We start from the raw sequence: 72,089 nt of genomic DNA on the forward strand, positions 1-72,089 counted from the left end.
TTAGAAATATTATGCTTGGTTAGAAATACTATGCATGATTTTTAGGAAGATTGTGAAGTTTTGACTATGTGTGTTAAACCTTATGTATGATACTTGCTAACATGCTTAAATGGTTATGGAATAATGGTTTAAGGATGTTTAGGGCCAACCGAGTTATGTTAATGCCACTAAGTGTATGTTTTACTTGTTCTTGCATATTAATCTTGTTAGAAATAGGTGATTTTCGGTCCAAAAATGTGTGATTATGTTGGCATGAAAACCCTAAAAATGATGAACAAAGGATGAACTTGTTTGAATATGGTTTGAAGGTTTTAAAAATGGCAAAGTTTGATCTATATGGTTTGATGGTCAAAATGAGGAAAAGTGTTAGTGAAATATTATTGGTTGTTTCCTATTATGGGCCTGAATTCTTGGTACAATTTGGACTGTCATATCTGCATCATCACATGTACATGAAAGTGACAGATTACGACTCGCAACGACGGCATTACGACTCGAAACCACACGGTTGCGACTCGCAACCATAGCATGACAAGTCGAAACCACGTGATTACGACTCGTGACTACGACGGTTGCGACTCGCAACCAACACGTGACAACTCGAGACCACGGTTGCGACTCGCAACCATAACGTGACAAGCCGCAACCACCTGGTTGCGACTCGAGACCAGCTGGTTGCGACTGGGCTGTCCACTTTGGTTTTTGGGCCAATAGGTGTTTATTTGGGCTATCTGTTGACTGGGTTTTGTGTTACTGTTGACTGCTTAATTGTTTAGGCCGGCCCAATAACCCCATGACTGTTTACTTGTATGCATGATACGTGCCCGTATGTGTTTTACGTGATTACTTGTACACCGAACCTGACCTATACCGGTAACCATGTTAGGACGTGGTGACCAACGTGATTGACAAGTAACCTAAACCTACCGAGCAACCCAAGGTGAGTTCACAACTTAAAAGCATGCGTCCCGGTGGTTTGGGACACGAGACTAACAACCCTATCCCCTGGTAAAAGGGGATACCATTTACATATCTTCCCTAGTTATTGGGAACAAAACTTACTTTTCCTTCCCGGGTATTGGGAAACCTTTTGGTTAATTACTGTTTATACGGATTTGCAACTAACGGCACTAAACGAAACTCTATCACTCAAGTCCCTACTACAAATACCGATTAGTCGCCGGGTTAGGCGAACGGGTTATTAGTTGATAGCGCTATTTAGGTGTTTACCAGCCTCACACCGTGCCCTGGTTTGGGACGGGCGTGAACTAATGAACTCAGAAATCCGTCAATGATGATAGAACATTGACATCGGGGCATCCTGCGGATACGCAACGGTTACCTAGTGTTCGGTATTGGAAAAACAGTTTAGTCGCTAACTTTTGGGGTAGCTCCCCAGGGCATGTATAAACGGATAAATTAACCGGTGAAACAAAGTTTTTGGTAATTAAAACTGGACAACTAGTGAACTCACTCAGCATTATTGTTGACCCCTTACTGCATGCTTTGCAGGTAACCAGTGACGATGGAGCTTGCAGCTTGGGAACGTGTAGTGTCTGTTCACCCTTGTGTTGGGTGTTACCTTATTTTGAATCATGAACCTTGTTTTAACTACCTTACTTATGCTTCCGCTACTTGTTACTATTTTGAACTTAAAACTTTAAACTCTGAACTTAATATTTGCTAAACTTTTGCATAGTAAGTATTACTTTTGTTATCAACTTATGTATTCAGTATAATTGGTGGCTGGATCCTGGTCAGTCACGCCCCCGAAGCGGGTGTTATCCGCAGGTGGATTTTGGGGGTGTGACAACGAACTAGGATTTGCACAATAACATAAACAACCTAACTATAGAGAAATCATCAAATCATGTGAGGATTGTATGTAGGACAACCAAAGTCGTTCCATAATCACTCATGTATCAAAGGCTATGTTTGACATGATTTGTGGGTTGAAACCCTAAACAAAACACCAAGTTTATGAGGTTTAATCCTCTGATTTTAAATGTCTCAACCTTGTTTTTAAGCTTAACCAACCATGGGATAAGTTGTAAGCATTAGGACATAGGTATGAGATGTGTTGAACACAAGTTACATAGGTTTAAACAAGTTTTTGATGAACATAAAAACAAACAGAAAGTTTATGGACGATTTCGGGGCATTTCCAGGTCTGATTTCTCCAAGGAGAAGTCTAGGAATCGAACCCCATGATTATCCAAGTAAGTAGGAAAAAGAATCAAGTGATTTCGTTAAGAAATGAGTGAGTTATGCTCATTTTCGTGAAGGGGTGTCAATCTGCTCGAACCCTTGCTTTCAGCTACGGTTTGGAGGATGTTTTGAGAGTTTTTAGTGTTGCAAAAGTGGTAGGGAGGCTGGTTATAAGTGGTATTTATAGGGGGAAGGATTAGGGTTTCAATAGGTTGGGCTTTGGAAGTGTTTAGAAGGGGTTACACCTTGAAACTAGCCCACAAAGCCCAACTATATGGGGCTGAATTTTGCTGAATTGGGGCTGCCATATTTCTTTATTTTTTTATTTTTTTAAAACATTATAATGAGTAATTTTGTTAATTAAGTTGTGTAATAATATGCAACAATGTTTCCCTAACTTGTAACAAGGTGAAATATGAAATAAAACATGATTTAACTAGGTAAAAAGTGTAATGTACAAGTATGTAACATGTTTGTAAGTGACAAGTATATGTCACATATTAGATGATTAACCGTTGTATAAATAAGCATATTATTAGGGGTTTTTAGGTATTAACAATATAAGGACAAGCATGGACATGCATCGTGAATAAGTATAAGTATGAATTACAAATAAGGATTCATGTACAATGAATTCGAACGTATGAACATGTATGAATATGTAGATGGTGAATTTAAAGAAATACGAATTTTATTTATGATCCAAGTCTCGGATTTTACAACGAAAAGACGACTACAATAATACAAGATTTCCAAAAATAGCATTACAAGGCGAGCTTTCTAATTATGGAAAGTATGAAAAAGCAGGGCGTTACAGTCTCCCCTCCTTTAGGAAATTTCGTCCCGAAATTTATTCAAGAGGAAGACCTTGGAGAAAAAGCATTTTGGCTAAAAGAATCGAGACTTGGGAGTTTTGAAACGTTTAGAAAAGTACGAAATTTTGAAGAACGATAGGATATGAATTTGTTTGACTAAAATGGGTTGAGGCGTTTAAGCATAGGTAAAACGGGTATGCGTGCGCATAGGCAAAGGAGTTTAAATAAGTTTGAATGTGAACGGGGTTCATATGAAAGAAAGGATAATGGAGAATAATAGGAGTATGGGGTGAACAATTGACACTAAATGAATGCAAGTATATGAATGATATAAGTATTAGATAGACGAAAGTAGCGTGTTAAAGATGAAGTCTCGGCATGGATAATCGGATATGATGCGTTTGTGAGTTGTTTAAAGCTTGTATTAGGTCCAAAAGGTCTGTAAAACACTGAATTTCTCATGGCACGTTTTACGAAAGTTTGGTAACATGGTGAAAACACTTATATATAGGAAGTACCAGCGGCGTATCCACCATGTTTTGACCATGTTACGTCCGTTTCGTCTTCGGTGTCATGTTACGTTCCGTGTATTACCATACGCAGTAGCACACTCTATGGTTCTCATACGCCTATCACTATAATCCCGTGTGCACCCGTGATTATTTTGATCGTCGCATGATCCGCATAGCTTGTACTAGTTGTGTATGAATCGGGGTATACATAAAAAAAATTTAGAATGTGTACGTACAAGAATGTAGTATATAAGCAAGTCCATGTTTAAGTATGTGTGGGACCCACGCAAGGGAATCCCTCGGGTTGCGCTCGCATATGGGTACGAATGTATGAATCATGAGTAAGGATGAAAGTATGAGCATAAGTTTAAGTATGAATACGCATGTATATATGAGCATAAACATAAAACGTGTAAGTAGTATGTGTACAAGTAGAAGCGTAAAACGTATAAGTAGTATGCGTATAAGTACAAGCATAAGACATATGAACATAGGTGTAGGTATGAAAAATAAATATTGCGTAAATAGTGTTTGTTGGGACACCACGGATCTAAGTGTATAAATGTTGGTGCACTACATCTGTTGATTCCGTCTAGGTGTCTAGAATCAAGTCTTATATCATTTTGTATAGCATAGGGCTCGAAATACGAGAAAATGGAAGTCTGTATAGGTTTTAGGTCTTAGGATCGCTTATATGGTCATTAGTTGTGTGGATCGCTTATTCGTCACATTATGGGTCGCTTATGTGTCAAAGCCTGGACCGCTCATGTGTCTCTTGACCACATGAGCGGCCCCAGAATCCTATAAATAGGCTATGAGCGATTCATTCAGTAGAGATCTTGTTTTCCACGCCGAAGTTCTGCCGGTGTGACGTTTGAGCTGTAAATCGTGTCTAATCAATACAAAAGATAGCTAGAAGGAAGAACAAGCTATTCCTACGTCATTTACTTGTTTTCCGCACCTGTACTTGACGAAAACACCTCTGAACGACTCTTTTGGGTCAGCAAACGATCCTACAAGTGGTATCAGAGCTTCAGGAGGAGGAGTTCTACAGGAAATAGCTGAAAATTATCGAAAATTCTGTCTTCTACTCATTCTTTTTCAATTTGAGATATTTTTCACGGTCGAAACTTGCTCAAAATCTCAGGGATTGTGCGCGATGGTTTAAAGACAAACCCTTGAAAGTTTGGGGTTGAAATTCAAAGAAATAGTGGGTTAAATCGTTGTCCGAAGTTGGATCGCGTTTCTGGAACAACTCTGGATCGCTTATTGGACCTGGCTTGAACCGCTTATCCGTACGAGTTTAGGACCGCTTATACGGTCGGATGACTTGAACCGCTCGTAATTAGTGTTTTGAACCGCTTATTTGAAGATATCTTGGACCGCGTATTCGGTCGAGTGACTTGGACCGCTTAAAAACAATTGTGAACCGCTTATTCATACATTTTCTGAACCGCTCATACGAACAAATACCTGGATCGCCTATTTGGACCATCTGAATTCGCTCGAACAGACAGTAAACTTGTGAACCGCTCGAACGACATTACTTGAACCGCTCCAAATATTTCTTTCTGGACCGCTCGAAGGAACTATATTTGGACCGCTTTTCTGTCAGTTGTCTTGAAAAACGTGTTAAGTCATCATGAATTCTGAGTTTTACAACGCCTTTGCTACATCGACTACTCCAGCCGCGATGGCTCAAGCTATGAATCTGGAAAATGAGACTGGAACCACCCAGAAACCCCCGAAACTGATGAGTATTGAAGAATACTATGGGTGGAAAGATCGCTTTGAAAACTGGGTTCAGGCAAATCATCTCAGATCGTGGAAATGCATATTGGAAAAGTACACATTACCTCGAACAGAATTGCAAGTCATTAAACAGATATCTGAATTCTCAGAACAAGAACGTGCAATGTACAGAGCAGAAAAAATGATGATCAGTTTGTTACAGCAGGCGATTAAAGAAGATATATTCATTCTGCTACAACACGACAAAACTGCGAAGTCAATTTGGGATGCTCTTAAAGTGAAATTCGAGGGTAGTGAAAGTATGATCAAAAGCAAGAAGGCATTGCTTAAAAAGGAATTTGATTTGTTTAGCAGTTTGCCGGGAGAGGATACTAAAAAGCTGATTGAGAGATACTGCCACTTAGTGCGTTCGTTATCGATGTTGGGAGTTAAAAAAGGTCGGGAGGAATGGGTTGATAAGTTGGCTGACGCGTTACCTCAGAAAGAGTGGGGAACGTATTTGATGATACTGAAAAACACGGGTGTTTATGACAAACTTACAATTGGTCAGTTTATTGAGAAAATTGAGAGTCAGGATCTTGAACAGCAAAAGATCGCGAGGATGAATAATCCTAGTGGTCAACAAGATGTTAAAATGTACTATAAAGGGAGTATTCCAGTTTCTGAAGCTGAAAGAAGTCCAAAAATTCAAACCGCTTTCAGTGCTGGTGATTCATCTGAGAAAGCTGATCAGGGTTCGAACAAGAGTAGCAGCGGGTTTTCATCATTTCCGAACGTAAATCCGAAAGAGACTAACACAAGCTTTCAGTCTCAGAGTACAAAAACCGGAAATGGATATATAATTCAGTGCAACATAGCTCTCAATCTTCCAGAAGGTCAAAGCTTTTCTGAAGACACTGCTAAAGACCACATGGCACTTCTGGGTTCAGTTCTGTTATCCTATGAAGGTCTTGTTGCTGGTAGGATCGGAAATCCTATGCTCACCAAAGAGGATTACGATCAAATAGACGCTGAGGAAATGGAACTTATGGATATCAAATGGTGTCTTGCTAGTGTTCTTCGTCGGGCTGAGAAATTCAAAACCATTACCGGGAGAAATGACTTTCTTGATGCACATGTTTCTACTTTAGGTTTTGACAAATCTAAAGTTACTTGTTTTCGATGCAGGGAGAAGGGCCATTTCAAGCGGGAGTGCAAAGGAAGAGAAGCTAGTGGAGCACAGAATCCATTTGGGAAAGATGATTACTACCGCAAAGCTATCTATCAACAAGTTGGTCAATCCCAGGAACCTTAGACAGCTCATGGGAGAAAGATTGAAGATTCCAAAAGAGCTTGTGTTGTAGATTTTAGCTGGAGTGATTACATATCATCCGAAGGCACAGCAGAACGAGTTATCGATCAAGATGATGAGAAACTACCAGAAGGTTTCAGTTGGGATATGTTCGTAGATGAAAAGGGAGGTTTTAAAGCTTTCATTGCAAAGATCGTCCGAGAGCCAAATTTGTTTGCTACTTGGATGAGATCTATTGGAGAGAATGTATCAAGTGGAGATGAAAAATCTGTGTCATCTGATGAAAGTTCAGATAGTACTGATAGACTCTCAGAACACTCTGGGGAAGTTTCAGATAATTCAGATGAAATTGTTCAAGAACAGGATGTTGTATTTGATAAAACACCATCTGATTCTAGTATATCTGATGATGATTCTGAGAAATCTGTACATTTTGATCAATCACCTGATCACAGCAGCAGTGATGATGAGGAAGAGAAACATATAAATATTGCAAAATCTCATATGTCTCCTGAAAGTTTTCATTTTTATTTTGCAGAAAAAATGGAGAAGCTAAAAGAGAAACAAGCTGCTAAAGAACAACAATCTGAATTTGAAGGTGATATTCAGAATGCTGAAAATGTTGCTGAGAAAATTGGTGAGTTTGTGAAAGAAGTAGAAAAGGTGATTGAAGTAGAAAAAGTGATTGAAGTTGTGAAAACAGTTGAAGTTGAAAAAATTGTTGAAGTCATCAAGCCCTGTGAGAAGTGTTTGGAAGCCTGCAAAGAGTGTGCAGCAAAAGATGACATCATAGCTGAGTACGAGAAAAATAAAGAGCAGTTACTGTTCAACCTCAATTATGTGAAAGAATCGTACGATATCTTGAACAAAACAGTAACTGGCCTTCAAACAACAAACTCAGAAAGAGAACAGGCACTGACAATGATGAATGCAACTTTAATGTCGAAGCAAAAAGCTATAAATTTCTACATTGAAGAAAGTGCCAAATGGAAGCAAGAATTGGAAACGGAAAAGATAGAGAATGAGAGAATTAGGAGGTTATTGTTAAGCTACACTACTTCTGATTATCTCATTGATCGTGTTTATCCAACTGTTGCAGGTTTGGAAGCTTTTCAAGCTGAGAAGCCGAAAGAAAAGAAAGATTGTGGTAAGAAACCGACCGTTAGCTATAACAAGTGTCCGCCTCCAATTTGGGATGGGTATTCACCTAGGAAACCAAATGAGGAACAACTTGCAAAAGCGGTCAATATACAACTTAAAACCGACACAACTGACGTCTTACCAGAAAACATTGATGTGACATTTACCTCATCCGATACTGATCATGAGTCTGAATTAGTCAAAAAGGTGGTCGATCAAGTGTTGGATACTGATGAGGAGACAAAGTCAAAATCAGAGTCTGAAAAGCCAAATTCGTCTGTCAAAAGTCAAAATTCTTCGGTTAAACGGTCTTATAGTAAAGAATTTTTGTTATCAAAGGCAGATTTGGATGATGAAACATTCGAAGTCGTTTATACTTTGAATGGTTCTGACAAATTATATTACAACAAAGAGTTTCCAATTTTAAGTGTTAAAACGGATCTAATCAACAAAACTTTTAAACTAATAGAGGTTAATATTCCTGAGTTAAAAGTTTTGAAAAATTTTGAAAAATCTAAAAAATATACTTCTAGAGTTCAACAACGTTTAAACAAGAAAAAGGGTTACAATTCTGGTCCTGGATTTCCTAAGAAAACCAACCAGAATCGTAGCTACAAAAAGAAAGGTTTAGGTTTTGTTCCACAAGAAAATCATAAAAATGAGAAAAATTCTAATTCAAACACTGAATTTGTGACAGGTGGAAGCTCGGAAGATGAACAGCAGAAACCATTTTGGAGACAAACTAACAAAGAGTTTCTTGCTGAAAAGAGAAAGAATGGAACTGGAGTATTTCATCCGAGAAATGCTCAAACCTGTTTGAAATGCAATGAAGCTGGTCACATTGCATCGGATTGTTCGAAAGATATCAAAGCAAAACAGGGAGCTTCTCAGAAGATGAAAGACAAAGTTGAAGAAAAATCTGAGAAATCAAAAATTTTTAAAAATTCGAAAAATGAAGTTGGAGAATGTTCAAAGAAAAAGACAAAATTTTACAAAAGACAAGGAAATGACAACCAGGTCTGGGTTGCGAAGAAGGATGAAGTGAAAGTCGACGATGAATCTGGTTCCACAAAGCCAGAAGAGCCACAAGTTATGGAGAAAAGTTCAGTAAATAATGATGTTCTTCCATCATTGAAGTTTGAGGAGGTTAAAAAGAAAATTGGAAAAATTGAAATTTCAAATCAATTTTATGATGATGAAAAAGAATTTTATGTCGAGAAAACATTCAACGGGAATGTTAAGAAGATATTTGGGAAAATGTTGAGTGGTAAAGCTAAAGGGGTAAAATATTTTTACGCAACTAAAAAGGCGACATACAACCCTACAGCTGAAGAGTTGAAAGTCCTCAAGTCTGAGAAGACTTGGAGGGAAGTTTGCTTCCCAGAATAGTCAAAGGACTATGCCGGAGATCCCAAGTTTATATCGTGGATCAGGAATCGGCATCATTCTATTTTATGATATGTTTGAATGATTGTGATTCATGTTTGGATGTTTTGCAGGTGAAAGGACTATGCCGGAGCTTCCAGGTGGTTAATTGCGAAGCAGGAATCGGCATTTTGATTGATATAATGGTGATGTAGACGTAATATTCCTACACGTGGTAGTTTTTGGGTATCTACAAGTGGTAATCTTGATTCCACAAGTGGTATTTGTGGTTAAATTTTGAAACGTATTCTTTGAAGTACATTTACAAGTAGTACAGGAGGCTATTAAAGGCAAATGGTAAATCAGGGACATTAAATTGTACTTGATTTACTATTCATGACAAAAGATAGACAAGATGATGAACCACATCCCCATACTTAAAATTGATACTCCTACAAGTGGTTGTTATCAACACAAATTCATTTTCCGGAAAAATCATTTTGATTAAAACAAACTTAAGTGTTTTGAAATCTAAATGAGAAAATGATTTGTGAAAGGGGGAATTCAGATTGTTTATGCCTAGTGGATGGCGATTTGATGTGTTTCAGTGTCAGTTGTCAAGTTTCTGTACAGTTTGTTTTTGCATTTTATGTTTCTAGTAGGTCAAGAGTCTTGAAGTTTTCAAATTTTCTTTAAAATGTGTTTGCATTTTAGGGGGAGTAGGGAAATTTCAGAAAATCCAAAAACATTTAAAAAAAAACAAAACATGATAAAATTCAAAAATGAGTTTTGTTGCGAAAAAAGAGGAAATGATAGTACATCAGTGGACTATCACGGCACGCTAAAGAAATGTAAAGTCTAAAAAGTGTTAAACAATCTTACTGCAGATGTGTCAGTAGATTTTCGCACATTTAGTAAATTGAAACGAGATATAAACCTAAATCGAACTTGCTTAATTCGTGGGTAACTATTCTTGAATATATGGGTAACCCCTGAAATCTTGTTTGAAAGGTCCCATATTCTGAGATACTAGGTCTTTATACTCTATGACATCTGGGGTATTATCCCGGGACTTCTGCTGTATGGAAGTACTGACCTAGTCCCCGGATAATACTTTCTGCTAATGCTTGAAAAAGCATCGCCATCAGCATGCTGATGAAACAATAAAATTGATAGTCGCTGCTGTTGAAATGCTAAAAGATCCTCTAAAGGGGACCCACCAAAAGTCGAGCCGTCATCTCTCTGCTGAACGGAAGTTCTGACCTGAGCTCTCACGGTTTCGCATCTAACCCCTTTACAGATATCAGCTGTGGTATACTCACCTGTAAGACTGAATATTTAGGATCTGGATACGGGAGTATATTCAAGTGGAGTGATACACAATTAAGTTTAAGTCTCTAAAACATTAATATCGTATCTCGAATCGATTGAAATTTGTGTTGAGAATTTAAGAGGACAAACATACTGACAATCTAGGTAAATTGTTTAAAACTAAAAATGAAATCAAGCTTAATGGTGTTGGTGATAGGTTTCATAAACTGATATGATCCTCTTGCACGAACTCACAAAAATATTGTTTGTAAATATTTCATTCTTTGCATTTTATTTTCTCATATTGAAAATCCAAAAAGATTTTAGTGTGTTTTAGCATAAATTTTTGAAAAAGTCAAAAAGATTTTCGACAACTGATATTGGAAAACTGATTTTCAAAATTCCGAGTGCTAAACATGATGAGCAGAATTTGAGGGGGAGTGTTTGTGCAAATCTAACTGTTTTCGTTAAATCTAGCCTTCTTCAAGTGGTTCATCATAGATTGTTTTGAGGGGAGTCATATGTTGGTGCAGAGGTATCTGATATGTGATAAAATTAGAAAATTTATTTCTGGGTTAAGATTGTGCAGGTAACCAGGTTTCGATTGTTAAAGATTTCTGTTAAAGAAGAGCCTAGTTTCAATCCTGAAAATCACGTCTGTTGTTGATGCTGATGAACTTAAGGAATCAAGAGATCTGATCAAGAGAATTAGAGTGTTTGAATTCCAGACAAAGATCCTGAAGATGTTACTGAAGAACAAAAGAATGCCAGTAAATCGAGAGGGGGAGTCTGTAGATTGAAAGAAGAGAAAGCCCAGAGACTGATCTAGATTGCAGATGAGAAAACACAAGTTTACAGTCAAGGTGTGTTGGCGACTCCATCAACATCTGAGGGGGAGTCTGTTGGTGCACTACATCTGTTAATTCCGTCTAGGTGTCTAGAATCAAGTCTTATATCATTTTGTATAGCATAGGGCTCGAAATACGAGAAAATGGAAGTCTGTATAGGTTTTAGGTCTTAGGATCGCTTATATGGTCATTAGTTGTGTGGATCGCTTATTCGTCACATTATGGGTCGCTTATGTGTCAAAGCCTGGACCGCTCATGTGTCTCTTGACCACATGAGCGGCCCCAGAATCCTATAAATAGGCTATGAGCGATTCATTCAGTAGAGATCTTGTTTTCCACGCCGAAGTTCTGCCGGTGTGACGTTTGAGCTGTAAATCGTGTCTAATCAATACAAAAGATAGTTAGAAGGAAGAACAAGCTATTCCTACGTCATTTACTTGTTTTCCGCACCTGTACTAGACGAAAACACCTCTGAACGACTCTTTTGGGTCAGCAAACGATCCTACAATAAAACATTCAAAAGGTCGAGTATGTAAATACGAATGATATAAATGATGTTATCGCGAGGTATCGACCAAAATGTGTACGATGATATGCATGTATAGTTGTTTAAATGAAACATTGAGTTTATCGAATCAAAATTAGGTTGACCTTGGTTGAAAGGGTAGAATATAGTTGTGTATGTAAGAGGATATAAAGTACTAATTGGTTAAGCATAATGTATTTTTGTAATGATTGAAATGCTACTTTTGTTAAAAAAAAAAAAATTCATGTAAGTCAAAGATTGTCGGTTCCCATGAAGACTTCTTGCCCGCGTGTTTTGTAAATTGGTGTAGGAAAAAGGTTTTCGTTAAAAAGTAAGTTCGTTTCATCAAATAAGAAATTATGAATTTAGGAGGTCCTTGTGAAAACTAGGATCTTTAGAAGGGAAATTTAGCAAAAGGACTTAGAAATAAAAATAAAATAACAATTGATTTGTTGGTGTTGGAAAGAGTATTTGGTAAAACAATCATATAACTTCTATAAGATCTTATAAGTATTCGGGAAAGGTTGGTTGGATTTTGATTAAAAGTAGAAGGTGGGCGTGTTTTAGTGATTAAGTCGAATATGAAGTTCATGGGCAAGAGTTTCATTGAACCGATTAAATTGATAGGTAGCATTTCGTAAGGTTTTGAAGTTCGAGCAATAAAACGTTTTAAGACATGATTATGAATTTCGGGTATATGAGTTGAGTGAAAATAGATTGTAGAATAAAAAGTACGTTCGATAAAACAATGTATTTCGAAATCTGTATGAGTGGGTATTTTTAAATAACATTAAACAATTTGGGTATAAAGTATGATCGAGTTTGCATAATAAGATGTTTCGAAAGAGAAGTTTTGGTAACGGTCACCTAAGTTAGGGAATCACCCCTAACTCGTTGGTGAGGTCGTTTTAAGGAAAAGGGAGTGGAGCTAATCGTCAAGGTAAGGAAGTCACTCCCATCTCGATGATATTTCTCCACTTGTCGTTACAAGGAAAACGAATTTAAATTATATGAAATCATGCATATGTATAAATGTATGGAAAAGGTTCAATATGTTGTGTGTGTGAAAAGAGAAATCGAAAGTAAACTCGAGTTTGAAAGATTGCATCGTATAAATAAATAATAGAAACACATGTTTGACCAAAGTTTGGAGTGTTCCAAACGGAACTTTGACTAACCAAAGTGGTCGAAAAGTCTTTTGAATTTGAGGAGCATGCTTTGGCTTAATAGGTAAAATACTCTCGCCGACAAGTCGGTTAACGGTATTTACCCTTCCGGTTACTACATGTCCCAAATCAATCGAAATTTCGAGACTTGGCGGGATTTATGAAAAAAATCAAGGAGTGGAACTAGTCGCCAAGGTGCGGGTTTCACCCCTAACTTGACGGTTTCGTATCCTAAGTGTGGTTGGTACTCGTCGGGTCAAAATTTAATTTCAACACCTTGACGATGGTCCACTAGAATTTGAAATTTGAACTTCTCCATCAAGGTAAGGATTTCACTCCTAACTTGATGGTGAATTTCGTGTAAAAAGAAAAGGAAAGTGGATGGATTGAGAGTTGTTCACCAAATTATGGGTTTCACGCCTATTTTGGTGAACTCGTCTCGTTTGTGTAATATGTGTGTTGTCGGATTTAGAATAATCGAGTAAAACGCGTGAGGAAAAGTGTATATTAAAGATTAAACAAACAAGTATAACATGTCAAGAACATCACAATAAAAGTGAAATGATGAAACGAATATTAATGCATAAAAAGTATGTCAAGAACACACATAAAGGATAAGACGATGAAACAGGTATTAACACATAATAAAAATAAGTATAGCATGTTAAGTGTTAACGCATAAGTGACACATATGCTTACAAGATCAAGAGAATAAATAAAAGCAAATAAGATAGCATGCAAGTAGTTTTTAGTAAAACGTACGAATAAGGCTCTAGAACTATAGACTAGGTTAAAGCATTCCTACTTTTCCTAATTCCCTATAGTTATGGCTCTGATACCAATCTGTCACACCCCAACCAATGGCGGAAACATCGGGATGAGACGAAGTGTGAAGATTGCTAGAGACATCATAACGCTATTTGTGACAATATTTAATAAACCGATTTCATTTCATAATTCATTTGTCAACGTTACAAAGAAATCAAATAACGTCAAGTTCAAAGGAATTAGAATACAACATAATCAAAATTGATACAACGATTAAACCTAAACGTCTATATGTGTATCTAGGCATCAACGCTACTTCATTTCATAGCATCATCATCCTCAACCTGTAACATGTTTAAAATAAAGTTCAATGCAAAAGCAAAGGCGAGTATACAAGTTTAAGCATAAGTATAAGTATAAGTATAAAAGTTTAAAACGAATCCACATGGAAACTTAGTTTATACGAGATCAACCTATCGTGGCATGCAATATTTCTAGCCAACCTCTGTTTACGCAAGTAAGTTTAATTAATTCAACATGACCCAAGTTTAAGGGGGCGGTGCGTTACTCCTATAGCGCTATACATGTCGAAGGGAGGCTCGTGAGAGCTAATTACTAAAACATATCACATAAGTATGGTCCACGTAAGCATCAAGTATCATAACATAGTATTCATGTATAAGGATTGTTTTGTGCATTGCATAAAGAATAAGTTTAAGTGTAGTTTAATAGTAAAACATGTTACACCCCAAAAAGTGGTAAACATAAAAAAGGGGGTTGCGAGTATACTCACAAATTTGCATATGCTTTCCGATTATCCAATGTGACGAAGTTGATGGGGTTAGAAAGTTGAATGTGTAGGGTTAAAGTTCTAGTATGCTTAGAGTCGAGATTCGGTATTTAAAACAACATAAAAGTAAGATATGAGAATAGCATGTGAAAATAATCATCTTCAACACTTAACCCTTGTATGACACTTGGTAACCACAAGGGTTATGATAATGTTTTCATGAGTTGAACACCCATAATAATCACAACAAGGTTTAGGTCTTAGGTGGTGTTCTACTACTTTAACATATAAACACAAGTTCAACATCAAAGGTTCGAATGAGTGTATATATATACTTAGGTTAGGTACTACATATTATTTAGTCCAATAATTCAAGTAGGAGGTAGAAGATTAGGATCTTCATTTAGGCACCTCGTATTATCATAGATGTCATGTATGGGGTAGGAAGGACATGCTTCCATTTATGAACCCCTTGAATGTTCACCACTTCACTTGGTGTAACAACAACCAAGGAGGGTCACGAACTAGGATTTGCACAATAACATAAACAACCTAACTATAGAGAAATCATCAAATCATGTGAGGATTGTATGTAGGACAACCAAAGTCGTTCCATAATCACTCATGTATCAAAGGCTATGTTTGACATGATTTGTGGGTTGAAACCCTAAACAAAACACCAAGTTTATGAGGTTTAATCCTCTGATTTTAAATGTCTCAACCTTGTTTTTAAGCTTAACCAACCATGGGATAAGTTGTAAGCATTAGGACATAGGTATGAGATGTGTTGAACACAAGTTACATAGGTTTAAACAAGTTTTTGATGAACATAAAAACAAACAGAAAGTTTATGGACGATTTCGGGGCATTTCCAGGTCTGATTTCTCCAAGGAGAAGTCTAGGAATCGAACCCCATGATTATCCAAGTAAGTAGGAAAAAGAATCAAGTGATTTCGTTAAGAAATGAGTGAGTTATGCTCATTTTCGTGAAGGGGTGTCAATCTGCTCGAACCCTTGCTTTCAGCTACGGTTTGGAGGATGTTTTGAGAGTTTTTAGTGTTGCAAAAGTGGTAGGGAGGCTGGTTATAAGTGGTATTTATAGGGGGAAGGATTAGGGTTTCAATGGGTTGGGCTTTGGAAGTGTTTAGAAGGGGTTACACCTTGAAACTAGCCCACAAAGCCCAACTATATGGGGCTGAATTTTGCTGAATTGGGGCTGCCATATTTCTTTATTTTTTTAAAACATTATAATGAGTTATTTTGTTAATTAAGTTGTGTAATAATATGCAACAATGTTTCCCCTAACTTGTAACAAGGTGAAATATGAAATAAAACATGATTTAACTAGGTAAAAAGTGTAATGTACAAGTATGTAACATGTTTGTAAGTGACAAGTATATGTCACATATTAGATGATTAACCGTTGTATAAATAAGCATATTATTAGGGGTTTTTAGGTATTAACAATATAAGGACAAGCATGGACATGCATCGTGAATAAGTATAAGTATGAATTACAAATAAGGATTCGATGTACAATGAATTCGAACGTATGAACATGTATGAATATGTAGATGGTGAATTTAAAGAAATACGAATTTTATTTATGATCCAAGTCTCGGATTTTACAACGAAAAGACGACTACAATAATACAAGATTTCCAAAAATAGCATTACAAGGCGAGCTTTCTAATTATGGAAAGTATGAAAAAGCAGGGCGTTACAAGTTATATCCAGTTATCCACTAAAGCTAAACATCAAACAACTTTTGACCCATTCTTTTTAATACATAGGATCCTCAAGCAAGAAAATATGACATGGGTGCAAGAGGAAAAGTGGGTGATGTGGTACATGGGTGGAGTTGAGGAGGTTTAAAGTATACATCTATGTTATTTTATTGTATCCATGATTTCTTGAGGTAATTGATTATTTAAATGTTAAATCTATTACTTACTAAACATGTATAACGTTTATGACGTATATCAATCACAAAAATGTTATTAACCTAAAATCTTAAAAAAAACATAATAAACTTGAAAACTACCATAAATGAGTACTGCGATGCAAAGTGTTGCCCCCGCCACATCGCGCGGACACCCTACTAGTATCTATGTATATATAAAGAGATAAATGAGAGGAATATGAGAATATTAACATTCATAAAAAAATATTGTTTAAACTTATATTTATTATTTTAGCATACAATATTGAATGTTGAGTCCCATTTTTTATTTTATGGTTATTTACATATTTGTTTAATGCTTCATTGCATCATGTTTGTCATAAAACATGGATCAGGACTCAGATCTTAACAACGAACAAATCAAGATTTTCTTATAACCCATCTGTATGAATAGAAAGATCAATAGAATTACAAAACAACTCCTAAAGGTTATTAACACAATAACCTTCAACGATTAACAAGATTTTTAATCTAACTTCACAGATTCAAGATGAATCTGTGACAATAAACTCTAGAAACCCTAATCGCTCAAACGGAAGAGAGAGAAACGTCTGTGTGTGAATGAATGACAACTCATTTTCACTCTTGAGCCTAGTGATCAGCAACACAGCTTCAAGCCATCCGGCCCAGCACAGCAACAAGTCATTAATTAGCCCATGTCCATTTCCATTGTGTTATGATGTTATATAACCTCATAATGTATCACAACAAGCCATATTAGAAACTAACAACTACAAACATAATTAGTAACAAAATGTATGTACATTACACACATTGTTATAAGTCATTGAGATGAAACGAATGTTATTATTTTTAACATGTTTTTTCGTTTGTAGCTTTTAATTTTCGTTTTGTTTACATTGGCCTTGAAAAACCGCTCCATATTGTGTGTGTGTATATATATATAAAGAGCCAGCTAGAGGCTGAATACACAACCCGAAAAAGAAAAGAGAAGATAGAAAAAACAGCCCCAAACACTGGTCAATTACAAAAGCTCAACAACATCAAAATCGACCCACTTCTCCCATTTTGGTGGCGAAATATTCATTCTATTACAGACCCATAAAAACGCGTCTTCCATAATGAGCTCGACTGTCCTCCGGGTCGTGATGAAGCTTCTTCCAGAAACCATTTGGTTTCTAACATACCAAATCCTCCAGATTGTTGCTAAGGTCACTGTATGGACAATTTTTTCCATCTCGATCCCGGGTTTTCCATAATAGACTCCAGAATGCTTTTAACGGAGCTCATGTCCATGGGAATCGGAATCCTCATCCAAACACAAACCTGCCACCATGTGCTTCTCGCCCACAAACAGTTCACAAATAAGTGATTTGGGTCTTCATCGTTATACCCACACCTATCGTAAACAATATTCTGGAGAACAACCCCACGAGCAACCAACTCAGTTTTAGTTGCAATTTTCCCCATCAGAACTCTCCATAATAAATTGTTTCTTTTAAGCGGCGTCCAAGAGTTCCATATGAACCTGATGTTGCTATCCATAACCGCGTTCACCCTCATAATTTCCGTCCTAAAGCATTTAGCAGAGAAGCCTTTATTTTCTTTAATCTCCCACGTCCACTTGCCTTTGCCCTTCTTAATAGCCACATGTTGAAGTTAATTCATCAGAGCATTAAGCTGGATCCATTCTGCGCTAGAAGTGGGATTTTTGGTCCACTCCCATCCCCACCATATGCTATCCCCTGTGCCTTTCCAGTAATCCTTCACCGTCCCGTTTTCCTTTTTAGCGATCCGATATAAATCTGGGAATGAGTGTTTGAACAGATTTTGAAGAAGCCAAGAATCACTCCAAAAATTTATTGACCCGCCATCTCCTAGCGACACCTTTAGTTTATTTTGAACATTTATGCTGCATTTATGAAGCTCACCCTCAACCGCCTCGATATCTCTCCATAATCCCGGTATAGTTTTTTTTTACCGGGATCATGCTTTTACCCAGCCCCGACTTGTGAATTGCTTGTATAACCGAGACCCATAACTGACTAGGTTCATCTTTGTACCTCCACCACCATTTTGCCAACATGGTGTGGTTAAATTCACCGATCCCTCCCATCCCTATACCTCCGTAATCTTTCGGTTTCACCAGTTTTTCCCAACGAACCCATCTCATCTTGTGGCCGGTTCCAAGAATATCTTGTACTTAGTAGTTACTTTGATTCCCCATGTTATAGAGGCAGACATAGAGTGTAACAAGGGGTAACCCCTGTTGCCCCTTGACGCTCCGATGGTAGTGTAAATTTTGGAAAAGTGGACGTTTTTTCCGATTTCGTTACCCCTTAGAATTTTTTTTAAACGTTGTCCCTATAATGATTTTCTAGATCTACCGCTGCAATGTTATATCAGCAGTTATCATTACTGGATATAGTTATCTGGTAGACAACACTTTCTATATGTTATTTCAGCAGTTATCGTTACTGGATATATACTATTATACTTAACAACGCTTTCTATCATGTATATAAAACATATGTAAATCACTTAAGTTCACACCGTAGTATTGTACACTCCTGCATTTAAATCTTTCTATACTAATAAACAAAAATCATTTTTGGACACGTGTCATTTTCTGGTAATTTTTCACCCTTATTTTTTTATTTATCTCTTTTATTAATTAATAATAATACTAATATTAAACATCAATTTAACTAAATCTATTTATCTCTTTTCTCTAATTGATTGTTTTTTCACTCTAAAGTTTCAATCTTATCTTTGGCAATTTAACTCTAAAGTTTTAATCTTTGGTATTTTAACCCTTTTGATTAATTTGATTTTTCACTTCTAATTCAAAAGTTTTCATCTTTTGCAATTTAACCCCTTTAATTTTTTTTTACTTTCAACCCAAAGCTTTTCATCTTTTACAATTTAATCTCAACACTTTTTTCTATTTCAACTATAGTCTCTTATATACTTTTCATCTTTCATAAGTTCTCCGTTTAACGTGTCGTTCTAAATTTCCGACTTAACACGCCGCAACATGCGTGTGGGGTTCAACATCTTTTCAATCTATTTTTTTCCTGTTTGACATGTCCGTTGCAGCGCGTCTATTTTTCCTCGTTTGAGAGGTCTGTCGCAACGTGCGAGTCAGAGATCGACTTAGTTATTTTTTTCTCGGTTTTAAACACAGGCTCGTTGTTATGTGAGAAAGATTTGCCTGTCATCTAACATGATATATAACTAATAAATCACCCGCCGCATTACGGCGGGTGGTAATTCTAGTAAAATGATATTTAAAATGCATCATACATAACTCGTAACATCTAAACAAAAGCTAATTAACTGAATTTTGGACTCAAAACAGAAGTTAAATAACTAAAAATGAACATGAGGAATTAGTTGAGGGACTATTTTTGTAACTAAAGAAATCAACTCCTCTTATTATTCAAATCGATATATTCCCCCCAATTTGAAACCCTCTGCAATGGCTTCCGAATCACCCAAGAAAAACTGGTCAATTAACGATTTCGAGATCGGAAAACCGCTCGGAAAGGGCAAATTCGGCAGAGTTTATCTCGCTCGTGAATCAAAGGTAACACACACGCTTCAAATTTCACAACTGTAACTTCAATTTTCATAAATTAGGGTTTTTTATCGAACGAATTTGATTCTGATTTGTGTATGTTGTCTGAGATTAGAGCAAGTATATAGTTGCTTTGAAGGTGATATTCAAAGAGCAGATTGAAAAGTACCGGCTGCAACACCAGTTGAAGAGAGAAATGGCGATTCAAACGAGCCTTCGGCATCCGCATGTTTTGAGGCTGTACGGATGGTTTCATGATGCGGAACGGATATTTTTGATTTTGGAGTATGCTCATGGAGGTGAGCTGTATGGAGAGCTGAGGAGAGCTGGTTATTTGTCTGAGCAACAAGCTGCTACTGTAAGGATATGCTTATCTCTCTCTCTTACACACTCCCACACACATACGCGCCCGCGCTATGTTACTGTTTATACTGGAATGCTCTAAGATGTTAGGTTGTGCGGGTTATGGTTTGATTTAGGACTTAGTGTCTGCTTGTATCCGGTTTAGGTCTTTAAGTATGCTTTAAATCGGTTTAGGATATCTAATTTTAATTAGATTTTGAACCAAACGAAACACCAAATTTAATAAGATTCAGTATGATCAAATAACCATGATGACTTTCCTTCACGTAGTGTTTTACCACAATCACCATTGAACTAGAGAAGAATATCCAAGGTTTTGATGTCTTGAAAGTTGTCGACATACGGGTACTGGTAGGCAAGTGAATTGGGACTTTTCTTGAAGTGATTTCCAGACATAACTGATATGCGTGTTGACTGTTGACGATCAGAAGCTGAGGATTTTCTTCCATAGGTTTCGCCTTTTTGTAAAGCGGAGCTCATTTAATGAATGCTTGGACGTTTTGTGTTCTTTTATGCTCAATGAGTTTTTGTATATTCATTCAAAACCCCTCCTCTCTCACTCCACTTTCTCTCTCGAAAAGAGCTTTTTGCACAACAGGTTTGCGTCATCATTCTGTTTATGTTAGTTATTTTTTGTTTGATTTGTTATACTTGTGTTGTTGCTAGTTGAATCGTGAAATTGAGGTGGATTTTGGTGTAAGTTGTGGCGTGAGATGTGAGTTTTGTTGATTTTGGAGGGTCTGGTATGGTGGTTTTATCTGTTAGATTAGTAGTTTTAACAAATAGTGTGTGAATTTTGAATTCTGGAATTGAAATAGGTCTAAAATGTTGTTTCTATCTGTTTCATTAATAGTTTTAACGTATAGTGTGTGAAATTTGAATTCTGGAGTTGAAATAGGTCTAGTATGTTGATTCTATATGTTAAATTAGTAGTTTTAACGAATAGCGTGTGAAATTTGAGCTCTACTGACTGTAGTTAAATTACCTCTAAAATGTTGATTCTATTTGTTAAATTAGTAGTTTTAACGAATAGGTGTGTGAAATATGAATTCTGTCAATTTTGGAGTTAAAATAGGTCTGATGTGTTGATTCCATATGTTAATTAGTAGTTTCGACGATTAGTTTATGCAATTTTTTGTGCGTTAAAGGAATCGTTTAGTACAATTTGTAATTAGAAACTGAATGATATGGTTGTTGATGTTCTTCTAAAGTTAGTTACAAATCCTAATCCGAATTAATAATCGTTTAAAGAACCATTGCAGATATGGTTTTAATACACAATCTTTGACAAACCTAGCGCGAAGAATCTGTAATAGCACATATTAACCAACACACAAATCAACAGATGTATGTTTGGGTCTAATTGCTACAAAACACCTGCATCAACTGATCAAAACAGATTCATAACTTTTCTCTGTATAAGCCGAACCCAATAAATCTATATGTATGGGACAGTATAGATGCATAGGCCAAATGTATTGACCATTGAATTAGTATCAAAAGGAAATTCCTGTTGAGATTAATTCCCTACAATCCCGCGTAGAGTCAGTCAAATAGTGCAGCCAACACTTGTGGTTGAGGCTCTTGATTTGGATGACCAGGAACCACTTCTATTACCCTTTGAAGATCTTGACTGACATTTAATAAAAAAATGTTATTAGTTGACATTCTAATCGAACAGATTACCTTTCTAGACTGTTTATGTACGATGACACAAGCATTATCATTGAACACTATAGCATAATCATCAATTGCCCAACAGGCCAACACTTACGAGATTGTACCCTAAGGAGCAAATTGTACTCCATTCAAGACTCTATAGTGACCATCTGACATGGTGAGTCTTATCGCTTCTTTTTCTTTCACCTGTATATGCTTACTGTTTCCTATCCTGGCTTGTACCTTATGTGTCTCATCCAATTCTCTAAACAAAGATCTTTGACCTGTCATGTGGTTAGAACAACCACTGTCAATGAATCAGATGCTCTCACTGAGTCACCTATCATTAGCATCATCAACAAGCCTCTTCATCTTGTTCCATGACGGCATTCACATGTGGTTCACACCAACACTCCCATCTGACATGACCAAGGCGATTTTGATTGAAACATTGTACAACATTCTTACCGTTGCTGCTGGATCTCCCTCTGCCTCGCATGAAGGCATTAACCTCGTTCTTCATCAACAACCTCTACACTCCGGTTAACACGAGCTTCATGGGATTGCAAAGATCCCATCAATTGATCAAACGACAAGGTCGTTAGATCTTTGGCTTCTTCAATGGCTGTTACTACGTGATCCCATTTTGAGGGTAGACTTCTAACATCTTTGCCATATGCTCTCTTCTGGTTGACAGTTGCCATGACTAAAGACAGAAAATCGGCAGTTGACTCATCTGGAGAGTCTCGAATTCCCTCCGTTGCAGTTTCACCCTAAAACTGCATCTGTAATATGGTCCAGCTTGACGAGCAGTTGTGGCTGCAGAAATTATGGAAAATACACTATTGTGTACTGCCTGTTGAATAATCGCCAAGGCTCTTGTATCCTTTGTCTCAATTTCACGTAGCCGAGCTGCATCCGTATCCTTCACGTATCATGAGAACGAAGAACAGTTCTCACACGGATACTCCAGAGCTCACACCCTTCACCTTTGAACAAAGGGATAACCGAATACTTTTAAATGACTTGGTCGATCATCGACTTGTTCTTTCTGTAGCAGCTCAAAAGGGTTGGGCAATTCATCGGTTTGACTTTCTTAATGGGTCGCTCCAAGAAGAGGTGTATGTTACACAGCCTCCTGACTTTGAAGAAATGAAAGTGTGTAAGTTACATAAAGCCTTATATGGCTTGAAACAGGCTCCAAGAGCCTGGTATAGTCGCATTGATGGGTATCTTGTTTTGCAAAGGAGCCAAAATGAACCAACAGTAAACGGTACTGATTTTATCATCATCTGTCTTTATGTTGATGGTATGATCTATACCAGTTCTTCTACAAAACTTTTGCTTGAATTTAAACAAAAAATTATCATTGATGTGATGTGTATTTGGACCCATTTGCTAGTTGCTACAAAACAACTGTGCACCAGCTTATGAAAACAAACTCATAACTTTATCTCTATGTAAACCCCTATAAGGATGAGACAGTATAGATGCATATGTTAAATGTATAGAATTGGTATTTAAATGGAAATTTATAGTATCAGTTAAGGTGATGCTGATGCCATTTTAATTTATATCCATTTTTCTGAATGTAGTACATTGCCAGCCTTACACATGCATTAGCATACTGTCATGAGAAGCATGTTATCCATCGAGATATCAAGCCGGAGAACTTGTTGCTTGATCACGAGGTAAGTTGAGAACTTGAGATAACCATCACTTGTTGAATAAGGCATTTTTTTCATTTGCTTTATTTTTAAATAATTCTTAGCAATCTTGATTAAAAAGAAAATCGCTTGAAATTCCTAAAACTTTCTACGAGTAGTGCAACATGGAACTTGTCTCTTCTCAAGCTCGGTTGTCTCTCTAAATTCACAAAACAAATAAATGTAACATATGAAAAAGGAGAAAAACCATAAGTTTAAGTGACCGTTCGACATTTGATGGCAGGGTCGATTAAAGATAGCGGATTTTGGGTGGTCTGTTCAGTCAACAAACAAGAGACACACAATGTGTGGAACATTAGACTATCTAGCACCAGAGATGGTGGAAAATAAAGCTCATGATTATGCAGTTGATAATTGGACTTTAGGTGTTTTGTGTTATGAGTTTCTCTATGGTGTTCCTCCTTTCGAGGCAGACAGCCAAGCAGATACATTTCGAAGGTAAGAAACGTTAATCGATTATTTTACCACCCATTTAAAAGTAAAACAAACCCAAATCCTCATTTGTAAGTAAACGGATCAAAATTGACACCTTCAGTTCAACTAAATAATAAAATATTTGTTATCTGCCCAGGATTATGAAGGTTGATCTCACCTTTCCTTCTACCCCTCATGTTTCTACTGAAGCTAAAGATCTCATCTTACAAGTAAGTTGTAATGTTATATTCGCCAAAAATCGATCATGTTACGAGATTGAGTACTAAGTTTAAAGGTGAAATATTTGTTTCCTATATTTTTATAATATATATTATTGTTTGAACAAATGCAGCTTTTAGTGAAAGACTCTGCGAAAAGGCTCCCCCTTGACAAGATTTTGAAGCATCCTTGGATCATCATGAATGCTGATCCCAATGGTTCTTTTCCCGAATGAACTTTAGCCCAAATGTGTGTGAATTTGGTAGCCTATTGCTGCTGCTTTTTATTACACTCAATTAGAGAATGTCTGAATATGGCTCTGTAATTTGTATAATCCTATCTTTATGTTAAAACTTTATTAACAGATCAGTTTGTAAATTTCCCATTCGTATGGAGAAAAGATGAACACAATGCTAAAACGTATGGCAGAATTTTTTATTATTTAAAAAACTTGGGAAACTATTGCATGCGTTGAATGGTCTGGCTTATTTTTAACTTTCCAGCTTAAGCTAGACAGGAGAAATGCCTAATTTTTCTTGGAGACGATTGAAGTTCCCGACTTGCAAAGTCTTTGTAAAGCGATCAGCTAACTGTTCCTTGGTGCTGCAATATTCAACTTTGATGTCTTCATCGTTAACCAGCTCCCGGTTAAAATGATATCTAATCCTGATGTGCTTGCTTTTGCCATGAAACACTGGATTTTTAGTTAGAGCAATTGCAGATTTATTGTCACAGTAGATCTTTGTTAGAGCAGATTGAAACCAATTTAATTTGTTATGAAATAGTTGTTTAATCAACAATTCAGCAGGTCAAATAAAGTAAAGTGGTCGTTAAAGGTAGTTAAACAAGCTGCATAGAAGATGGTTTGCTTAAGGGTAGAATGGTAATTGCACAACTTGTGTGTAAAGAAGTTTAGTTCTGTTTCTTACAGTTTATAGAAGTTCAGGGGCTGATAGTGTCACTTTTAGAACTTGTTGGTTGGAGCAAATTGTTGATGTAGCCAATCCAAATGATGTGAGCCGAGTTACGAACTACTTAGACTGTTTGTTACAGGTACATCCGCCTTCATTATAGCCGCTATTAGTGTAACAAAAGTTGCCTGTTTGCAGTTGCTTCCATGTATATATATTTTGTGCAACTTATGAAATGGTTTTATGTTATTGCAGAAGCAGTTTAACGAGCTGCTACCGTTGCAGAAACGTTTGGGAGCTAATGTTAGCTTGATCGATGCAAGTTTAGTCAATAAGGTCCTTGAATTTTCCTTTTCAAACTTTCATATTTCTATGTATTTATATGTATGCCTACATATATATCATGCTGCGCATTCATGTATCATTTTTTATGACTGGCCAAAGATGGATCTTTATTCACACAACAAAAGAAGCAGCTCCTTAGCAAGAAGCTAAAAGTAGTACAAACAGACAAGCACAGAAACGAACCAGAAAACAGAAACAAATGCCTTGTGAGAATTGGGCTTAGGGGATCGAACGTGGGTGGCTGGGAAAACAAAACGTACCACTCTACCATTTAATTTGATTTTACTCTAATAACTTGAATCCGTTAACTTTAAAAAAAATCTAGGTACATACTTTTGTTTTTTTGTTAATATCCTATGTAAGTTTTATTAAGAGCAAAGTTATATTCAAAACCAAGTTTTATTGTAATATATACAGAATACTGATACTTACGGTGCAAGAATTGGCCGAACATCAGTACCGATATTCATGTTTACAAATTTTGTTTCAATCTGACAATCTGGTATTGGTATTCATTTTTACGGTTTTTGGTTTCGAAATGAGTTGTTTCGGTATTTTTGTACTACTAGTATAATGGGTATGGTATTCACTGTTCAGTTAGCGTTTTTACTACTTTTGGTTTTGGTACTGCCAGTACGTAATAAACCTTTTTTGTTAACATATTGAAAAAGTAATACCGATAACTGCTACCATATCACCATATCAAACCAATACCAACGGCAACATTCACTTTTGTGGTTTTGGATCGACGTAAAAGACGTTTCGGTATCTTTTGGGCATGTCAAAATTTGTGTAATTAATTATTAAACCTAATACAATAGTAAATAAACTTTTTTTTTTATTTTGTAATAAATGTGTTTCTTCTCCTGCATCGCGCGGGTAATTTCCACTAGTTAGTGTTCATAAAACCAACTAAACTCAATCAATTGCTTAACATTCTAAAAAAAAGACATGTTTTGTTATCGATTTATTACAAAAAAAGGTCAATTCGACATACACGACCACAATACATTTTAAGTTGACTACGATTGGGGACCTAATAATTTACTCACAATGAAAAGACTTTTGATCCATTGCAATCTTGTTAGAAGGAAAACACTTTATCACCTTACAGATCTGAGATCTCATGAAATAAGCGAGACGAGTGATACAAACTCCAATGTGACCCTGCCTTTAGACCTAGTGTTTATAACAAAATGTTCAGGATATTTCCTCAATAACATAAGCAGCCCGAACCATGGTTTGCCCTTGGCTTCAGGAACCGAATGATCCTCAGAAGTTAGATATCTCCTAACGCGACCATGATGCCACACGCTGCCATATTGTTCCACCAACTGCATCCAGTAAACCACAAAAAGCTTGTCATTAGTAAAAAAAAAAAAAAAAAAATCACAATGATCTTGCAGCATAAACATCGATTTGGTGGGTTGTGTTACATCCCGCCTTTAATTTATTTATTCCTGTATAATATAAATGAGACCAACAATGAAAGTGTCAAAAGCCCAAAACGAGTAACAGAACTTTATTTTTACTTCTCTTTGCAACAAAACAGCTAGTCACTTGAACCTCCACATTCTGTCATATTTGTTAAAACAATAGGATTTTTATAACTTGTTTTGAAACTTAAAGCAAACAATGCAAACCTTATTCGTGAATCATGACATTGTTTGAATCGTGTGTCATACCACCGTCACTTTGCATGACATAACTACCCCTGTCATACCACCGACCAGGCCCATATATAAAAACAACCCATTTTAACCTATGCCCGTTTTGACCCGTTATTCAACCCGCCCAACTTGCCACCTCAAGAAACATGTGGGACCAAAGATCAGAAGAAAAGATGGCTCTAACCTCAGCATGAAGTTTCTCCATCGGCATCCATTCACTGGGCCCACAAAGATCTGATAACACGGTAGCTACAGATGATACTACATCTTTCTCTTCTAACTGCAACAGCTGAAGATTGTCAGACTCTCGGTCAACTCTTGACCTTCCCTCAGACTTCTTATCTACAAAAACAACAGAAAAAGTCATTTCATTTAACATATTAATGAAATGTTATACAACTACAGTAATAATACAGTTTTGGTAATCATATGTAATACCTTATTTAGTTATATAGGGTAAGGTTATTGTAAAAAAGACCAAAAGTGTGAGAAAGGTAAGAAAGAATCTCAGCCATTAGATCTAAATTAATTGAAAAGGGTAAACAAGTAATTTTATCATTAATTCAATTAATTAAAAACTTCCCATAACCACCACCTTAATTATAGGAAGTATATAACATCATTCAGCAAGTATATAACACCATTCAGCAAGTATATAACACCATTCAGCATTCAGCAAGTATATAACACCATTCAGTAAGTATATAACACCATTCAGCAAGTATATAACACCATTCAGCAAGTATATAACACCATTCATTGACTAAACATCTTATCGAAACATATTTTTTTCTCTATATAAGTATAGCAATATGGTACTCATATTAAAGATAAAAAAACGCTCGTTATTATGGTGTAATTTTTTTTAAAGTTACGTATAAAAAGTTATTGACGTTTAAAAAAGACGGGGGGAAGTTACATGTGCATTACCTAATTTCTAGTGGATTTAAAGACTAGATTGCCCCTAGATATTTCAAATCAGTCCAAATTAATGAAAATATTTTACAATTTGGTCCCTATTGATCTCAACCATTAGATCAAAAGATCTAATGGCTGAGATTCTTTCTTATCTTTCTCACACTTTAGGCCTTTTTTACAGGATCCTCTACCTAGTTATATATCTAAAAGATTCAAACTAAATGGATAGCAAAAATTGCACAACCAACTTGACAATGGCATGTTTTGACCCGCACGAAAATTTTACCCATTTTGACTCATAACACAATTCAGTCATTTTGTGACCTCTACATTTTCATGTGCATTACAATTGCACTGTGGTATGCGCCAGATTATATTACTGGGCTAAGGCAAGGGTAAACAATACACGAATATATGTGTGTGTATAGATATTTATATCTATTAATCACTTGAGAACGTTAAGAGTTATTTCAAAAATGATAAATTGTATACAACAATATTAAAGAAATATATAAAAGGGAGTAAAGGATGAAAGGCTAAGAGACTCTGAGCAGATGAGTTGTGGAATCACATGCCGGCAGAAAGGAGATATATATTGAAAATTAAAATAAATTGTAAAACTAATGACTGGAGAATAATGGAGCAATTCGTATGTACTAAACTGACGGATACGAAGACGCATATGATGATTCAAATCATACGCATTCATAGTTGCAACACAAGCATGACTCATTGTACATTAAATGTGTAAAACACACTTAGAGAACCCTAAATACAATTCCACCAATACCACACACACTTTTATATACAAGTTGTTACTTGTTAGAAAGAATGAGGAAATCCATAAAGCTGTCTCATCAAGTTTTTAATGAACAAAGTAATTCAAATAGAGAAATTTCCTTGTGCAATGCTGAAATCAGCACAAATACGCATAGTTGTTAATAGCGAATAGCGACAAATAGCAACCGCTATTTTATAAATAGCGATACACTAGAAAAAGAATTTTGAAATTTTTTAAATGTATATTATATCAAAATACCTCGGCATATATGCTATTTTACATGTATATTTAACAAAAAACCTATAAATCCAGCTATTTTATAGCTATATCTAATTGCTATTTACATAAAAAAAAAAAAAAAAACTAACTGTGATAGCGACACTTGGTCGCCTCGCTACATAGCGCGCTATAGCCGCTATTGACAACTATGCAAATACATACTTCAAAAATGGGGAAGAACTTGAGTGCTTGATCAGATATACCTCAAACTTTGCTTCAATTTTAGCAAAACTCACTAAATATTGGCCACTATCAAATTCGATGGGTGTAATCCCATAACCATTTACCAACACATTATTTAGAAACCCCTACAGGAATTACGAAATTAACTGTTTTTTCCCATTCAAAACATAGTTATACACTTTCTACGTGTTCAATGGGCTGCAATTATCAATACACCTTCCCTATTTGGCTTCAGGGATATATTTCAGAAACAGACGCTAAGTTTCCTTCATTCTGAATTTCTGATACAAGAAAAACAACTTTTCTAAAGGAAGCAAAAAAAGAAGATAAACAAATTTGATAGACATTTATGGATGCCAAAAGGTGTGTACCCAGCAGCTATTCAAGATCATAATGCAGTAATAAACAGTAGAGCATTTAACTATGCATGTTATTCGAACAAAACAAGAAACTTTAAAGACGAAATAAACATCAGTTTAGAGTTATATTCCATTTTCCTCCTTTTTAAAGCATTAACAACTCAATCATTCATACTACGTATTTTTCACGGAGAATTTTGTGACTCTGCCCACTAGCTTTAAGTGACCAGCTTCTGTTTGCTAAAATTAGTAAAGACAGCTCATATTATTGCAGTTTTACATGCTTCAAAATACTGCAATTTTACGCGTTCCTACCATAGGTGTTAAAAGCCATCGCCTCTTGCGCCTAGGCCTATTTTCCAGTCGAGGCAATTGCGCTTTAATTCTCCAGGTGATGGTTTGGGCGTAGATTTCAACGAGATTCCTAGAAGTCCGATATTTTCCGGCCAAATTCTCTAAATTCCGGCAAAATTCTAGCTAGGTTTCTACTTTTATCCAAGGCAAACTACTTTTCTACACCAATACACTAAATATTTTAGAACTTTTGGTACAAAATATATGATATCAAACCTTATATAATAGCTTTTGTTTATTTTATTTGAAAAATATTATTATTTTTCTAATACATAATATATTTTTCATTTTTTTTCATCGTGCGCTTTTCTTTTCTCAGGCCCTCGCTTATTTTGTGCCTTGCGCCTAGGCCCAGGCAAGGCCTATGCGCCTTGAGTGCGCCTAGCACCTTTAATAACTATGGTTCCTACAAATCTTTATGCAACCATTATTTAAGCCTCTGCCAGACATGCTAATTGCATAATCAATATCTCTATAAAACAACACATTATTCAATCTAATTGCCGTAATAATCATCTGATATACGCAATTGTTACTCCATTGGCATTCCACAAAAACAAGATTCTACCGACTACCGCAACGTTATTAAGCAATAACTGATACTAATTATATCAAGCTCAGATTTGCTTCATTTTTATCTTATATAAACAAACTTGCAACAATCACAGAACAAAAGTATACCATATAAACATTATTTCTTGTAAGTTGTAACCCGAATTCACCGACAGGCGCCAACACTCTCAGTATCATCAAGTATTGTCACATTGTATACATATAAAAAACATAAAAAAAAAAAAAACATATAACCACTAACCGGAAAGCGATTTCCCACCCGAACCAGAGGCGGCAGCATACACATCTCCACCACCCATCCTCACCTTCTTCCCACCACCAACAGCATCATCATCATCATCCTCATACTCATCTTCAAAATCACCACCAAGCCTACCCCTTCCACTCTTCTTGACCCTAATCGGAGACTGATAATTAACCATAACATTAACACTACTAGGGTTTGAGGAAAAATGCTGACGTGGAGGGGCAATTGGGGCAGATAAAATGCTTCTAACAGGAAGTAAAAAGTAAAACTCCTTATCGCCGATCTGAAGGAGATCTTGAGAGTCGAGTTTGACAGGAGGGGTGCCGGGGAGATGGAGGACGCCTTCAACGGAACAGCCGTTTTTGCCGAGGACTTCAAGGGCGAAACGGCGTCGTTGGAAGTCGTAGAAGATGCGGGCGTGGTGGCGGGAGATGTTCATGCCGCCGCCTAAGGAGGAGAGGTCGACGTCGACGGTGGATTTCTTGGAGTTGCGGCCGAGGATGATGGAGTAGGTTTGCATGTAGTATTCGAAGTCTTCGCCTTGGAGCTTTGCGAATCCTGCTTCTACATCGCTGCTGCTGCTTCCCATGTTGTTCTAGGGTTCTTTCTAAAGTGGATGGATGTATGTGCTCATTCACGACTGGTGGATGCAATTTTGTTTTATTTATTTATATAACCTTAAAGATAAAGGTCGGTGCACAGCCAAAATTACTATTTTGTCCTTTGTTTCATCCTTTACAAAAATGCTAGATCCGACGTCCAATATTTGTTCACCACCTCCCTCACCGTGTTAAAGCCTCTCAAAACTCTAGGTGAATATGTACGATCTGATACCACGATCGACGGTCAAAATCAGCGAACCAAATAGGGTAAATCCACAAGAATGATGTGATCCGCGCACACCTGCTATACGTTTGCAGTGCTCGCAGGTAACAACAGTTCCGAAGGAGTTTAGGGAGTCACGGTGGTTGTAATCCGGCGGCGGTATGACGGGGTTAGGTTTTCCAGGCCCGATCTGTTGTGTTGTCTGTAGATCGATCTCATGCAATAACATTTGAACAGAATCCGGTGCTCTCAAGTTGTTGCGTGACTCTGGTGGTTTAGGGTTTTCAGGACCGCTACAACTATGACCATAATTCTGGTGATCTCAGCAGCTCCCTGCTTTGTATTTTGGCGATCTATTGGAAACTCGATGCTGTTGCCATGACTCCGGAAGCAGCAACACCGGTGTTTGTTACTCTCTCAATGAGGATGTATCAGAGATTGGGGTTTGAATCGGTAAATTTTACTTATTTTTTCCGTTTTAGGTTCTAATAACCTAATCCAATCATCAATTTGATTCGTATAAATGTATGTATCATATGTTGTAGTCATTGATGATTATTTGAATTTTGATCGAGCATAGTTCAATCAGTATTCAACGGTCATACTATTGCTTTAGACCTGTAGTATCGTTACACTTAAATATTATGTTGCTGCTAAGACCGTGGGGTATGGTGGGGCGGGGGTTTGGGGCATGGATTGACACGTGGACTTCGAGGGCACTGCTGGTCAGTTGCATGTTGGGTTGGTATGGCGGGGCGTGGCTAGCCCGTGTGGGTTGGCCACGCGTTATAATTTTTTTTTCAACTATTATAAAAATACATACAAAATTAAAAAAAAAAAGCCTAGCCACCTATAGCCTAGCCAACCCAGCCACGGAAGACCGCTAGGCCCGCCCAACGCCCGGGCTGAAACCCCCGCCCAAGGGGCCACGCCGAAACCCAAGCCCACCCGGGGTGGTGACTTGGGCGTTTGTACCCAACCCACGCCCCATACCCCATAGTCTAACTTGCTATATCTTAAAATAGTTGATGTCGCAAAGTTAACTTTTTTTTGTTAATGGTAAACACAACAGAAACTTCAACTTTTGTTGTTTATAAGATTAGCTATTCATATCCTAAGAACACATGATGCACCAAATCACCAATTGCAGGAAACTGTTACCATGTATGCTTTTTATCCGAATATAACTATGAGGTATGAGTTTAATCCACCCATACAATTACGATAGGTTGAGACATGGGTAGGGCGGGGTGCGTAATGAGTCAAGACGGCTCATTATTCGAATACAGGTCAGGCCAAATCATGTTGAGGTGGAACATTTTTTTCAAAATATTTTCTCAATTTTGTAATCTATATTTTGTCATCTGAGCTCTATGGTTTCAGTAATCGCTTTTATAAATTTTGTATTAAAATAACAGGATCTTGGAGAAGGATGTGTGAAACAAGTTACACTTTCGGTGATTCTTCACCTATTTGGCCCGTTTTGTCTTCAGCTAATTCTGCATATTCCCTGTTTTGGTTTATCAGATGCCAAAATCCAAAGGGATTTTATCGTATGGTTATGCATTTGGCTGCGAGGATTGCGGGTACGCTTATTAGAACTTAAAAGTTTCAAAAAGCTGCAAACATGTTAATACAGAATTAGTATGTCCCTATGTGATTTAGGCAGAGAAGAAAGTCAAAATAACTTTCATATATCAAAGTCAAAGTGTACGTCTATATATATGTAATATGTGTGTTCTTGATGAAAACACCTACTGGGTGGAATCCCATACTTTTGCTCTTTGTATGATTTTTCTACTACTCATAGAAAACACATATGTCATTAATTTTTATTATTGTTTTTTTTTTCCAATTTGCAACTTCTATGACTTTGGATCACCCAAGATGGCTTATTGTTATGGCTAACATGTTTTCCATCCTTCATGTAATTGGTGGCTATCAGGTATGACTAACAATTATGTGTGTCTTTTATATTTTTTTCCTTAATTTCGCATTACATCATTTGTTGGCAAGACTTTGATGTCATTTTTAGTTGTAGCAAAATGGATGACTTAGGTAATGTGTTTAGACCAAGGTCGGTGCACAGCCAAAATTACTATTTTGTCCTTTGTTTCATCCTCCACATAAATTACAAGAATGCCATGGAGAGAGAATGTGGGTGTTGACTAATTATGTGTTATGAAGAAGAACTCTAATCTATGTTCATGCTTCCCAAAGTTGTCAGCACCGACTGTCGCAACCACGTCACGACAAAAACACAAAAAAAATCTCTGGGTGTTGCCTAGGCGTGATGTTCAATTTAATCACTCTATTTTGCTTCTCTCATTTTCATCTTCACTATTTTCAACCGGCGAGGTGACTCCCTTTTGGTTTCGGAAGAAGTTGTAACATAATGTTCGGTCGGGACAATGACGGGTGGTGACACTGCCACATCAGGTGTGCTTTTGGCTTTCGAGTCAGTAGGTTTAAGACAGTTCTCCGGGCGGGTAAATAGGCCTACCGGCAACCTTGGTTAAGTATGAAAACTCTCAGTTATCCTTTTCTGTTTGCATGTTTGATAAACTTCGTAGGTGACCGAGATTTGTTTGTTGGCGGCCTGAATAGCATCGACGAAATTGTAATATTCCCCCTTTGTCTAAAATTACATTACAAGATTGCCACTCGATTCAACCCTTTTTAATGTTTTTTTTTTCAGAGACCCATATCTAGGGATTGACGACGTTTTCCGGCGGTGGTAGTTGTGTGGGTTATCGGCGGTATTGGCAGAGTGGTTTCCGACAATAGTGGTAGGGAGAGGGTGAGATGAGAGAGAGAGAAGAGTCGGGAATTCCTAAGATGTGACGGCGGCTGTTTGGTGGTTGCGGTCAGGTGGTGGTGACATTTTTGTGATGGAGTTGCACAGCTGGAATGTTTTCCCGCCGCCAAAACCGGCCACCACTGGTGGTCCGTCCCCCACTCCTCTGTCTCTTACTCTCCTCGAATGTTTTTTTGAAGAATGGCTGAGGAAGGGTTGGTTTGATGTGAGGATGGTTGTAAGTTTTGAAGTTGAACCATGGTTTAGAACATGGTTTTGGCATGTTCTAAGAATTGGTTTTTAAACTTAGTTTTGACATGTTTTTAGAACGGTATTTAAACCGTTTTATGAAATAATACTCAAAATTATTATTTTCTCGGTTGAATAACACATATGCAAAGTTTTGGTATTTGAATTTACTTTTTATCTTTAAACTATTTCGTTTTTCGATATATATATTTTCATTCAATATTTAATTATGAATAGATTTCACTAATTTATGCAAATAGCATACATGCATACGTGTAAGCAATGTGTATGATATGTATATTTTTAGCTTACAACTATAAATATTTTGATATACAAAACATATCCACCACTCATAAATTGATATTACATATTAAACAATATAACTATTTACTTTATTTCATATACAAGATTGTGAGTATAAAGTCTCAGCTAAAGTATCTTCAACAATGCTTACTAGGTAATTGTCGGGTTTGAAAATATTAGAGTTGTAAGATAAAAATATACAGAGTATGAGAGGTATAGACACACCCGCCAAACCTGTTTACTTATTTGATCATATTATTATTGTGTGACAAGTATGAGGTAGACGAGCATCAAGAACCTGAATCGATCAAACATATACATAAATAGGGCTGTAAACGGACCGAACGTTCAGCGAACAGTTCGTGAACCGTTCGGCGGGAAGTTCGTTTATGTTCGTTCGTTTAATAAACGAACGAACATAAACAAGAAATTTCGTTCGATTAGTTAAATGAACGAACATGAACAGAGGTCTCGTTCGTTCGATTGTGTTCGTGAACGTTCGGTAAGGTGTTCGTGAACGTGTTCATGAACATTCGTTGATTTACGTTCGTATGTTTGTGTTTTAATTGAAGATCTTTGTACTTTCTTATATTTTATTTGTACTTAAACTTGTATTTATTTTATTACCCTAACAATTAAACTAGGAAACCCACTTTCACCTTGTCTATGCATAATTTCCCTTTCATTTATCATTATTTACATCGACGAGTACGATCGACCTCCGTTCCACAATAAGGGATTCAAGTTCGAGTGCTATTCTCTGGGCCATCTATCTTTATCCTTCGTCGCGTTCGCCAAATTTATTTGTGTTCGCTTGTGTTCGTGAACCGTTCGCGAACACGCTCATTTCCTTAATGAACGAACACGAACATAAAATCTCGTTCGGTAAGTGTTCATAAACCGTTCGTGGACACATTTATTTCCTTAACGAACGAACACGAACAAGGCCTTGTTCGTGTTCGTTCGGTTCGTTTACAGCCCTATACATAAATATATACAGACACATGTAATTAGGACGACAAACAAAACTTGGATTGTTAACATACACATTTGATTCTATTGTGATTGAGTGAACTGTCATAACGACCAAGGGTTAGATAAGTAAGCATAACCCAAAAGAATTTGGACAAATAGACATAAACTGTACACAAGAACGATTATAAGACTTTTGAACATATAATTTTTTTTTTTTTTTTTTGCTTAGAAACGAATCAGGTCAAATATTTAATGGTACAAATTCAAGTTACTTTAAGTTTTGACGCCGCCGCAACGCGCGGCGGATCAAAATACTAGTTTATACAAATATGAAAGTAAAAGGAGGTCAAGTGTAAATACTATTAGAAGTGTGTGGGTTAGCTTATTTTAGAGGGTTTTGTGTGTTGAGAAGTCAGAATTTATAACTTTTCACTCATGACTTATTCTTCTAAAGACTCAAGTTCACAATTTCAGTATTACACCAAAACTACCCCTAGTCTCTCTCTCTCAGACTGAATCTCTCACGACCTTCTCTCGGATCATCCTTCTGACCTTCTCTCGTTCATCTCCGGCGTATCATCCTTCTGACCTTCTCTCGTTCATCTTCAGCATATCCTAAAGTTCAGCCGGCAGCCAGCGTCCCCATCTGTCCCGATTCTGTTGTCGTCGGCAGACAGCGTCTCCATTTGTCCCGATTCTATTATCTACCTCAATGTAAGTGTTTTGTGTTTCTATTGTTCATCATTTCATGGTTATAATAACATATTTAAGTGTTTATATGTAAGAACAGATTCCACTTTTAATAACAAATTTAAGTGTTTCATGGATGGTTATAAGAACAGGTTTAAGTGTTTCTATGTAAGAACAAATTTAACTTTTAAAAACAAATTTTAGTGTACAGGTTTAACTTTTAAGTGTTTGTTTGTTTGTTTCTTTTTGTGACATGTTATATGTATTTCTATGTAAGAACATATTTAAGTGTTTGTTTATTTTTGTAACAGAGATTTAAGTGTTTATGTATAACAATGAACCATCCTTCTATTTGTTTATGTAAGAACAAGTTTTATGACAGGTTTGGTTTTGCAGCTGTTGCGGGTTCAAAATTGGAGGTCTTTGAAGTTAGTTTGCATTTTAGATGTTCTTAAACATTAAACATTTGGATGACATTTTATGTTTAATTTTGTTGGCTTTTTTATGTTCGTATTTTGTTAAATTGTCAAGTGTGTGTGAGACATATAAGTTGGTGAATTTTGGTGAATGAATGGTTGTGTAGGAATGCTAAATAAAACTGAGCAAAAACGAACCGAACCGAGCGGCTTGGTTCTAAACCGAACCGAGTTCGAGCATAAGATTTCCGCTCGATTTCCTAAATCCGAACCGAGCGGCTCGGTTTCAAACCAAACTGAGCGGCTCGGTTTCAAACCAAACCGAGCACGAGCGTACCTATGTTCGGTTCGGTTCGGTTCAGCTCATGAACACCCCTAGTTATAATTTTGTAATGACAGTTATATGATATCGATGATTTAGTGCAATTGTGTTTTATGTTTTTCATATTTTAATTTGTTGTGTTCACGTATTATTAAGAGCTTTGCATTTCATTAGGGGTGGTCGTGGATAAACCCATGTGAACTAAAGAGGCCAGATTCACGGACATTCCCCCTTACAAAGACGTCTTCCATCCCTCCACTCTTGTCCTCACACTCACATATTATAACCTTTCTCTCGTCTCTGCAGGTTCGTCCCCACATACTTCTACCATGAAAACTAGTGCCCTCACATGTTTCCTCTACTTGGACAACACCAAAGCAACTACCACTCATGAACCATTATATCGGCCTTGCAGGTTCGTCCCCACATACTTTTAGAATGAATACAAGCGTCTTTACATCTTTCATGTACGGATCTACCTTGACAATGTCTAATCGATAGACCCTCATGGACCCTTTACTCGTATTTGCAAACGATTTTTTTCAATGTATAATTGTCAATACTTTTTTACATTAATTGTTTATACCTCCTAAACTATAATGAGTGACAAAATGAAACCATCAGTTAACATGTTAATAAAGGATTATATTAAAGTAGTGTTTGATATGCAGGAATAAGAGGTGGAATGGAATGAATAATTACGAGAGAAAGAAGAAAAAGGGCGTTTTGTTGTTCAATGGAATGGAATCATCCATTCTGTCACACCCCGGCCGCGTATAACATGCAACCGCGGCGGAAACGCCAGGGAGTGTTGGGACAGAATTAATTGTTTCATAACCATGGAAATTAATGTTACATTTTATTTATAAACAAGAGTGTTATATTGTCTTAAACAGGAAAACAAAGAGTTCAAAACATAATTAAACTAGTCTATCTTCATTTTTATTCTCTAAGGCACAGGTCCACCCTAGTGTCATGTTCATCATCCTATGGAAAGTTCCTGAAAACACATGTGAAAGTAGGTACGTCAGCATAAAAATGCCTGTGAGATACATAGGTTTTGTGAAAATGGGATTCATGACTTAAGTTTTAAGAAAATGTTTAATAACAGTCAGTCATGAACCTTGTAAATTGTTTTGCCTTATAAATCTTTTGGAAAACGATAAAATCAGATGGTATGTATAGATAAATGTAAGGTTAAACGAATAACCAAGTAAACTGAGTTGAATATGATAAGTTGTTTGTAAAGCAATGTCTTGTAAAAAGTATGTTATTTGTATAAAACGTAATATGTCTAAACTGAAATGATTTAGATAACGCTACGATATGTAATATTATACAAACATTTATATATAGGAAGTACCAGCGGCGTATCCACCATGATTGTATCATATTACATACGCCACGTTACTCAAACCATTTACTCGAACCAACCACCATGTAATTTGTTCATGTATAAACCAATTGTCAAGTGTTATTGTGTAAACCATATCGAAATGTCTATGTTCAATGTAAACCACCAAGTATGTATATCAATGTCAAAATGTTTATGTTTAATGTAGATCATGTAATGTGTACCCAAAATATATCTTGTATGGTAAGTGAGATGTATCAACTAAACCATATGTAAAATGCACAAAACAAGGTATTGAAGTAAAACATGGTTTAAATCAATGTTATGTTTTGTGGAACAATGCATGCTATACTGATACAAACATTTATGCGGTATTGTGAAAATGCATACATCCAAGCCTTGAGACTGTGGCGATAAACCCTTAAACAAATTAAAGGTTTATCTAAGTTATGTATATCGAATTCGGTCATTCCTTCCAATCCAAACAAACCCAGGATTTCAGGAATGGGAGTTGTCAATTCCTATGGTACCACTACCTACTAACGAATGGCGTGATCAATGTTAATGAATGTATTGTTCCATGTTAAACAAACCAAATGTCATACCAAAATGTAGGCATGTGATGAATAATTGTACTAAGTACGCACACAATGGGCATACATAGCATAAAAGTCATGTGAATCAATGTACTAGCATGCTCAGTTAACATACATAGCAGAAATGTAATGTAAAACAATGTACTAAGTACGCACACAATAGGCATACATAGCATGAAGTGTAATGTAAAACAATGTACTAAGTACGCACACAATGGGCATACATAGCATGAAATGTAATGTAAAACAATGTACTAAGTACGCACACAATGGGCATACACAGCATGAAATGTAATGAAATCATGTACTATAATGTACTAACGAACATAGCAGGTATACGATGTGAAAACATGGAAAGCATGAAAGTAACAAGTAGGCACATGTGTTTCACCCCAAAACAGTTTGGAAAACAGTAAAAGGGGGTTCAATGTACTCACCTGAGATTGCTTTGTAGTTCTTGTATAATAACCAAATAATGCTAGAGATCACAGAATATCAAACGACACCTAATAGGTAGCTATGTTAATATACCGGACCTAAATCGGAAGGATCGGATAGTATGCGGGTTCGTAAACCAAACGAGTATGGAGACTCGTGTAATATGGTTTAACAAAACCTACATACTAAAATGAAACCTAACCTAAGTGCTTACGATCCATTACGACCCGTTTAGGTAGCTTATGCTACCTTAACGCGTCGTTCGTGTAGAACGCGTTTGGAACGCCTAACATCGTGACCACAAGGTATAACTGTAACAACTCTCATTAAATTTTAAATAATTAGGATAATAATTAGCTATTAAGAAAACCCTAATTGAGACACCCAAGTAATTCTGCACTAACCCTAGAATTTCCAGAACAATCAGAATCAGGATCAGGGGCCCTAAAACTCAGGGGGGGCAAAACCCTAATAACGATTATCTTCATAACTCATTATAAAATTCGAAATTTATAAAACCATCGACACAGCAAGCCTACCTGCACGAAGGGCTACCCTATGAAAATAGGGTGGTCACTCGCGTAGCGCGACGGCTAAGGGGGTACCCCTCGCGCTACGCGACGGTGTCAAAAATTCAGTATAAATAGCAGGGGTTGGGACTTGAATTTTGGCACTTGAACGCCGAAAATCGGAGTTACATAGGCCGAGTTATAAGCAAAACAGTCCACACACACACACTATTATCGAGGTACTGCCGCAAAACAGGGTAATTAGTCGATCACTATTACGATTCAGTTTCCGGGATCAATATACCCAAAGAATATCTAAGTGCCGCCACATTGGGCTATGCTTTATCTTTGTCGATAATTCGATAATGAGCCGAAGCATTGTACTTTGTCGTTGTCGATAATTCGATATACGAGTTGAAGTACTATACTTTATCGTTTGTCATTTTGATAAATGAGCCGAAGTATTGCACTTGGACATTCATTGTCACAATTGATCTCGGAGAATTATCATAATCGTTGTATTGATCACTAATCCTGTTTTGTGTGCTTTGTTATGAAATTAGGTTAACAGGGATTAAATCTAAATTCTATCAACACTAAATCTGCAATGTGAGTTATTCTCTTTTTATAAATTCTTTTATCACAGTTTGTGATTAATTTACAATACTCCAAATTCATTTTCCAAGATTATAATACCAGTGATTAAGTTGATGTAATCACCAAATTGCAGCCAGTATGTGGGGTATTGTGCACAATATTACAGTTTAAATCATTTTAGGTGGGCGTACCTAATTTAATTGATTTACGTCATTCATTGGGGCAGCCAATGGTGATATGACCACTGTCACAGATTCGGTCGAGTGACAAATACTGTGGGTAATTGGTTGATATCAGAAACATGCGTAAAAGATCTTAACACTGTGAATAATCTTAAAATGTGTCGTTTTCAGTAACTAGAATAATTCACTCAGTATTTCCCCGCTGACAAAATCTTTTCCAAACATGTTTCAGGTGATCTGCTGTAATTCAGGAAAAAATGCAGGGGAAGCATTTCAAGCTTAAGATAGTGGCTCGATATAAAAATAAAGAAATGTGTTTTATTACTAAAAACTTATATTGTAAATTACCCGGGGTTTTAACCCGAATTGTAAAATAAAAATAATCGGGAAAAATTTTAACTTAGCCGATCCTGTGAAATAAATTTTCCGCTGCTAAACTCACAATAAACAGATTACCGCAGACTTTCTGTTCCGCGGGTCCTGAAACGGGTCAAACCGGGTCAGGGACCGTGACAGAAATAAGGTGGTATCAGAGCCACTAAGTTAAGCTAATTAAGTATTTAAATGATACTTAATTTTTCCTGATTACTATATGTGATTATGTGTTTATATGCTTTTAACTGATTATTTGTTAGTTACAGTATGGATAAACAGAAGTTGCAAGATATCTATCTTAAATTAAATAGATCAAGTTACGAGGAGGGTAGTTCTTCTAAAACTAAAATTTCAAAGCTCCCTACAATTCCTGAGGAAGGAATATTTGTGCAAAAAGCAAATTACGAAAATCTGCTTTCTCCTAGAAAAAGGAGTATGATTATTAAGAAAAGTAAGGAGCAAATCAAGGAAAGGAAAATTAAAAAGGAAAACCTGGAATTACTTAAGAAATCCCCTTGGGAGGATAAACTTGATGAAAAATGGGCTAATTTATATATGTTAGCTACTGTAGCAGAAAATGCTAATCCTTAAAAAGCATCTTGAATACAGTACTAGTAATTCTCAGTAAGTAGATAAATAAAACTGGGTATTTCCTGTATTTTGTACAAATAAGTATGCAATAAAACTTCTGTGTTTATTTGGTAAACTTTGTTTCAAAAATTTTAACTTGATATTTTGTGCATTTTGCATATATGCTACACAGCATGAACGAGATCTCTGAAGCTTTTCAGAACCTCAATCTGTACCCAGTAAATATTGAAGTTTCTCATGAATTTACGGGATACGTTGCTGATATGGATGAACCTGTAGAACTCCCTACTCCACCAGTACCCAAACGAAAAAGAAGGCCAAAGAAAAATTATGTATGGGGAAGCCGGATACGTAAGAGAAGGACAGTTACAAAAACCCCTAAAACTAGTAAACCCTTAGACAAAGGAAAAGCAATTATAATTCAGGAAAACCCTAATCCACAAGAACAGGAAACTGAAGTTAATGAGGTTAGGCAAATGGAGGAGCAGTTTGAACAGTACTCTCAGGAAATAGCAATAGAAATAGGAAAAGATTCTAACCCAACTCAGGTAGAAGTCGGAGAGAGTTCTAATCAAACCAGGAGAATTACTTTTCAGGATCAAATAGATACCTTACTAGAAAAATGTGAAACTATGCAACCTATCAACTCAGGTATCTTTACCTATCCCGTTGAAAACCCAATACCAATGAACCTTACACCAACAATCACTGAACCAATAGTCCATGACCAACCTATAGAACCAGAAGAATGGTGGACTAACGATTGGCAATTCCAAAACATTGTCAATAGTCCTTACTCGTTTCTTCCACAATTCGACCCAGAACCCCTACCTAATCCACCGATGAGCAATGAAAACCTGGCTGAACTTCGCCACTTTGGTGAAGAGTTAATGGATGCAGGGAATAGAATTAGGGAAATAGGGGGACAGATTGCCTGGAAATACGACGAGAGGGAATTCCGTTTCTGAAATGACGAATAGGAGGGTGGTGGAATTATTCTTGTATAATAGTAAAAGTAAATAGTGAAACCAGTTGTAACATAACAAATAAAACATTGTAAAATATCGGTGTGTATTGATGCATACTATACTGATATGAAATGCAATCGAGAAATCGATAATTTTGGCTTTATGTGTTATAATTTGTTTAAATGATTTATTGTTAATTGCTAATTGTTCATAATAACTTATCATCAGATGGCAAATAACGATAACGAACCAGTAAATGAAGTTAATCACTCGGAGCAACAACCAGAAGATCAATATATGACTAAACAAGATATTGAAAATATGGTTGCCCAAGGAATAGCCAACGCAATTCCAATGTTCGTTGCTGCTATGAAAAATCCAAGTAATCCGCAACATATTGTACCTAGCAAACATACTACTGAAGATAATTTCAGTAATAGCATCAACAGGGGCAATGACCATATAAATCATGACAATGAATCTCAGCACACCCAGCGCCCTAAGAAGCGAAAGTCTGCAACGCCTGGTTGCACTTTCAAAGAATTTCTTGCTTGTAAACCCGCTGAATTTGCAGGCAACGAAGGAGCAACTGCAACGCTGCGATGGTTGGAGAAAACCGAAGCAGTAATTGCAATAAGTAAATGTGCTGAAGAAGATCAAGTCATGTATGCCTCAAACTTGTTTAAAGAAGGAGCACTAGAGTGGTGGAACACAGTGCTACAGGCAAAAGGCAGACGGGTAGCATATGCTATGACTTGGGACGAATTTAAAAATCTTGTCGAAAGAAAATTCTGTCCTGAGTATGAAAAGGAACAAATGGCAAATAAATTCCTAAATCATCGAATGACCGGGGTAGATTGTCGTGGTTATACTTCGACATTCTTCGAATATGCGAGAGTGGTACCTAATCTGGCTTCGCCAGAACCGGTACTCATTTCTCGATATATTTGGGGATTAATTAGCGAAATTCGCAATATCGTTAAAGCTGCGAGACCTCGCACTATTGACGATGCAGTCGAATTAGCTAACACCTTAACTGATGAACTGATCCGCACACGAGATGAAGATAGAAAGAAGGAATTAGCTCAGAAAATTACCCAAGGATTCAGGATGGGTAATAGTAATAATTTCAAGAAAAGAGGGACAGGGCGATCTGCAACTTTGCCATTTTGCAAAGTTTGCCGTAAGAACCATTTTGGAAAATGCAACAGAATTTGCAATTATTGCAAAACAGCAGGACATAGTGAAGAAAACTGTAAGAAGAAAACTGTAACTTGTTTTCAGTGTGGAGAAACGGGACATTACAAAACCGAATGTCCTAAACTGAACAAAGTCACTGATAACAAACCTAAGACGGCTGAAGGAACTACTAAGAAGAATGTTAGAGCATTTCAGCTAACTACTCAAGAAGCAGAACTCATCCCAGATGTGATCGCCGGTACGTTTCTAGTTCACAATGTTTATGCCAAAGTATTGTTTGACTCTGGTGCCAACCAAAGTTTTATCAATACTTCATTCTGTCAAGCTCTTAAGTTACCATTATCTACCGTTAGACAGATCTTGATAGTCGAAACTGCAGATGGGAATTCAGTAGAAATCAATCAGGTTCTGCAAAAAGTAAACATAGAACTTTTAGGTCATAAATTTACTGCAAACCTATTTCCTATGAAATTAGCTGAATTCGATGTGGTGTTAGGAATGGATTGGTTAATAGCCAACCATGCGCAAATCATTTGTGATAAGAATTCTATAGAAATTCAAACACCTACTGGAGAAGTAATTAAGATCTCAGGAGATAAACCTAGAAAGCCATTAAAGTTCATATCAGTAATGAAAGTTGCTAGTTATGAACGAAACCAAGGAATAGTATATATGATTTCTGTAATCATCTGTACTAAGGACAAGGAACTCAAGGAAATTCCTGTAGTGTCAGAATACCCAGATGTCTTTCCCGAAGAATTACCTGGGTTACCACCAGACAGAGAAGTAGAATTTAGAATTCATCTAATTCCAGGAAGTACACCGATAGCCAAGGCACCTTATCGATTAGCTCCTACCGAAATGTTAGAATTGAAAAAGCAATTAGATGAATTACTAAGCAAAGGATTTATACAACCTAGTTCATCCCCTTGGGGTGCACCAGTGTTGTTTGTGAAAAAGAAAGATGGATCAATGAGAATGTGTATTGATTATAGAGAATTGAATAAAGTTACAATTAAGAATCGATACCCATTACCTAGGATTGATGATCTTTTCGATCAATTACAAGGAGCTAGGTATTTCTCTAAGATAGATTTAAGATCTGGATACCATCAATTGAAAGTTCAAGAAGAAGACATACCTAAAACTGCTTTCAGAACTAGGTATGGTCATTATGAGTTTACAGTCATGCCCTTTGGATTAACCAATGCCCCAGCTGCATTCATGGACATGATGAACAGAATCTGTAAACCATATTTGGATAAATTTGTGATCGTATTTATTGACGATATACTTATTTATTCCAAAAGTCAAGTCGAGCATTGTCAACACTTGCATGCACTCTTAACTTTGTTAAGAAAAGAAAAGTTGTACGCGAAATTTTTGAAGTGCGAATTCTGGCTGCAAGAAGTGCAATTCTTAGGCCACATGGTGAATCACGAAGGTATTCACGTAGATCCTGCTAAGATCAAAGCAATTACCAACTGGAAGGTTCCACAAACCGCAATGGAAATTAGAAGTTTTATAGGTTTAGCCGGTTATTATAGACGGTTTATTAAGGATTTCTCCAAAATAGCTGTACCATTAACTAAGCTAACCTGTAAAGCCACTAAGTTTGAATGGGGTCCAAAGCAAGAAGAAGCCTTTAGAATCTTAAAGCAGAAATTAACCAATGCGCCAATTTTAGCCTTACCAGAAGGAACAGAAGGCTTTGAAATATACTGTGATGCTTCAAAACTGGGATACGGATGTGTGTTAATGCAACGCAAGAAGGTAATTGCGTATGCCTCCAGACAATTGAAAAGGCATGAAGAAAACTATACGACTCATGATTTAGAATTAGGAGCCATAGTTTTTGCCCTTAAGATTTGGAGACATTATCTGTATGGAAGTAAGTTTACTGTTTATACAGATCATAAGAGTTTAAGGTATATATTCGGGCAAAAAGAGTTAAACATGAGACAAAGGAGATGGATGGAAGTCCTGAGTGATTACGACTGTGATATTCAATATCACGAAGGAAAGGCCAATGTAGTAGCAGATGCCTTAAGTCGTAAGTTCCATGAAAAGCAAAAGCGAGTCCGTGCTCTTAGAATAAATCTACAAGTAGATTTACGAGAACAAGTGAAGGAAATCCAGAAAACAGCAATCAATAACGATACCGAAGGAATGAAAGGTTACCTAAAAGAATTAAAACAAGGAAATGATGGAATTTGGAAATTTCATCAAAGCAGAATTTGGGTACCTAAACAAGGAAATTTAAGATCAAAAATCTTAGAAGAAGCTCATAAATCTAGGTATACTATACACCCAGGAAATAATAAGATGTACCAAGATTTAAGGAAACATTTCTGGTGGATAGGAATGAAAAAGGACATAGCTGAATATGTATCTAAATGTTTAACTTGTTCACAAGTTAAAGCTGAACACCAGAAACCTTCAGGCTTACTGCAACAATTAGAAATGCCTGTATGGAAATGGGAACTTATAACAATGGACTTTGTTACTAAGTTACCCAAAACCAGAAAAGGTAATGATGCTATTTGGGTAATCGTGGACCGATTAACCAAATCAGCTCATTTTCTACCAATCAAGGAAACCTTTAGCATGGAAAGATTAGCCAAGCTATATGTGGATGAAATAGTATCCTTACATGGAGTTCCACTCTCCATTGTATCGGATAGAGATAGTCGTTTCACTTCCCGATTTTGGACAAGTTTCCAAGAATCCATGGGAACTCGACTTAATCTTAGTACTGCATATCATCCACAGACCGACGGACAAAGTGAAAGGACAATCCAAACTCTGGAAGACATGCTCAGAGCATGTGTAATTGACTTTGGAGGTAATTGGGATAACCATTTACCATTAATTGAATTCTCCTATAACAATAGTTATCATTCAAGTATCGAAGCTGCACCATTCGAAGCCCTGTACGGACGTAAGTGCAGAACTCCAGTATGTTGGGCAGAAATCGGAGAAAGTCAATTATCAGGTCCAGAAATTGTACAAGAAACTACTGACAAGATAACTCAGATCAAGGAAAGACTAAAAACAGCAAGAGATCGTCAGAAAAGTTATGCAGATAATCGTCGCAAACCGCTTGAATTCCAAATAGGAGACAAGGTACTTTTAAAAGTATCTCCTTGGAAAGGTGTTGTAAGATTCGGTAAGAAAGGGAAACTGAGTCCCCGATATATTGGACCATTTCCAGTAATTCAACAAATCGGGCCAGTTGCCTATCGCTTACAGCTACCAGAAGAACTAGCTGGAGTACATGATGTATTTCATGTATCCAATCTCAAGAAATGTTTATCAGATGAATCTCTGGTAGTACCTCTTCAAGACATAGAGGTAAATGAGAAGCTGAAATTCATAGAAAAACCTTTACAAATAGAAGACAGGAAAATCAAGTTTCTCAAACACAAACGACTGGTATTAGTCAAAGTCAAATGGAATTCAAAAAGAGGACCAGAATACACTTGGGAACTGGAATCAGAAATGAAACGCAAATATCCTCATCTATTCCAGTAAATCTCGAGGACGAGATTTTTCCTAAGGTGGGGAGGATGTAACAACTCTCATTAAATTTTAAATAATTAGGATAATAATTAGCTATTAAGAAAACCCTAATTGAGACACCCAAGTAATTCTGCACTAACCCTAGAATTTCCAGAACAATCAGAATCAGGATCAGGGGCCCTAAAACTCAGGGGGGGCAAAACCCTAATAACAATTATCTTCATAACTCATTATAAAATTCGAAATTTATAAAACCATCGACACAGCAAGCCTACCTGCACGAAGGGCTACCCTATGAAAATAGGGTGGTCACTCGCGTAGCGCGACGGCTAAGGGGGTACCCCTCGCGCTACGCGACGGTGTCAAAAATTCAGTATAAATAGCAGGGGTTGGGACTTGAATTTTGGCACTTGAACGCCGAAAATCGGAGTTACATAGGCCGAGTTATAAGCAAAACAGTCCACACACACACACTATTATCGAGGTACTGCCGCAAAACAGGGTAATTAGTCGATCACTATTACGATTCAGTTTCCGGGATCAATATACCCAAAGAATATCTAAGTGCCGCCACATTGGGCTATGCTTTATCTTTGTCGATAATTCGATAATGAGCCGAAGCATTGTACTTTGTCGTTGTCGATAATTCGATATACGAGTTGAAGTACTATACTTTATCGTTTGTCATTTTGATAAATGAGCCGAAGTATTGCACTTGGACATTCATTGTCACAATTGATCTCGGAGAATTATCATAATCGTTGTATTGATCACTAATCCTGTTTTGTGTGCTTTGTTATGAAATTAGGTTAACAGGGATTAAATCTAAATTCTATCAACACTAAATCTGCAATGTGAGTTATTCTCTTTTTATAAATTCTTTTATCACAGTTTGTGATTAATTTACAATACTCCAAATTCATTTTCCAAGATTATAATACCAGTGATTAAGTTGATGTAATCACCAAATTGCAGCCAGTATGTGGGGTATTGTGCACAATATTACAGTTTAAATCATTTTAGGTGGGCGTACCTAATTTAATTGATTTACGTCATTCATTGGGGCAGCCAATGGTGATATGACCACTGTCACAGATTCGGTCGAGTGACAAATACTGTGGGTAATTGGTTGATATCAGAAACATGCGTAAAAGATCTTAACACTGTGAATAATCTTAAAATGTGTCGTTTTCAGTAACTAGAATAATTCACTCAGTATTTCCCCGCTGACAAAATCTTTTCCAAACATGTTTCAGGTGATCTGCTGTAATTCAGGAAAAAATGCAGGGGAAGCATTTCAAGCTTAAGATAGTGGCTCGATATAAAAATAAAGAAATGTGTTTTATTACTAAAAACTTATATTGTAAATTACCCGGGGTTTTAACCCGAATTGTAAAATAAAAATAATCGGGAAAAATTTTAACTTAGCCGATCCTGTGAAATAAATTTTCCGCTGCTAAACTCACAATAAACAGATTACCGCAGACTTTCTGTTCCGCGGGTCCTGAAACGGGTCAAACCGGGTCAGGGACCGTGACAATAACCTCGGAAGGTTACAGCTATGGTCACCTAATGTGTTTGGTCGGATCCTAATGATCGACCAAATGGGTCGGGTTCGAAAGTATAAGCGATGGTTTAGATCGCTTACCTTACGACCCTATATATGCACTAAACTAAAAGTGACGAGCTAAGCATGTTAGGACATGCTTAACTAAGTTTAGAAAACAGGTTTGGCATCAAAACAAACGGCTTTGATGCTCACGAGTAGTTTGGTTACAAAATACGCAAGAATGCGCATTTTGGCCGAAACTACGACTCGTCACTGAGCCTAGATAACGTGGTAACCAGTAGGTATAGTCGCCATGGACTATAACCATCGTGATCACGCTCACGTTATGAAGTTCCATGAACTTCGTGTTGACCATAGGCTGGTCACACAGAAAGTCAAACAAAACTTTGACTTTCGGACTCGAAAAGCAAATAAAAGAACGAAAGAACACTTACGAAGGGTCCCCGAAAGCTAATCTCGATCCAGGAGCTCAGGTATGAAGCAAAGGCCTCAACTTAGAGCTTTAGATCAGATTTTGTGAGATTTTAACCAAAGGGGGGGTATTTATAGGAAAAGTAAAGCCGTTAGGATCGTTTCTTGAATATCGTGCCACGATCCAAGCCGTACACTTGTCAAGATGTTGTGGTGGCTTAATGTGACCTTAACCCCAAAGATGGTGAAAGGGCATTGCCCTTTGGAGTGTTTGAAAGGCCAATTTTTGCAAGAAAACAAAGTTTCTGCAACTGAAGGGGCCATGCGGCCCGCGTCAGCAGACAAGCAAAACCCAGGCGGGCCGCCTGGCTATGTCTGATCTGCACAACTTGCAGAATTTACAGTTTAGGTCCCTGTTGCATGTTTAAGCCATTTCCGACATTTCTAAGGCCCGTAAAGCCAACTTTAAGACTCTAAAATGATGCCTAAACATTGTGGACATGAAACATGCTCAGAAATATGTCGGATGTTGGTTCGTTTGGCCATACGATCGCGATGTTCGGTTAATTACGACGGAATGCGCATAAGCGCGAAAAATGATCCAAATGACGCGACGAATGGATTTTTCTCATGCCAATCACTAAGGCATAATATAAGGATGCTTACATAAATTTTTGGATGTCCGGATGTATTCAGAACGTAAGTTATGTGCGAAAGTGCAAACTTGTGCACTTTTTGACACTTTTAGTCCCTGAATGATCCAAAAGTTTGTTTTAGCATACCAAACCCCTCAAAGCCTATTTCTAAGCTATGTAAAGGATATTTATGGTGTGTTTAACTTATGGACATGTTCCGGAATGTTCGTTACAGTTCAAATTGGCATACTTTTGCAGTTTGTCAAGTTTAGTCCCTGTAAGCGAATTAACTTGTTTTTGCCATACCAAAGCCTTTAAAACTTATTTCTAAGTTATGTAAAGGTTATTTAGGGTATGTTGAGTATATGTTGATGTTCCGGAGTATTTGTCGCATTAAACTGAGTACGTTTATGCACCTGTTTGCATATAATTCTCCAGAAAGCGATGTAGAGTTTGAAATTGAACAAAAGTCAAAACATGAAAAATGTAAAACACGACAAAAGAAACATTGGGATCAAATAAAATTGTTTTATTGATAATTGAACTGTTCATAATGATTTTGAGCACAAATGTTACAGTCTCCCCTACTTGTGGAAATTTCGTCCTGAAATTTATTTAGAGGAAACTCGTGGAAAAAGATGTGGATATTTTGCCTTCATTTGATCTTCACGTTCCCAAGTAAACTCGGGTCCACACTTAGATTCCCAGCAAACCTTGACCAAAGGAATGCGCTTGCGTTTAAGCCACTTGACTTCACGTTCCATGATTTCCACCGGTTTCTCAACAAATTTCAGTGTTTTATCGACACGAATTTCGTCAAGAGGTATGTGGAGGTTCTCAGCAGCTATACACCTCTTGAGATTGGACACGTGAAAGGTTGGATGAACATTTCCAAGTTCAGGAGGTAACTCAAGTCTGTAGGCTACCTTACCGATTCTTTCGACGATCTTGAATGGTCCAATGTATCTAGGTGCAAGTTTTCCTTTCTTTCCAAATCTGATCACACCTTTCCAAGGTGAGACCTTAAGTAATACACGATCACCGACTTGAAAATCCAAGGGCTTGCGTTTTAGGTCCGCGTAACTCTTCTGACGGCTTCTAGCTGTCTGAAGGTTATCACGAACTTTCTTAACCTTATCTGTTGTCTCTAAAATGAGGGCAGGTCCAGTAAGTTGAGCCTCTCCGATCTCATTCCAGCAGACTGGTGAACGACATTTTCGACCATAGAGAGCCTCGAAAGGAGCCATGTTGATGCTGGAGTGATAACTGTTGTTGTAGGAGAATTCAATCAACGGAAGATGTGAATCCCAACTACCACCAAAATCGGTCACACAAGCTCTAAGCATATCCTCCAGTGTCTGGATTGTTCTTTCAGATTGACCATCCGTTTGCGGATGATAAGCTGTGCTCAGATTAAGTTGGGACCCCATAGCAGATTGCATGGTTCTCCAAAAATGAGAAGTGAAACGAGCATCTCTGTCAGAAATGATGTTCAAAGGAACACCATGTCGAGCTACAATTTCATCTACATATATTTGAGCAAGTTTGTCAGCCGAAAAATCCTCACGGATTGGCAAGAAATGCGCTGATTTAGTAAGACGATCAACAACTACCCAGATGGCATCGTGACCTTTCTTTGTGCGCGGGAGTTTAGTAATGAGATCCATAGTAATGTTTTCCCATTTCCAAACTGGTATCTCTGGTTGCTCCAATAATCCGGAAGGACGCTGATGTTCAGCCTTAACCTTAAGACAAGTAAGGCATTTTGATACGTATAAGGCAATGTCTTTCTTCATACCAGGCCACCAATACTGAATACGAAGATCCTTATACATCTTATCTGAGCCAGGATGAATAGAATAACGAGACTTATGGGCTTCATCCATAAGCAAGGTACGGAGATTATCTTGGCTTGGGACCCACAAACGGTCCATGAAGTAATACGATCCATTGTCCTTCAACTCTAGAGCAGGTGTTATGTGATAAGGAAATTCCTTATCCATCAAACCTTGTGAAACACAAGATTGTTGAGCCTGAGAAATACGTGCTTGGATATCGGTTTGCGCTTGAATAACAGATTGGACATGAACACAATGAAGCTTAGTACGTTCCTTGCGACTCAAAGCATCAGCTACGACATTCGCCTTACCAGGATGGTAGCGAATTTCGCAGTCATAGTCATTTAGAAGCTCCACCCAGCGTCGCTGTCTCATGTTGAGTTCTTTCTGATTGAAGATGTGTTGAAGACTTTTGTGGTCAGTGAAAACCACACATCTTGTACCGTACAAGTAGTGTCTCCAAATCTTAAGAGCGAAGACAACTGCACCCAACTCAAGATCATGAGTGGTGTAGTTCTTCTCATGAATCTTCAACTGCCTTGATGCGTATGCTATGACTTTGTTTCTTTGCATCAGGACGCAGCCAAGACCTAATTTAGACGCATCGCAATAAACGACGAAATCATCATTGCCCTCGGGCAAAGTTAGGACAGGCGCGTCACAAAGTTTCTGCTTCAAGTGTTGAAAAGCTTCCTCTTGCTTGAATCCCCAATCAAAGGGTTTGTTCTTCTGAGTTAGAGCAGTTAGCGGAACTGCAATCTTTGAGAAGTTTTCAATGAAGCGGCGGTAATAACCCGCCAGACCAAGAAAAGAACGAACTTCAGTAGGACTAGTAGGCGTATCCCAATCCTTGATCGCACTGATCTTGGAGGGATCCACATGAATACCTTGTTCGTTGACAATGTGTCCTAAGAATTGAACCTCTTTAAGCCAGAATTCACACTTGGAGAATTTGGCGAAAAGCTGCTCTTTCTTTAGGAGTTCCAACGTAAGACGAAGGTGTTGCTCATGATCAGCTCGCGTCTTAGAATATATTAAAATGTCATCGATGAAAACGATGATGAACTTATCCAAATAAGGTTTGCAGACCCTATTCATCAAGTCCATGAAAACAGCAGGAGCATTAGTCAAACCGAATGGCATGACTGTGAACTCATAATGTCCATAACGAGTGCGGAACGCTGTCTTGGGAATGTCTTCTTCATGCACACGAAGCTGATGATATCCAGATCGTAGATCAATCTTCGAAAATAAGAAGCGCCTTGCAATTGATCAAAGAGATCATCAATGCGAGGTAGGGGATATCGATTCTTGATGGTGAGCTTGTTAAGCTCACGATAATCGATACACATCCTAAAAGATCCATCCTTCTTTTTGACAAAGAGAACGGGAGCACCCCAAGGTGAAAAGCTAGGACGGATACAACCTTTGTCGGAGAGTTCCTGCAGCTGCTTAGACAACTCTTGCATCTCAGACGGTGCAAGACGATATGGAGCTCTGGCAATGGATTTGCACTAGGTACGAGATCAATACGGAACTCGACTTGGCGTGCTGGGGGTAGACCAGGTAACTCTTCAGGGAAAACCTCAGAATAATCCCGAACGACAGGAATATCTGAAATAGACTTACCCTTGCCTTTATCTGCTGTAATATGTGCTAAGAAAGCCACATAGTTCTTCCGTATATACTTCCGTGCTATAAAACAAGACATGAGTTTGAGACCACCGGCAGGCTTCTCACCACGAACCTGTAGGATCTCGCCTGTCGACAGCGGCACACGAACAATCTTCTCAGAACAAACTATCTCTGCGTGATGCTTAGATAACCAATCCATACCCATAATAACGTCGAAGCTTCCAAGTTGCATTGGCGTGAGGTCAATAGGAAAAATATGGTCGTTAAGGTTCAACTGGCAGTTGCGGAGAACAGAATCAAGAACAATGGGTTCACCGCTTGCCACTTCTACTGTTAATGGTTTACCTAGTTTCGTTCTAGACACGCGAAGCATTAGCTCAAAAGACAATGACACAAAACTCTTGTCGGCACCCGAATCAAAAAGAACAGATGCAGGCTGATTATTAATAAAGAACATACCGTTCACCACTTCATTGTCTGCTTGTGCCTCTTGAGCATTCATGTTGAAGACTCGCCCTCGAGCCTGAGCCTGATTCTGGTTTGCATTCTGATTCTGGTTGGCTAGTCTTGGGCACCGGTTTCTGTAATGGGTCAGATCCCCACAGTTATAACAAGCACCTGGTAGGTAGTTTGGTCGTGCAGCCTGACCCTGTTGCTGAGCAGGAGGCTGAGCAACTTGTTGAGCCGGGTTCTGAACTACGCGACTTTGAACAAACCGACAAACATCGGCAAGATGACCTGATTTCCCACAGTTAGTACAGAAACGGCAGTGATGTTGCGACTGATGGTGACTGTTGCATGGATTGCACAAAGGTGCACTTCCTGAATAGGGCTTCTTTGCTGGAGGCTGTGCGGGTTGGTTGGGAGCTGCCTGGTTAACCTGAGCAGTGACCGCAAAATTTTGGGAAGCCTTACGCTTCCTTGACCCCCTTGAGGAACCAGAATCCTTTCCCTTCTTGTTTTGACTTTTCTTGCTATCTTCCTTGTCAGACGACTGTTTCTTGCCCTTGTCACCCTTCCTGTGTAATTTGTTCTTTCGAATCTGCGACTCAGTCAATGTCGCTGATAACTCGATCGCCTGACGGAGCGTGGTAGGGTTGCTACCAGTAATAATGTCTTGTACCGAGTCAGGCAGGCCGTCGATGTACCTTTCGATAGCCTTGTCGAGTGGGGCGACCATAGTCGGGCAAAGTAGACTCAACTCCTCAAACCTATCAGTATATGCCCTGTGTTCGCCACTATCTTGTCTCAAATCATCAAACTCCTTCTCCAGCGCTCGTTGTTCATGACGAGGACAAAACTCCCTCATCATAAGAGCTCTCAGTTCAGCCCATGTCTGTGCTAGAGTAACATCTGCACCACGGTCTCTCATTACCCCATTCCACCATGTACGAGCCCTCTTCTAAAACACGCTCGAAGAAAACTCGACCTTGCGATTATCCGGACACTGCACGTGGCGAAAAGTATTCTCGATGCTCTCGAACCATTGAAGAAGCCCAGTTGCTCCCTCAGAACCACTAAGCTTGAGTGGTTTAGCCGAGTTAAAGTTCTTGAAATTGCATGTACCATTGTTGTTGTTGTTGGCTTGGTTCCATTGAGCAAAGAGATTTGGGAATTGAGCAGCCATCTGCTGCGCAATAATTTCTGCCAGCTCGACAGTTGCTATCTGGTGTTCGCGTCGAGGAGGCATTCTAAAAGAGGAAAAACATGAAAGGAAACAAGTGAGATGATTGGATGAAGAGAATGAGATGAAACAGAATCAACAAAAGCAAAGATGGTGGTTACGCATCGCAAAGCAAACAAGCGACACGAAATGTCTAGTCAAAGTAAGTGGGTCAAAAATAATGTATCGCGAAGACATGTTCGCCTATAAGTGAACACTCACCCCAAGAGTTCCCAGGTAAGAGTGACTGGTCCGATTATGTGGATTTGTACGAACACTCTAGCCTTAGACAGAAAACTCAGGGTACAGGCATTCACTCTTCCAGTTCGCACGTGTTCACACTATTAAAACCCAAAAACCTTGACGAGATTTTGAAAATTCAAAGGGGTTCAAAACCATATAACAGAGGGTTCAAAACCTAGTAATCAATCATCCTAAAACAGATGATTAATTTTCAAAGCGGATTCGGAATCGAAATTCTCGTTGTGGTTATCACCTAAGGATAGGTGATGTGCATGTTTTAAAATCTAAACACAAGATAACTTGTGTTAGGGTCCTAGAAAGTTATAGTCTAGGTCAAAGCATTACTAATAACCTAATTCCCTATAACCATTGGCTCTGATACCAACTCTTCTGTCACACCCCGGCCGCGTATAACATGCAACCGCGGCGGAAACGCCGGGGAGTGTTGGGACAGAATTAATTGTTTCATAACCATGGAAATTAAAGTTACATTTTATTTATAAACAAGAGTGTTATATTGTCTTAAACAGGAAAACAAAGAGTTCAAAACATAATTAAACTAGTCTATCTTCATTTTTATTCTCTAAGGCACAGGTCCACCCTAGTGTCACGTTCATCATCCTATGGAAAAGTTCCTGAAAACACATGTGAAAGTAGGTACGTCAGCATAAAAATGCCTGTGAGATACATAGGTTTTGTGAAAATGGGATTCATGACTTAAGTTTTAAGAAAACGTTTAATAACAGTCAGTCATGAACCTTGTAAATTGTTTTGCCTTGTAAATCTTTTGGAAAACGATAAAATCAGATGGTATGTATAGATAAATGTAAGGTTAAACGAATAACCAAGTAAACTGAGTTGAATATTGTAGGATCGTTCTCTGACCTGTTTGAGTCGTTCAGAGAAGTTCGTATCCGAATTAAGAGGCGGAAACTAATAATTCGGTGCTATTGAAGCTGTATTCACTTTAATATTGCTGTTTTATTGATCTTCAACTCAATTACAAGGTTTGACAGCACTTCGGCAGCACTTCGTGGTTCAACCGGAAGATTACACCGTTAACTATGTGTTTAGATCGCTCCCCTATATATAGACAAGCTGGTCCGCTCATACGTACATGTACGTATGAGCGGTCCTACAATGTGACAAAAAAGCGGTCCAACATTCTAACCCTATGAGCGATCCTAACCACTACTGACACATAAGCGGACCTAGAACATGTATACATAAGCTATCCTATACAATTCACTATTTCTAGGATTCCGTGCCATTTCCGATCTGTTCATTCTTCAAGACTCGATGTAAGACGTAGTCAGCAGACGTAAGTGCACCAACAGACTCCCCCTCGGATGTTGACGGAGTCTTCATAGAGTCTTCGCACATGTCAATCTACAATCTTCATCAGTCGACAATCTGCCTCTGAAATATCTGTCGTTTCAAGAATCCTCGTTCTCAATCTTCATTATCAACAACTCTTCTCTCTTGAATGTTATCTTGGTGTCTTCAGACTCCCCCTCTCACACAGCTGGGATCGTAGTCTGGAATTCACAGCTTCATCAGATTCAAGATCGTAACCTGGCGCTTTAACACCTGCACAATCTCTACCTAACCGTGAGTTTCTACAAAGATTAAAACTTTTCAACAATTTAGAAACTATATTGAACCGAAACAGTAATGATTTTGCATTCAAGAAATGATTACTGGTTCTTATCAAAACAACATTACTATCTACACATAAACACTCCCCAAACCAGTTCTTCAAGTTTAGCATTTTGAATTTCGAAAATCAGCATCCCAACACCAGTTGTCGAAAATCTTTTTGACTTTTCAAAATTTATGCTAAAACACACCAAAAATCTTTTTGAATTTTCTGAATGAAAGTAAATGCAGAAATGAAATATTTACAAACAATATTTTTGTGAGTTTGTGCAAGAGGATCATATCAGTTATAAAACATATCACAAACACCGTTAAGCTTGATTACATGTTAAGTTCTAAACAATTTACCTAGATTGTCAGTATGTTTGTCCACTTAAATTTTCACACAGATTTCAATTGATTCGAGATACGATATTAATGTTTTAGAGACTTAAACTTAATTGTGTATCACTCCACTTGAATATACTCCCGTATCCAGATCCCAAATATTCAGTCTTACAGGTGAGTATACCACAGATGATATCTGTAAAGGGGTAAATGCGAAACCGTGAGAGCTCAGGTTAGAACTTCCGTTCAGCAGAGAGATGACGGCTCGACTTTTTGGTGGGTCCCCTTTAGAGGATCTTTTATTACAACAGCAAAGATTATCAATTTTATTGTTTAATCAGACTGCTGAGGGCGAGCTTATGTTTCAAAGCTTTTTGCAGAAAGTATTATTCGGGGACTAGGTCAGTATTTCCATACAGCAGAAGTCCCGGGATAATACCCCGGATATCACTGAGCATAAAGACCTAGTATCTCAGAATACGGGACCTTTCAAACAAGATTTCGGGGGTTACCCATATATTCAAGAATAGTTACCCACGAATCAAGTAAGTTTGATTTAAGTTTATATCTCGTTTCATTTTACTAAATGTGCGAAAATCTACTGACACATCTGCAGTAAGATTGTTTATCACATTTTGACTTTACAACTCTTTAGCGTGCTGTGATAGTTCACTGATGTACTATCATTTCCTCTTTTATGCAACAAAAACTCAAATTTCTGTTTTATCATGTTTTTGGATTTTTCAAATTTTCTGATGTTTTTGGATTTTCTAAAAATTCTTACTCCCCCTAAAATTCAAATACATCTAAAGAAAATTGAAAACAAACTGTACAGAACATGACAACTGATATCGAAACACCTCAATTCTCCATCCGTTTGGCTTAAACAATCAGAACTCCCCTTCACAACAAACTATTTTCCCATAATGATTTCAAAACACTCAAGTTTGTTTTAATCAGAATGGTTTTTCCGGAAAATAAGTTTAGTTGCTTTTACCTTTTGTAAAAATGGGGTTCAAATCATCATATTGTTTACCAATCTTCTGTATGATAATTAAATCAAGTTCAATTCAATGACCCTGATTTAACCACTTGTACGAACAACTTTCCACAACTAAAAATTTTTCAAACCTGTTTTTCAACCAATTACCATCTTTTGGTTGAATTCTCAAAATGCCGATTCCTACTCCTCGCTTACAAACCTGGGAGTTCCGGCAAGTCCTGCAACTTCTCAAACACAGATTTAGAAAGATGCCGATTCATGATCCACAATACCATCTTGGGATCTCCGGCAAGTCAGGTTTTTATTCTTGAAAAAATATATCCACCCAAGCCTGACCTTCCTTGGGTGTAACCTCATCATTTTCATCTTTCCTTTCGACCGAATTGTAAACCCATCCTTTGGAAGCATAAAAATCCTTAATGCTTTGGGCCTTACCACTGACCATTTTTCCAAAGATGCGTTTTACATTTCCGTTGAAAGTTTTTTCAACATCAATTTTCTTCTTGTCAGAATAAAACTGATTTGAAATTTCAACTTTTCCGATTTTAGATTTGTAATTTTTAGCATTCAGTGGCGGAAAATTCACATCGTCCACTTTTGGAACTTTCTTTTCAACCTTTTTCTCAACATGTGGCTCCTCTGATTTTATGGAATCAGAATCATTACCAGACTTTTTACCTGAACCTTTTACAACCCATTTCTGATTTGTAGCATTGTCTATTCTTTTGGAAGCACTCTTTGAACATTCTCCTTTTTCATAAGTTGAATTCTCAAAACCTGTGAACTTCCAGGTTGACAGTTCAGTTTTCTCAACAATTTTTTCTTTCATTTTTCTTGAGACTTCTTGTTTTGGTCGAAATGTCTTTGGTCAATCTTTCGCAACATGACCCACAGCTTTACATTGAAAACAAGATCTCTTTTCAACCTTCTTCGGATCTTCCTTCTTCTTCATGTCCTCTTGCTTCTTAGCAAGGAATTCTTGATTCGTTTGATTCCTGAATGATTTTTCTTTTTCAGCTTCTGTAGTTTTTCCTGCAACAAACATTGTTTTTGGTTTATAAATTTTTTCATTTTTATAGTTTTTCTGTGGAACAAAACCAAGACCTTTCTTTTTGTAATTACGATTATGGTTTGGTTTCTTTTGGAAACTATAACCACAATTGTAACCCATTTTCTTGTTGATTCTCTGTTGATCTCTTGAAGTGTATTGTTCAGGTTTTCCATTAAGATTGAAATCTTTTATTTCAGAAATATTAATTTCTGTTATTTTGAAAACCTTTTTTAATCATTTCAAGTCTAACACTTCTTATTGGAAAACTCTCGTCAGAATATAATTTGTCAGAACCTTTCAAAGTATATGCCACTTTGATCGATTCATCATTCAAATTAGACTTCGAAAGTAAAAATTCTTTATCATAAACCCGTTTGTCCTTTTTGACTGTTTGCTTTGACACACTGGACCCAGACTTTGACTCGGGTTTTGACTTCGGTTTTGATTCCTCATTGTCATCTGTGTCTAACACCTGATCGACCATACTTTTTATCAACTTTGACTCATGATCAGTGTCTGATGACGTATATGTGACATCAATACTTTCCGGTAAGTTATCCGACGATCCAGACTCCCATTTCAAATTGATCGCTTTATTGACTCTTTCAGAATTCGGATTTCGAGGCATAAATCCACATTCGACCGGGGGCGGACATCTATTGTAGGATACACTCGGTTTCTTACTAGAAACTTTCAACTTTTCTTCAACATTTGTCACACACTTTTCTTCATCCGATGTCTGCTCTTCTTTGAATGTCTTCAAATCTTTCACCACTGGATAAATCCTGTCAACCACAAAAGTAGAACATGAATAACTGTCTAATAATTTCTTAATTTTCTCAGTTTCTATCTTTTGTGTTGCCAACTCAAGCTCGAGATCTGCACATTTCTTTATGTTAAAGTTTGCCGTATCAAGCTGTCTCAGATAAGCTATCTTTAAAGTATTCATAGCTTCAGCTTGTTCACCATCAGAATCTGTATATTTATTGATTTCTCTGTTCATAGTATCATACGATTCTTTCAACTTGTGAATATTGTGCAGCAGCTCATTGTTCTGCTTAATCAGCGAATCACAGTTTAAGCACTTTTCAGTAACTTCAACTTGTTCTACATCAATCTTCACTTCATATTCTGGAACTTCTTTGACATTTCTGCTCGGTTGTAAAAATTCAGCTCTTCTTCTTTTCTCAGCTTTCGCTTCTTCCTTCAATCTCTCTTCCTCATCTGCTTCTTCTCTAATCTTTCTTTGTTTTTCTTCAGCAGCTTCCATGACTTTTCTGCACCTTTCTGCACATTTCAAATCATAAGCATTAGCAAAGAAAACATGAGAAGTATTTTTGGACATCTCTTTGGCCATAAGATTTTGATCTGTACAAAAGTCATCCCAGGTAAAATCTTCAGACAATTTCTCATCATCTTGCTCAGCCAAACATACTTTGCTGTCTTTCGGAAGATATTTTTCCCAGGTAAAATTATCATATTTTCCCTAACTAACAACACATGCTCTTTTTGAATTATCTATCACATCTCTCCCATGAGTTGTTTGTGCTTGCTGCTGTGCTGGTGGTGTAATTTGATGATAAATGGCTTTCTTGTGATAATCATTGTTTCCGAAAGGATTCTGGGCACCGGTAGCTTCACGATTTTTGCACTCCCTCTTGAAATGCCCCTTCTCCCTACAACGAAAACACGTAACTTTAGATTTATCAAAACCTAAAGCTGAAACGTTTGCATCACGAAAATCATCACGGCCAGTAATTTGTTTAAAATTTTCAGCACGTCTCATCACACTTGCCATACACCATTTAATATCCATCAATTCCATTTCCTCAGCATCAATTTGATCGTAATCCTCTTTCGTGAGCATTGGATTTCCGATCTTTCCTGCAACAAAACAACTATAAGACTCTAAAATCATCCCTAACAAAGACATTTGATTTTTAGCAATCTCTTCAGTGTAGTCTTGATCATTTTCAAGGCTTAATACAATGTTACACTGAAGTTTTCTACCATTCTTTGTTACAGAGATGTTAGGATCGAAAGATGAAAATCTTGTGCTGTTGCTTGATCCTTGAGATGCCGTCTTCTCAGAAGAATCTTTAACACTGTAAGCAGTTTCTATCTTAGGAGAAAAGTTTGTTGAATCAGTAACACCATGCTTGTAGTACAGACTGATATCCTGCTCTCCATCATAGTTCTTCATCCTAGCGATCTTTCTCTGCTCCATCTCTTGAGCTTCCAAATGCTTTATGAAGTCTCCTAGCTTCATCTTTTTATATTCTGCTTTGTTGGACTTCAGCATCATCAAAAATGTTCCCCGTGTTTCATATGGAAGCGCATCTGCAAGTTTTTCAATTAACTCATCAGTATCTTTCTTAATACCTAACTTTGTCATATTTCTCACCAAGTTACAATATCTATCAATAATTTGCTTGGTGTTTTCATTTTTCAATCCCCAAAAAAAATTGAATTCTTTCTTCATGAGAGACATTTTATTCTTTAACATATCATCACTTCCCGTAAACTTTGCTTCCAATTCTGTCCACATTGAATATGCAGTTCCGTCATGTTGAAGCAGTATCAAAATATCTTCTTTTATCGCTTGCTGAAGTAAACTCACCATCAGTTTCTCATCACGATATTTCTTTTTATCTGCAGTACTCATCTCTCTAAGTGTTAGCGGAGTACCATTCACAACATCGTTCTTTGTGGGTTTAACATATGGTTCCTCAGTGTGTTCCCATGCATCAAGATGATAAGCTTCGACCCAATTGCCAAAACGTTCAGACCACACGTTATAATCGTCAATATCCATGAGTTTCGGTGGTTTCTGAGACGTTCCGGTTTCGTTTTCAATCAAAGCACTCTGAGTAATCGAGGTCGAAGTAGCAAAAGCGTTATAAAATTCAGTATCCATCGTTCACAATTTTTCACAAATTCACAACAATTCCAAATCTTATACAACTGTTCAAAAGAGCGGACTGACACAAACAAACCAATAAATCTTGATCAATTAAGTGGACCAGTCAACTTATCCAGATAAACGGACCAACTAGACAAGCCGTTCGAGCGAACCGTCAAATAAGCGATCCAACTAGTTTACCAAATAAGCGATCCAACTAGTTTACATTTGAGCGGACCAGAAATGCTTGTTCGAGCGGATCAGAAGTGCTAGTTCGAGCGATCCAGAAATGCTAGTTCGAGCGATCCAGAAACTGTCACTGGAGCGGACCAGAGACTGTCAAATGAGCGGTTCAGACTGAAATTTCGAGCGAACCCACTTAAAACTGTTCCTTGGAGCGGTCCAGATGGTTACGTCATCATTTGCGCGAATCTGTATGAACAAACCACCTAAAATCTTGGTTTCTACTTCGATTTTAGATCTGAAAACTTCAAGGATTTGTTAATTCATGATTCCGAGTGCACTGTGTGATTTTGAGCTTGTTTTATCGTGAAAAATTTTGAAAAAGTGAAGAAAGTGTAGAAAATCAGAAGAATTGCAGCTAAAATGGCAAGAACTCCTCCTCCTGAGCTCTGATACCACTTGTAGGATCGTTCTCTGACCTGTTTGAGTCGTTCAGAGAAGTTCGTATCCGAATTAAGAGGCGGAAACTAATAATTCGGTGCTATTGAAGCTGTATTCACTTTAATATTGCTGTTTTATTGATCTTCAACTCAATTACAAGGTTTGACATCACTTCGGCAGCACTTCGTGGTTCAACCGGAAGATTACACCGTTAACTATGTGTTTAGATCGCTCCCCTATATATAGACAAGCTGGTCCGCTCATACGTACATGTACGTATGAGCGGTCCTACAATGTGACAAAAAAGCGGTCCAACATTCTAACCCTATGAGAGATCCTAACCACTACTGACACATAAGCGGACCTAGAACATGTATACATAAGCTATCCTATACAATTCACTATTTCTAGGATTCCGTGCCATTTCCGATCTGTTCATTCTTCAAGACTCGATGTAAGACGTAGTCAGCAGACGTAAGTGCACCAACAAATATGATAAGTTGTTTGTAAAGCAATGTCTTGTAAAAAGTATGTTATTTGTATAAAACGTAATGTGACAACTCGAGTTTCCGAGATTCCACTTTCGCATTCATTGCACGTTAATTGTTTCGGTTGTTTGTTTACTGGACTTAGTGACATGTTGTAATATATTAAATCGTGTTGTGATTTATATGATTTATATGGTGTGCATTAAGTGTGTATGTAATATATGTTTTGTATTAGTGACATGTTTAATATCGTGCTTTATTTTAACAAATTGTACCCCTTAACCGAAAACACTCCCGGATAAAAACACATAAATGTTTTCGTCCACCAGTGTGGCCAGCGAAATCAAAAGTGGGCTTGGCCCAGGTGACGATTAGATATAGTTTTATTAGAACCTTTACGTGAGAACGACATTGGGTAAAACCCTAATCACCTCTCCCTTACCTTTCATCAACCTGACGGCAGGCAAACCCCCATCGGAGCTCTTGATCTTCGAAACATCATCTCTCTGGTTCTTGTATTTGATAGGTATGTTAACTCGTTAATCAATATTCATGATCATGACTGTGGTTTAATATTATGTGTAGCATTCATGATAATAGTTTGTTATTGCATAAGGATGTCTAATTGGATAATATATGCGGCCAAATAGAAAAAAAAATCAGTTTCAGGAATTATCATAATCATCCTCTGAATGCGTTACCTAGTTGTCGGCCATTGTTTGTGATAGTAATAATAATTACTAGGGTTGTGATTTGTGAATTGATAATCATGATGATTGGGATGTGGGCCGATTAACATGTGAATGGTATCGATATACATACACAAATACTAGATGATAATTGACTAACAAAAGTAATATGATGGTGTGTTGACTATTGATAATGATCATTTAACATGAATTGTCAGTATGTATTGCATGAATAATAAACTGATACTTGTGTGTGTAACCGAGATTTGGTAGGATGGTGGCTCAACTTTTTAGTGATGATTAATGATTTCATAGTTGTCGGCCACTATGCTCTAGGTCCAATAACATCTTGAGGGTGGGAATGATAACTACAAAATAATGGGCGTTTAGTAAAAAGGTGCACTGGCTTCTAGAACAAATCACTATAGCATACATGGGATGTGTGGTGTAAAAGGTGAACTTATCATGATTGGTGGGGATGGACGGTTAGGTGAAGATCATTGGCTGATGGTGTCGGCCAAATGGAACTTTAAGGTCAACCAAGTTTTATGCATATGCTTATTAGTTTTATGTATATTGCGAGGAAGGTCCGAGTTTTAAGATGATATTTTGCCCGAGTTTAATTCATTAGTGTGGTCCGAGTTTTGTAAGTGCAAATGGGACCGAGTTTCATGACCATAGTGTGGTCCGAGTTTCACACAACAAATAAAGGTCCGAGCTTCCTCCTCATGTAGGTCCGAGTTTAAAGGGGTGGCCTCCCTTGTCCGACTTTCACTTTATAAGGACTTGCCCGACCTTTTCTTTGAAAGATACAAGGAGATGAGGCCCGAGTTTATGTATGTAATGCATTTGGGTTCGGATTTGTTAAGTTAAGTATGTTTACTCTAATAGCGATTAACCTTGTTAACTTGTTGTTCAGAATAATCATTGATGTCGGTTAGTCCTGTTAGTCTGCTAAAATTGTTAAACATTAACTGTTAGTCATTAACTCTGTAGTTGTTAAATTATTAAACATGTTAACTCTGTTAGACATGAAACGTTGCTAGTGTGCGAATCCTGTTAAGTGTGTTATCTTGGTGATATATGTAACTGCCTGATAATCCTGTCAAGCATGAATTTTACGGTTTAGACTAACGGTGTATATGAAATGTGATAACGGCATAAACACACACTTTGTGACATCAATGACATATGAACTTTAACTGATCATAAACACGTGCGTACTATAGGTCGTGATTGATTAATTTTGAACGTGTAACCCTTTGAGCATACCGAGCAAACCAAGGTGAGTTCACACAGCCAAGGCATGGGTTCCCAGGGTGGGAATGGGATTGGATTACTTTATTGTACATACTCAGTTGATAGAACCTAACGATAAGAATGCGACTAGACTAGTAACACTTATTGAACTGATCTTCGCACACCTGCCAAGGGTTGGCCGCGATATTATGACTGACTTCGCACACCTGCCTTTGGAAGGCCGCGAACTGAAACTTACTAATCTTCGCACACCTGCCTGGTAGGCCGCGATACAAATAAACCTAGTCTAGAACACTTGGGAAGAACATCCCCTAATATTTTCGCACACCTGCCTGGGAGGCCGCGATGGGAATACGATACATGATATAAACGAACGAACATACTATTACTCACACTATACCATTACTAAACTGTTAACTGTGAACTCGCTCAACTAGTTGTTGACTCTCTGTTGCATGCCTTGCAGGACCTTAGGTACTTATGGAGGTTGCACAAGGAGGAGCAGGTCGTTGTGGGATTCGGATCGTAGACTTTATGTTAAACAATTGAACTTATAACTTTACTTTGGATTTTCATTATTACGCTTCCGCAATTGATACTATGTTTGGTTTGGAACATCAATCGTATTGATTTGGGTTTTACAAACTATCTTATTTATATTATGCTATGTTCAATATGATTGATGGCTTGATCCTGGTCAGTCACGCTCCCAAGCGGTGGTACTCCGCGTGTGGATTTTTGGGGGTGTGACAGATTGGTATCAGAGCCATTGGTTATAGAGAACTTGGTTTTAATATGGGGAAAACGTTTTTATTAAAACCAGACTATAACCAGAACAGTGCTCTCAACGATCCACAACGACGCTTCGCTCCACGTGCAAGACTCAACATCCTAGGTAATAAGGTTTATGTTTATTGCCTACATGCTAGAATTGCATAGAACTTTGCTCGTGGTATGCTTACATTACTTTGCTCACTACTTGTTACTGCTTAAGAACACCTATGTGCCTACACTTTTCTGTCATCGCACTACTCGCGAACCATTCATACTTATGCTACCTTTACTGCTTGATCATGTCTGGACGTGTTAACATGACTCAAGCCCGGTTGACGGCTCTCATTAACGAACAAGTTGCTGCGGCGCTTGCAGCCGCACAAGCAGGAGGTATAACCTGCTATTCCAAACCTATCCTAGGATGTTAGATCCTACTCTCGTGACCCAACTCTCGCGCTTAACCTTGACCTATCTTTCTCGCGCAACGGGTCAGAATGCATAGCAACCTGTCTGCACAATCAAGAACTTCATGGACTGTCGTCCAAGCACATCCAGTGGCACAGAAGGAGCAGTGGGACTACTCCATTGGTTTGGGAAGCTCGAGTCAGTATCCAAGATGAGTGAATGCCCTGAGGCTCGCAGGGTCAAGTACGCCACTGGAAGGGATCGCGCTAACCTGGTGGAACGCGCAAGTACAGATACTAGGGTTGGCAGCTGCTAACGCCACCCCCTGGAATGAATTCAAAGAACGCATTAAAAGGGAATACTGCACGCGTGATGACATCCACAAGTTGGAAGTGGAGCCTTACCATTTGAAAAATGACGGGGTCAGGAAATTGATGCTTATACGAAACGGCCGAATGAACTGGCCATCTTGTGTCCAACCATGGTGGACCCTCCAATCAAGCGTATCGAATTGTACCTCAAGGGTCTAGCCTCAGAGATTCAGAGCCATGTGACATCGGCTAACCTTGACAGTATCCAAGACATTCAGCGTCTTGCTCATCGCCTCACGAATCAGGCAGTGGAACAGAACAGGCTGCCTAGTTGTATTAGCGCTACTACTACCGCTACCACTTCTGCTACTCCCGCTACTCCTAGTGACAACAAGCGGAAATGGGATGGGTATTCCAGCAAGGGTTCCGCTACCGTTCAGTCTCAAGCACAGCAGCAGCGCAAGAATAGTGATCACCAGAGCCCGAGTCATCCAACTTCTGGTGGTCAGGGGCAGGGTGGATATCGGGGAATTCACCCAAGGTGTAACGAATGCAACAGACACCACGGTGGTTAGTGCAACGAGGGACGTTGCCAGAAGTGCCTCAAGATGGGCCATGAAGCTAAGGATTCAGGAGCCCACGGCTTGCAAATCGGAATCGCCAGCAGCAACGGCAAGCATTAATCCTATGCAAAGAAAAGATTGTTCGCATTCCTCGTTCTGGTCAATAACCTTTCGAAGTTCAAGGCGACAAGAGTGGTGCTGTGGTTGGCATCACCTCTTTCTTGAAGGCTCAGAAATGTTTGCGGAAGGGCCACACCGCAATTTTGGCTCTCGTTACTGACGCATCAGCGAAAGAAAAGAAGTTGGAAGACCATCCAGTTGTACGCGACTTTCCTCAGGTGTTTCCTAAAGATTTACCTGGTCTACCGCCTCATCGTCAGGTCGAATTCCAAATTGAGCTCGCTCCAGGAGCAGCACCCATAGCTCAAGCTCCGTATCGCTTAGCTCCATCAGAATCGGAAGAACTATCGACGCAGCTACAAGAAATCTTGGATAAGGGATTTATCCGACCTATCTCTTCGCCTTGGGGAGCTACAAGAACTCTTGGATACCAATTATCTGTGGAAAAGAAGGATGGCACTTTCAGGATGTGCATCGACTACCGTGAACTGAACAAGGTGACGGTGAAGAACCGTTATCCTCTTCCGCGTATAGACGACTTATTTGACCAGTTGCAGGGATCGAGTTACTACTCCAAGATAGACTTGAGGTCAGGATATCATCAGCTGAGAGTCCGGGATGAGGACGTCTCTAAAACCGCTTTCAGAACTCGCTACGGTCACTACGAGTTTCTTGTCACGCCATTTGGGCTTACGAACACGCCTGCAGTCTTCATGGATCTTATGAACAGGGTGTGCAAACCCTATCTTGACAAGTTCGTCATTGTCTTCATCGACGACATTCTGATCTACTCCAAGAGTCAGGAGGAACACGAGCAGCACTTACGCCTTATCTTGGAACTTCTTCGAAAGGAGCAATTGTACGCAAAGTTTTCTAAATGCGACTTCTGGCTTCGTGAAGTCCACTTCTTAGGCCATGTGGTGAACAGGGATGGGATTCATGTCGATCCATCCAAGGTAGATTCGACCAGGAACTGGCCTGCACCGCGTACACCAACGGAAATACGCCAATTCTTGGGTTTGGCGGGGTATTACAGACAATTCATTAAAGACTTTTCGAAGATCGCGCAGCCGCTTACTATGCTGACACAGAAAGGTGTCACCTACCGTTGGGGAGATTCCCAAGAGACCGCTTTTCAGTACCTAAAGGATAGGCTTTGCAGTGCACCTATTCTCTCATTGCCAGAGGGCACAGATGACTTCGTGGTTTATTGTGACGCATCGATACAGGGCCTTGGTTGCGTATTGATGCAGCGGGATAAAGTTATTGCTTACGCTTCTCGTCAACTCAAGGTTCATGAACGAAACTACACGACGCACGATTTAGAGCTGGGAGCTGTTGTTTTCGCGCTTAAGATATGGCGCCACTACCTGTACGGTACCAAGTGCACGATTTACACCGATCACAGGAGTCTCGAGCATATTCTTAAGCAAAAGGATTTGAACATGCGTCAACGGAGATGGGTTGAACTACTGAACGACTACGAATGCGCCATCAAGTATCATCCAGGCAAGGCCAATGTTGTGGCCGATGCCCTCAGTCGAAAGGACACCCTACCTAAGCGCGTGCGAGCGCTACAGCTTACTATTCAGTCCAGTCTTCCTGCACAGATACGAGCTGCTCAGATAGAAGCATTGAAACCCGAAAACGTCATGGCTGAAGCCTTACGCGGTTCAAGGCAACGAATGGAACAAAAGGAAGACGGCGCCTACTATGTAACAGGACGTATTTGGGTTCCACTATACGGCGGTTTACGAGAACTTGTGATGGATGAAGCACACAAGTCTCGCTACTCGGTACATCCAAGGTCGGATAAAATGTACCACGACATTGGAACTACATATTGGTGGCCTAGCATGAAGGCCCACATTGCAACTTACGTCGGCAAATGTTTGACTTGTGCGAGAGTCAAGACAGAGTACTAGAAACCCTCAGGCCTACTTCAGCAACCCAAGATACCGCAGTGGAAATGGGAAGAAATTTCCATGGATCTCGTTACAGGCCTACTTAGATCCCAGCGTGGGAACGATACTATTTGGGTGATCGTGGATCGACTCACCAAGTCTGCTCACTTCCTAGCAATCAAAGAAACAGACAAGTTTTCCCACACTAGCGAACCTATACGTAAAGGAAATAGTCTCGAGGCACGGGGTGCCCACATCTATCATTTTGGATCGGGATACACGATTCACGTCAGAACTATGGCAAGCGATGCACAAATCTTTCGGCTCACGATTAGACATGAGCACAGCGTATCATCCTCAGACGGATGGGCAGTCTGAGCGCACGATTCAAACTCTAGAAGACATGCTTCGGGCGTGTGTTATCGATTTCGGCAACAGCTGGGAAAAGCACCTCCCTTTAGTGGAGTTTTCGTACAATAACAGTTACCACACCAGCATTCAAACCGCTCCATTCGAGGCATTGTACGGACGTAAATGCCGGTCACCTCTCGGTTGGGCAGAGGTGGGGGATAGTTAGATTACAGGCCCAGAAATGGTAGTTGACGCTACTAAACGAATTGCACAGATACGACAACGCATGGCGGCAGCTCGCGATCGCCAGAAAAGCTACGCAGATAAGCGTAGGAAGCCATTGGAATTTCAGGTCGGGGACCGGGTTTTACTCAAAGTTTCACCCTGGAAGGGTGTGGTTAGTTTTGGTAAAAGAGGCAAACTCAATCCACGGTGTGTTGGACCGTTCGAAATCACTGAAAGAATAGGCCAAGTAGCCTACAGACTGAACCTACCAGCTGAACTCGGTGCAGTTCACAATGTATTTCACGTGTCGAATCTGAAGAAGTGCCTGTCAGATTAGACCCTCATAATTCCTTTTAAGGAACTCACTATCGACGAGCGGTTGCAGTTCGTCGAGGAGCCAGTTGAAATCACGGACCGGGATGTTAAGGTCCTCAAAAACAAGAGAATCCCTCTTGTTCGAGTTCGTTGGAACTCCAAACGTGGCCCAGAGTACACCTGGGAACGCGAAGACCAGATGACAGAAAAGTACCCCCAGTTATTCGAAACCAATGCAACCACTACTGAGGTTGAAGCTACTACTACTGAATTTCGGGACGAAATTCCAAATCAACGGGGGGGTGTTGTGACACCCCAGGAAAACCAGTAAATGATACAGCTTACCTAGCTTCCTCAGTGAGTGCGTACCAAATTTCGGGACGAAATTTCTTTCAAGTTGGGGATAATGTGACAACTCGAGTTTCCGAGATTCCACTTTCGCATTCATTGCACGTTAATTGTTTCGGTTGTTTGTTTACTGGACTTAGTGACATGTTGTAATATATTAAATCGTGTTGTGATTTATATGATTTATATGGTGTGCATTAAGTGTGTATGTAATATATGTTTTGTATTAGTGACATGTTTAATATCGTGCTTTATTTTAACAAATTGTACCCCTTAACCGAAAACACTCCCGGATAAAAACACATAAATGTTTTCGTCCACCAGTGTGGCCAGCGAAATCAAAAGTGGGCTTGGCCCAGGTGACGATTAGATATAGTTTTATTAGAACCTTTACGTGAGAACGACATTGGGTAAAACCCTAATCACCTCTCCCTTACCTTTCATCAACCTGACGGCAGGCAAACCCCCATCGGAGCTCTTGATCTTCGAAACATCATCTCTCTGGTTCTTGTATTTGATAGGTATGTTAACTCGTTAATCAATATTCATGATCATGACTGTGGTTTAATATTATGTGTAGCATTCATGATAATAGTTTGTTATTGCATAAGGATGTCTAATTGGATAATATATGCGGCCAAATAGAAAAAAAAATCAGTTTCAGGAATTATCATAATCATCCTCTGAATGCGTTACCTAGTTGTCGGCCATTGTTTGTGATAGTAATAATAATTACTAGGGTTGTGATTTGTGAATTGATAATCATGATGATTGGGATGTGGGCCGATTAACATGTGAATGGTATCGATATACATACACAAATACTAGATGATAATTGACTAACAAAAGTAATATGATGGTGTGTTGA

General features: G+C 38.1%; 3 protein-coding genes and 1 long non-coding RNA gene across 9 annotated transcripts; 2 read left to right on the forward strand and 2 right to left on the reverse strand.

Annotated features, from left to right (window-relative positions):
• Positions 1–17,628: 17,628 nt before the first annotated feature.
• On the reverse strand, positions 17,629–18,589 carry LOC118491554. Its single transcript, XM_035989413.1, has 2 exons — positions 18,398–18,589; positions 17,629–18,051 (listed from the first exon to the last, which is right to left on the reverse strand). Exons 1-2 carry the CDS (start codon positions 18,587–18,589, stop codon positions 17,629–17,631), a joined length of 615 nt encoding a protein of 204 aa, XP_035845306.1.
• Positions 18,590–19,861: 1,272 nt separating this feature from the next.
• On the forward strand, positions 19,862–24,840 carry LOC110936517 (serine/threonine-protein kinase Aurora-3). Its single transcript, XM_022178927.2, has 6 exons — positions 19,862–20,005; positions 20,112–20,354; positions 23,614–23,709; positions 23,969–24,183; positions 24,317–24,389; positions 24,512–24,840. The coding sequence occupies exons 1-6, from the start codon at positions 19,898–19,900 to the stop codon at positions 24,611–24,613; spliced, it is 837 nt and encodes a 278-aa protein (XP_022034619.1). The 5' UTR covers positions 19,862–19,897; the 3' UTR covers positions 24,614–24,840.
• A 1,707-nt stretch (positions 24,841–26,547) lies between these two features.
• LOC110936518 (FHA domain-containing protein FHA2) lies at positions 26,548–31,650 on the reverse strand. Its single transcript, XM_022178928.2, has 3 exons — positions 30,993–31,650; positions 27,489–27,646; positions 26,548–26,968 (listed from the first exon to the last, which is right to left on the reverse strand). The coding sequence occupies exons 1-3, from the start codon at positions 31,585–31,587 to the stop codon at positions 26,759–26,761; spliced, it is 963 nt and encodes a 320-aa protein (XP_022034620.1). The 5' UTR covers positions 31,588–31,650; the 3' UTR covers positions 26,548–26,758.
• Positions 31,651–31,732: 82 nt separating this feature from the next.
• LOC110936519 lies at positions 31,733–35,029 on the forward strand. Of its 6 annotated transcripts, XR_004891392.1 has the most exons (4): positions 31,733–33,133; positions 33,242–33,768; positions 33,859–34,443; positions 34,522–35,029. It is a non-coding gene; the product is annotated as an uncharacterized LOC110936519 (long non-coding RNA). The 6 variants fall into 6 exon arrangements; XR_004891388.1 differs by having other exon boundaries at positions 33,242–34,443; XR_004891390.1 differs by having other exon boundaries at positions 33,859–35,029.
• The last annotated feature ends 37,060 nt before the right edge of the window (positions 35,030–72,089 follow it).

This window comes from Helianthus annuus, chromosome 4, assembly GCF_002127325.2.
Source record: "Helianthus annuus cultivar XRQ/B chromosome 4, HanXRQr2.0-SUNRISE, whole genome shotgun sequence".
In the NCBI taxonomy this organism is placed as follows: Eukaryota; Viridiplantae; Streptophyta; class Magnoliopsida; order Asterales; family Asteraceae; genus Helianthus; species Helianthus annuus.

Bases quoted from the DNA above. Each gene is read 5' to 3' on its own strand.
- LOC118491554 (XM_035989413.1), bottom strand. From the start codon at position 18,589: ATGAGATGGGTTCGTTGGGAAAAACTGGTGAAACCGAAAGATTACGGA. The intron at 18,052-18,397 runs GTAAAAAAAAAC...GCTATTAAGAAG, and splicing joins TGGGTAAAAGCATGATCCCG to GGCAAAGGCAAGTGGACGTG.
- LOC110936517 (XM_022178927.2), top strand. From the start codon at position 19,898: ATGGCTTCCGAATCACCCAAGAAAAACTGGTCAATTAACGATTTCGAG. The intron at 23,710-23,968 runs GTAAGTTGAGAA...ATTTGATGGCAG, and splicing joins ACTTGTTGCTTGATCACGAG to GGTCGATTAAAGATAGCGGA. The intron at 24,184-24,316 runs GTAAGAAACGTT...TTATCTGCCCAG, and splicing joins CAAGCAGATACATTTCGAAG to GATTATGAAGGTTGATCTCA.
- LOC110936518 (XM_022178928.2), bottom strand. From the start codon at position 31,587: ATGGGAAGCAGCAGCAGCGATGTAGAAGCAGGATTCGCAAAGCTCCAA. The intron at 27,647-30,992 runs GTTAGTGGTTAT...TTGTTTTTGTAG, and splicing joins GGGTGGGAAATCGCTTTCCG to ATAAGAAGTCTGAGGGAAGG. The intron at 26,969-27,488 runs GTTAGAGCCATC...TACTGGATGCAG, and splicing joins TGGAGAAACTTCATGCTGAG to TTGGTGGAACAATATGGCAG.